The sequence below is a fragment of the Pangasianodon hypophthalmus genome, chromosome 16, assembly GCF_027358585.1.
Source record: "Pangasianodon hypophthalmus isolate fPanHyp1 chromosome 16, fPanHyp1.pri, whole genome shotgun sequence".
Classification (NCBI taxonomy): Eukaryota; Metazoa; Chordata; class Actinopteri; order Siluriformes; family Pangasiidae; genus Pangasianodon; species Pangasianodon hypophthalmus.
In genome coordinates, this window is record NC_069725.1 from 4,112,175 (window position 1) to 4,172,895 (window position 60,721).

A 60,721-nucleotide genomic window follows, 5' to 3' on the forward strand; every position below is an offset into this window, starting at 1 on the left:
TGGATTCAGCTTCCTACTCTCAGCAGAAGTGCACTAAATCAGAGTAGGAAATTGAGACTTTTACACTCTATGTAGTGCACTTTATATCCATTTAGGATGCGGATATCTCCACCTTATATACATGCACTACAGAGCACTTCTCCACTCTGTGTAGTGCACACTACCTCCACTAGAAGGCCATTTGAGATTTAGGTTCCTCATCCCCTATACATGGTAAGAATGAATGTCTTCTGCACCCTATATAGTGCACTTTATTTTAGCAGAGTGTCATTTGGGATTTAGCTCTTCAATCAGTATATTTGTGCACTACATAGGGTGTCCTAGATGCCCAATAGGGAGCCATTCAGGATTAGGACTTCTAAGGGCTATTACACCCTAAGGTGTGCACTTTAAGCGCAATGGGAGGATTTGGGATACACAGCTCTCAAATCCATATACAAGTGCACTGCATTAGGGTATGAAATCAGGGCTTTTACACCCTTTATAGTGCACTGTATACCCATTTAGGATACAGCTCCCAAATCTCTATTGAAGTGCACTACATTAAGGTATGAAATAAGGGCTTTTACAATTCAATTCAATTTTATTTGTATAGCGCTTTTAACAATGGAAATTGTCACAAAGCAGCTTTACAGAAATAAATGGATTCACAAAAAATAAATTGTAAATATGTGAATTTATCCCTAATGAGCAAGCCAGAGGCGACAGTGGCAAGGAAAAACTCCCTGAGATGATATGAGGAAGAAACCTTGAGAGGAACCAGGCTCAAAAGGGAACCCATCCTCATCTGGGTGCAACGGATAGTGCAATTATAAATAAATCCCTTCTATTATTGTGTACTATATGGACAAATAGTGCAATTGTGCAACCAATAAAGTCATCACAGTTTTTGCAAGAAGTCCGGCTGGTTAAAATCTATCCACTGTCCACCGATGGAGTCCTGAGTACAAAGGTTTTTTTTACACCCTTTGTAGTGCACTGGATGTTCAGAAGGGGGCATTTAGGACTCAACTCCCAAATCCCTTTGAAGTGAACTAAATTAGGGAACAAAATAAGGGCTTTTGACACCCTATGTAGTGCACTATGTGTTACAATAGATGGCATTCAAGATTCAGCTCCCAAATCCATATACAAGTGCACTACATTAGGATTTGAAATAAGTGTTTTAACACCCTTTGTCAGTGTGCTAAATGTCCAATATGGGGCATTTAGGATACAGCTCCCAAGTGCCTATAGAAGTGCACTACATAGGGTATGACATAATGTATCCTACATCCTATGTAGTGCGCTTTGTCCTATAGGGAGACATTCAGGATACAGCTCCCATATACAAGTGCCCTACATTAGGGTATAAAATAAGGGATTTTAACGCCTATAGTGCACTAAATGTCCAGTACGAGGTATTAGGATTCAACTCCCAAATCCACATAGAAGTTCAATATATTAAGGCATGAAATAAGGGCTTTTATACCCTTTTTAGTGCACTATATATCCAATTGAGATCAATTTGGGATTTACTTTCTTATTCCCTACATAAGTGCACTTCATAGGGTATGACATAAATGTATCCTACACCCTGTGTAGTGCACTGTTTTTCCTGTAGGGAACCATTTGGGAGTCAGCCACAGGATGGGACGGGACGCCAGGAAGTGACGTGTCAGAGCCGGACAGAGGAAGTGTGTGTGTGTATGTGTGTGTGTGTGTGTTTGGGTGTATGTGTGTATATGTGTGTGCGTGCGTGAGTGTGTGTGCGTGTGTGTGTGTGTGTGGTGATTGGACGGAGGAAAGTTTTTTTCCCTGGATCGGACAGGACTGGATTGGGAATACAGTGAGAATCCGTGAGAGCTTTGTTTTCGGTGTGCTGTGGTGTGGGCGCGTGAATGCGCGTTTCGGGGCGGCGGCGGAGGCGGTGGTGGTGGCGCGAGTCGGATCTTCTCTCTGCCCGGTTTGGTGTGTCTCTGCTCGGCTGACATGGGGAAGGAGCAGGAGCTGCTGGAGGCGGCGCGCACCGGGAATGTGGCCGCCGTGGAGAAGCTGCTGAGCGGCAAGAGAGCGACGTCCGGCGGCGGCGGCGGAGGAGGATTTGGAGGAGGATTTGGAGGAGGAGGAGGCGCGGGACACGGCTCGAGCGGCGGCGGACACAGCGCGAGCGCTCACGCGCTCTCCAGCTTACTCAGGTAGGAGACGCGATTAGCCTCAAAGCTAATAAGAGGGAGCGGCTAATGTCGGCCAGCGTCTTTCTTTTTAATTATTTTGGGAATTTGTTTACTTAGACAACAAATTTAGGTCTTTAAATATATTAGAAAGAAGGAAATCTACCAACGCCTGTTGCTAGTTTTATACTTTTGTATTTTAAAACATGAAATTACAACATGTTTTTGTTCCTTTAAGGATTAGGGAATCGGAATTCCAGAAAGTTTAGCCTGAACTTCCGATACCGTCTAGCATCGCGATATTTTAGTCGCGTGAATTAAATTTGCATATGCAAATTAGGTGCTAATAATGCAGTCGTGTCATGTTCAATAAGGATTTATCAAAACAAAGCAGTATATACTGTTACAACTGTATTAGTCGTTACTATACCACAGAGGTGTTAAATTCTCCAATCTGATTGGTCAGAAGATGTTGATTAATTTTCTATAACAGCAGCTCTGTAAGTAGTTTCAAGGCCAAATCACAGGTTTGTATTAATGCTTATATATGTTATATAATTGTATAATGTTATATTAATTGTTTCTGTAGTAACAGCTCAATCACAGGGACTTGACATTTGGATGCTTCACATAATCTGAGTCTAATAATTAACAGATTTTTAAAAAATTGCTGTTGTTTAACAAAGAAAAACAGAGAATCATTGATATGGTGAGGTTTTCCATGAGGAGACATTTGTGTAACATTTATGGAAGGAGTCTCCAGTGTTAGTGCTTTGTAACAGTCAGGAGGTTTTCCTCCACAGGAAAGTCTTCAGAACAGTTTTTTTTTCTGCTTTCCAGTTTCTCGGCATCATGACAAGCTGAGTGTTTTTGTCTTATTATCTTTAAAATAGATTTAAAAAAAGTTTAAAGCTGTTATATTATAGTTGATAACAGGAACTAACTGGTCTCAGGGATGTTCCAGGACATTAACTGTAACTATAAATGGATAAAAAGTATAAAAAGTATAATGTGTTGTTCTTTAATTTATAAAAATTGTAACTGTTGGCAAATTGCTGTGGTATAAGAGGAATAAAACACTTCAGGAGCTCGTGCCCTGTCACATGACGTTGTTGTTGATTATTTTCCTGTAACAGCACGCTTCAGGTTGTTTATTCTTTACTTACACAGCCCAGTTTTTGGAGGAAGAGTTGAGGTTGTGTGTTAAGGGAAGGGCGCTGTGATAAAAATCAGGATACTTGAAGGCGTTTCTATGGTACCTATCACTAGCACACAGTAGTGTTTTATCTAAAAAAATTGAGTTTAGTGACACTTTTATTTAATGTCTACAAAACTAAATTAACACAGAACACAAAAAATTGATAGGCTATAAAAATCTTTAAAAAATTTTACAGTTTTGATTGAGAAGATTGAGTACAAAATTTCCACATTAAATCAGTTGCTTCTAATTGGAAAAGATACTAACGATCCCGGCGCTATCTCAGGGAAGTGTATCGTCCCATAATTTATCACAATACCGATATTATATCCCCAGCTCTAGTGTGCATGAGCAAACACCAGGCCTCCTTTCTCAAGCTGGATATGAACAGATTTATTCATAAATCATTAGTACAAGTGTTTACACAAGAAATTTGATATTCATGAAAAACCTGTAAATTTTTCGAAAAACGTAGGTATCCTACTCGTGCTCCTGAGTGTGTGTAAATTTACACATAAGAAGACTAACTGATGTAAACCTCAACTTGATCGAGTTCGAGTCATATCATTAGCATGGATTACTGCACTTTTATATCTGGAATATACTGTTGAGTTTAAACTGCTTCTTTGTATTACGTTTACAGTGTTTAGCAGATGATCTTATACAGAGCGACTTATAGAAGAGCTTTGGAGTCTCTATCATAAACACATCCTCATGCTAGTTCACCAGGTCAGGGACTAAAAGTACCATCGTAAATATTTTGTGAAAACCAGTCGTTTTATATTATAGGCATTAATTAAAGAATATGAAAAATAAAGAAAGCGAGCCAACATAAACCCATAACTTAATACAAATGAAACTAATCATTCAATTATGACAAAAGAAACGGCGCTGTATAAACGGAGGACGGGCCGGTCTGTCTGCGCAGTCGTAAGCCGTAAACAAACGCCTCAGCTGATGGGGTATTTAGCGCTTATTATTAATATTATATATTATTAAATGTTTTTATTGTCGTAGAACAGAGTCAGAATAACTTCAACTTCTGTCTTTCAGCCTTTACTCTGATCATTCATTTCGTGCTGCTAGCTGTCTGTGCACTTTACCTTTTATGGAGTTTTGTGGGCGTAACTAAATGCAAATGAGCTGTGTCAGGAACGCGCTTTGCACTTTACAGGTGATCGACATACGCACACAAGTACAAAAAATCAGCGTTTCTAAAACCTTTGTAAATCTGGAGGAAATTTTAGTTCGATTTGGCTTACGCAAACATTTACACACAACTCAACTAAAAATTGAGAAATGAGGTCAAGTGTGGGGCAAATTCACAGAATCACAAGTACAGCGTAAGGAAATGAATTTTTTTCTGTTGTATGCAGTATTTTGCTTCCTCTCTCCATTCTCACTTTTACAGTAAGACTGCTTCTTGGAGTCTTCTTGGTTTTTTGCTGGCAGACACCTGCGCAGGCGCTGTGTGCTGACGCTTGCATGTTTTCTCAGATTTGCCAATGCAGAAGTATAAATAAAATTGCAAATAAGAGAGAAATGTGTGCTACGTGAACAGGATTGATATGGTAATCTTCCACAACAGTGTATTCAGGGTTTAATCTTTTCCTTGTTTTTGACATGATCATTTGCTTTTCCAGCAGCCTGGGCTGACATTAGTTAGTTTAGCGAGTTCTGAAGAAAATCACAGTAGAGCAACAATATTGTCTTTTAAAATGTTCTATAAGAGAACAGTATTTATATTGTTTTAAACAAGAAAACTCACCAGCGTCCTCACATTAACTGAGCGAGACTCGGCGTCTGCTTTAAGACCGATTAGCATCCCTGATGTGACTTGTGTCAGTCAACATCGCGCATGTTCACTGCAAGCATGGAAAATCCATCATCGTTACATCATTATACTATAATACATCATTATTGTCTGTAATAAGATAGAGCTGGGCAGTATGATGATATAATATCGATATCATGGTAAATTATGTCACAATACTTTTTTACTGTGATATCACGATATCTTTTTATTAAACTATTTAAATTAAATTTACAAACTGACTGTAAACAGCATGTGATGTTAAAATTTTGTACTTAATGGTGCAATAGTCGATTTTTTTAATTCCTGAATGTATAAATAACCCAGAGAATATGCAGCACATGATAAACAATGGATAAAGTCGTAGCCTTAGAAAAGCGTGCTGAAAACTAATTTTACCTAATGCATCTTTTTTATTTTTTTTAAAAATATATATAAAAAATAAATATTATAGATTTATTTATTTATAATAATTAAATATAATATTAAATTTGTTAATAAATGTTAGTTATTTTTACAGCAGTTTTTAAAGATTTATTTATTTATTTTTACATAAAACGTTATATTTTATTATTAGTTATAAACACATTTATTATTATTTATAACAGTTTTTTTTTTTTAACCCCCTAGAGTTTTTCTGGCAGTTTGTCAGCAAACATGCAATTCATGATGAATATCATGTATCATAGAAATGCCTTCAAGAATCATATGATATGATGTCTTTGTCATATCGTCCACCTCTGCAGTATTATTTCACGTAAGCGAGTTTCCTCCTGATCATGAGGTTCTCTGTCGAATGATGTTTGCTGAGAGTGGCTCATGGTAATATCCCGATAATGTAAATAAAAGGTAAAGCATAATCATGATGTAAGAAATATATATATACAAACGGGTCCTGTGGTATCCATTTTGTGCCATATTAATATTTTTCATTTTTTAAAAAATTTTTGAACTTGTTTTTCATATGATTTGGATTTTTTTTTTGTACACATGAAAAATATGATATGCCTATAAAAATTCCAAAAATCTGTCATATATTACAGATGTTACACTTTCACAGTATGATCACCGATTTGAAAAATATCATGATCTCACAGTATCACGGTATTAGTCAACCATTTAAGAAAAAGCCCAAGCCGAAGATGAGAATTAAAAGAAACATTTGTTAATGAAAACTTCGTACAAAAGCCTACATATGATTAAAAAACTAAAGGAAATAAAAAAGATTGCTGTCATTGTTCTTTCTTAGAAAGTTTTTTTTTTTTGAGAATGACTTTTGTATAAAATCTCTGTCAGTGTCAGTGTTTATCACGTTGTCATTATAAGCTGAAAGAGAAAGATGTCCAGAGATAGAGGATTATGAACATTTTCACGAATCACAGCTGGACACAAGAGTGAGGAGAACCGCTGGAGTGAGGAGCTCGACAGGGTAAAAAAAAAAAAAAAGAACAGTAAAGAGTAAAGAACAGAAATTCTTTTGAAAAGTCAGGGATGAGGTAACGTCTGATCATGCACCGTGACTAAGCGTGACACAGTGACACCCCTACATCATATCCTTAACTTTTTATTTAAAAAAAGCCCTGATTATGTCAGCAGTATTTTTAGCTTTTCATATTAGTAATGCTGTTCCAGAAATGTTTAGATGTTAATTTTGTGTTGAGTGTGTATTGATGAGCAGCGTTCACTCTCCTCCTGAAAATGTTCAATAAGAACCACAAATGTTCTAATAAACACACAGTATATGGACAAACTGCTCACAGTCTTTAATATGATCTCGAATGCTGCAATAATCTTTTAGATTTCATGTACGTCTCCCTGCCCGTCTCTCTCTGCCCGTCTCTGCGTGTCTGCCATCTCTCCGTCTCTCTGCCCGTCTCTCTGCCCGTCTCTCTGCCCGTCTCTCTGCTTGTCTCTCTGCCCGTCTCTCTGCTTGTCTGCCTGTCTCTCTGCTTGTCTGCTGTCTCTCTGCCCGTCTCTCTGCTTGTCTGCTGTCTCTCTGCCTGTCTCTTTGCCCGTCTCTTTGCCCATCTGCCTGTCTTCCATCTTTCTGCCTCCCTACCCGTCTCTCTGCCCGTCTCCCTGCCCGTCTGCCATCTCTTTGCCTGTCTCTCTCTCTCTCTCCACACTCAGGATCAGTTACTCACTGTGTTTGTTACGCTAATAATATTGATAATGAACAGCAGTACCACTGTGATGTGTATCAGTTATACGGTAGACTGTACACCTTCTGTCTCCAAGCATTTTTATCAGAAGTTTTATACACCTGTTCAGGCCACACCCAATTCCCACTTATGATGCTCTGTTTCTTAAACTCTGATGCACAGAATTATGAGATTGCATCTCTGATTAGGAGACATGATAATATATCCCAGTACAATATTGAATGATTTTGCTCAGGTGCTATGTGAGTCTCTGTATGGTGCTGCGCCCATCACTGAGTTTCCTACATTATCAGGAATGCAAGAGGCTTTATATGCGTTTTGTTGTTTTTTTTTGTTGTTCCCTACTCCCGTGCTGAGCGCAGCTCGCTTTCATGTTGGGACTTGTCGATTTGTTGTGCAAGAGTTGAGCACATAGTTAAAGTGCATCCCAAGGAATGTATCTCATTCCATCATGGCCGAATAACAGACTCTGACATGCTGCACGATCAGAAAATCCTCTACAGATGCACTCTGGGTAGCTTAAACAAAACCTAGCATGAAATATAAGTAAAAATGCTTACCCAACCAGAATGTGGGCTGTGATTGGCACGATTCAGCACAGGTTACTTTGCCAGAAAAGAGTGAGCTTATAAATAACAGGCTAAATGATCTGCTTAACTAAAGCCGTGATTGGGATTGAAGATTGGGATCGGGGTGGAAGAGAAAGTGTTCATAAAAACACTGAAACACATTTTTTGTTTGCCATCTCATTAACGTTCACCTGCCAGATTTTTGCCACGCTGCTGGGATCGGATTAATACGTTTCCAGTTAATATTAAAACCTTCTGTGAAATGATTGAGACATAGAGATTGCATTTTAATAAAAATGTGTCCACTCTGATACAACTTCTTCTCATCCAAAATCTTTAAAAATACTCACCATCCACTTTATTAGGAACACCTATGCACCTGCACATTCATGCAGCTCTCTAATCAGTCAATCATGTGACAGCAGCGCAATGCAAAAAATCATGCAGGTACAGGTCAAGAGCTTGAGTTAATGTTGACATCAAACATCAGAATGGAGAAAAAGTGAGAAATGATTGTTGGTACCAGAAGGGCTGGTTTGAGTATTTCAGAAACTGCTGATCTACTGGGATTTTTACACACAACAGTCTCTAGAGTTTACACAGACAAACAAAAAAATACTGAGTGAACGACAGTTCTGAGGGTGGAAACACCTTGTTGATAAGAGAGGTCAGAGGAAAATGGCCAGATCAAGTTCAAGCTGCCAGGAAGGATATTGTAACTCAAATAAGCACTCTTTACAACCGTGTTGAGCAGAAAAGCACCTCAGCATGCACAAAACATCAGACCTTGAGGTGGATGGGCTACAGCAGCAGAAGACCACATTGGGTTCCACTCCTGTCAGCCAAGAACAGGAATCTGAGGCTACCATGGGCACAGCCTCACCCAAACTGGACAGCTGTTCCTAATAAAGTGCTCGGTGAGCATGTATAGTGCAGATGGAGTTTTTCGTCATCATACTCCGAATAGTGTTTACATCCACCGCTGCTCTGAAGTGGAGTGACACAATGATGCAATCAAAAAGCGCCAGCCAAATCACGCGTCAGCTGGAGCACACACTCGGTACATCATCATATCTTCATCTTCATCATTTCTTCTTTAACCACACCACAGATTTTTACACTCCATAACCAAAATACACTGTGTGCACAATTATTAGGCAAGTGAGTATTTTGACCATATCATCATTTTATCCGTAATTTCCAACTCCAAGCTGTATAAATTGAATGCTTATTGGAATTAATGCATATCAGATGATAGTATTTGTGTGTAGGGTGTAGGGTGTGGCCTAAGGAGATCAACACCCTATATCAAGGTGTGCATAATTATTAGGCAGATTCTTCTCCTCAGGAAAAATGGGCCAAAAAAGAGATTTAACTGACTCTGAAAAGTCAAAAATTGTAAAAAGTCTTTCACAGGGATGCAGCACTCTTGAAATATCTAAGATATTGGGGCGTGATCACAGAACCATCAAACGTTTTGTAGTAAATAGTCAACAGGGTCACAAGAAACGTGTCGAGAAGAAAAGACGCAAGTTAACCACCAAAGATTAGAGAAGAATCAAACATGAAGCTACCAGGAACCCATTATCCTCCAGTGCTGCCATATTCCACAACTGCAACCTACCTGGAGTGTCAAGAAGTATGAGGTGTTCAGTTCTCAGAGACATGGCCAAGGTAAGAAAAGCTGAAACCCGACCACCTCTGAACAAGACACATACGTTGAAACGTCAAGAATGGGCCAAGAAATATCTGAAGACAGATTTTTCGAAGGTTTTGTGGACTGATGAGATGAGAGTGACTCTTGACGGACCAGATGGATGGGCCCGTGGTTGGATCAGTAACGGACACAGAGCTCCGCTTCGACTCAGACGCTAGCAAGGTGGAGGTGGGGTACTGGTATGGGCAGGTATTATTAAAGATGAACTAGTTGGACCTTTTCGGGTTGAAAATGGACTCAAAATCAACTCTCAGACCTACTGCCAATTTTTAGAAAACACTTTCTTCAAGCAGTGACACAGGAAAAAGTCTGCATCTTTCAAGAAGACTTTGATTTTTATGCAAGACAACGCTCCATCACATGCATCAAAGTACTCCACTGTGTGGCTGGCCAGTAAAGGCCTTAAAGATGAAAAACTAATGACATGGCCCCCTTCTTCACCTGACTTCAACCCTACTGAGAACTTTTGGGCCCTTCTTAAGCAGGAAATTTATAGTGAAGGTAAACAGTACACCTCTCTGAACAGTGTCTGGGAGGCTGTGGTTGCGGCTGCACAAAAAGATGATTCTGTGCAGATCAAGAAACTGACTGACTCTGTGAATGGAAGGCTTGTGACTGTTATTGAAAAGATCGGTGGCTATATTGGTCAATGAGGTTTTCTTTTTGAAATTTCAGAAATGTTTATTTGTAAATTTTGAGTTTGTTTATTATTCTCACTTTGACAGGTGAAAATAAACAAGTGAGATGGGTAAATCTTTGTTTGTCATTTAGTTGCATAATAATTCTGCACACTAATAGTTGCCTAATACTGGTGTACATGTAGATATTCTCTTAAGAAAGCCAAAACTTCACTTTTACTACTTACATGTTCAGGTTTGAGGGTTTGTTAGCATTTTGGATTGACCAAGAGCACTGTAGTTGTACAATAACAAAATTTATCCTCAAAAATACAACTTGCCTAATAATTGTGCACACAGTATATATGGTTTGTGCCACAAAACTGCGTAAGATGAAGTACGAGATAAATGATTAGCGCTGGCTTTAAAAGAAAGAGGAAGCTGTGGGAAGAGAAATTGGGAAATGTCCTGTTTTAACCGTTACAAATGAGGTAATCTGGAATAATTAAAAAGTTGCTGAAGTTGTAGTTGGTAATAATGACATTAATGTTATTTAATTTCAGATTGGCATGTCATCACAGCAAAATTGTGTAACCTGATTTTACACATGAAAAGATGCTTCAATAATTTCTCCTGCAGAAGTTCTGTTGAGTTTACTAATGCCCAGCACCACTGTAAGTGTTTTGTTAATGATAGTGTTGAGGTGTTCTGGCTTTTTGAAATGTTTAGCACCTTTAGAAATTTGTTAAATTTGTTAAATAAATTAAATGTCTGTTTTAAACCAGAAATGCCCAGTGTTATTGCCAGTGTTGTGTAAATCAGTGTGGAAATGATGAGCTGTATGTGGGTGAAGAGCTCTGTGTCCAGCTCCACTGCGCCGACAGGAAGTGGTTGGTTCATGCTCGGTTGGTTAATTATTTCAGTGTTTCCTGATTTTTTCTTTTTTTTCAGCTGCAGTCAGTTAAACCTAGTGTATATAACACATCTGAAGTGCATCAGGCGCACAGCTAGCCCACACAGACATACAGCCACGTGTGACAGACAGATGGCTGGACTGACAGGCAGACATGCGGCTGGGCTGGCACACAGACACACGACCAGACTGGCACGCAGACTGACAGTGAGACATGCAGGCAGACAGATGGTCGGACACACAGATAGGCAGATGTACAGTCGGGAAGACAGACAGGCAGACGTAGGGCTGGACTGACAGACAAACAGCGAGATAGCAGGCAGACAGATAGGCAGACATACGGCTGGAAAGACAGACTCACAGGCTGGACTCACAGGCAAACAAACAGCTGGATTGGCAGGCAGACAGATGGACAGACTGGCTGGCAGACATACAGACAAACAGGCAGACAGACAGTCAGGCATGTACAGCCAGACTAACAGGCAGACAGAGAGCCAGATAGCAATGCAGCTGGATAGGCAGACAGACAGAACTGGACAGAGAGGCAAACAGGCAGCAGGAGAGACAGACGGACAGACAGGCAGGCAGGCAGACAGACAGACAACTGGACATGCAGGCAGGCAAACATGAGGCCAGAAAGGCAGACAGGCAGATAAAAGGGTGGACAAGTAGTCAGATGATTGCCTGGAAAGGCAGGCATTCAACTGGATAGGCAGACAGACAGGCAGATATGTGGACAGACAGGCAGGCAGACAGACAGCTGGACAGACAGACAGACAGACAGGCAGGCAGATGTGTGGTCAGGCAGACATTCCACCAGACAGGCAGCGTTTATCAAACTGAACACTCCTGATTAATAATGTGATTTAAGAATGACATTCTGAAGTGCAGTTACATTCTGCGCTAATGAATCACACACAGGATATGATGCGCTATGCTTGAGGTCCATTTTGTCTCCACTGGTCTAGCACATTCTGCCTCAGCGTTCTGTTTTGCTCTTTTTTATTTAGTCACAACTTCCTGCGTGTAATAGTGTGTCTCCACTTAGACATTTTGTCGCCACTCTGTCTCTCTCCGCTCGCCGCTGCTGGCTGTTTCTGCGATATTACTGTGGATTTGATTATGACCTGTCATTTTCTTTTAGCTCGAAATTTACGTGGCAGGATGGAGTGCAGAGCGGCAAGATTAAATTCAATTCAGCTCAATTTTATTTGTATAGCACTTTTAACAATGGACATTGTCACAAAGCAGCTTTACAGAAAGAAATACATTAAGGATATAAATTTTAAACGTATGAATACATTTCAGTACATATGCATGTGAATACATATATACATAGTATATATGCGTAAACAAAAGAAAGGTTGTTTAATGATCATTAAAGCCAATAGGTAGCTGTTAGTGTTGTATTTAATACAGAAAATCGATTTGTTTTCTGTATTTGTCACGTTTGAATTCGGTTTGGTGTCTCCCTTACAGAAACATCCCATGTGGTGAATAGTGAATGAGGTTTACATCCTAAGAAATCCAGAAACTCGAACACACATCTGAATATCAGAGATGAAAGCGGAGTGTTTGGAATAAAGTATGTGGTGCGTTCATATTCCATTCTGTCCACGACTGTGCGTGATGGACTGGTGCTTCTTGATGGCATCATCTTGTGGTGCCTCTTTAGTGTGTGGACAGAGTCATGCGGGAAAATTCACAGCTGTGTGTGTGTGTGTGTGTGCGTTTTTACTCAGAAGTTCGGAAATAAAAACTGGTTCAGTCTTGGCTGAGAAAATAATGCTGAGTCATCAGGTGAGAGGAGAGGATTTACGTTGCCTTAGTGTGTTCTCTTTGTTAAAGCTGTTAAAATAGAAACACACTGTGCATACTCGCACACATACACACGCACATACACACACATACAAAGTGTTTTTCATTTACATGATCCTGCACATTTTACCAATGAGTGTGCACTAAAATCACAGATTTTTTTTTTACTTTTAACCACAAATTCCAATTGTTTTTGGTTAGAGGTGGAGTGTGTTTGGGTTTTAGGGCCCTTCATTCAGCGATTCCTGATTTTCTTGTCTTCCCTCAGCCAGTGACCCACCCGCTGTTTTCAAAGCTAGACATCTGAGGCCCTTTTTCCTGCCTGCACACTTGAAACGGTTGTCTCTTTTTTTTTTTTTGCCTTCTTTTTTTTTTTTTTTTTGCCTTGCAGTCGGAAAAGCCCTCATAAAGCCCTTATGCTAACTCGCTACTTTTTGACCTTTCCTTCTGCTTGCTCATGTAATTCAGCACCGGTGCGGATGTGTTTTCTTGTTCGGGTCAGCAGATGAAGTGAAAATAGAACTAGAGAGTTTTGATTTTGTGTAACTTTATGAAGACGGAGAGCTGATTATGGGGGAAAAGTTGTGCAGTTGCTGTTGTGGGAGTGGTCTGATTTTACAAATTTTGAAAGTAAAACACAGCTGATGAAGGACTTTCGTCCAAAAAAAAAAGGCCTGTTTGTCTTTTCCTCTTAAAAGATCTACTTTTCCTCCAGATTAATCACTCTGGTTGAGTAACTGTGTCTGTTTTCCATCACATAACATTCTGAGCCAAAAGATGTAGTTGAGGTTTGGTGACTAGTCGACTAATACAATATGTTTGTGTAACCATTTAATCCAATACTAAAATATACTCAAATGCTTGAAAGGTGGAGTGATATTGCTTGTTTCTCTCACTGCTAAGCACGACACATGGCGAGTTTGCTGCCCTGCAGTAATGGCGATGAAGCTAAAGGAAGGCAAGGGTGCCAATACTTTAATAATAGTGAGAATTCTGTGTGCAAAGTATGAGACAACATGGAAATACAAGAAGTCAGTCTTTTAGTGTGGCAGAATCGCATGAATTCTGCAACACCACTGTGTAATACGCTGTAATATAACACAGTGTAATTAGTGTGTAATATGCTCACTATATAGTGAGCATATTTAGTGAAGAGGCAGCCATTTGGGAATTGGCCCAAGTTGAAAAGGGAGGATGTAATGTATATAATATGAGTATAATATTGAGCTAAATATCAGGGGAAAAAACATTTGGCTACAGTAAATTAAGACTCCTGGCCTTTCTGATCAGCACTTGGCATGTCCCTTCCCCGTAGCAGACTACAGAAGAAGACAATGTAAACTCCAATAGCCTGATAGAATAGCACAGTAGCCTCCTTAGAAAGAAGCCTTTCAGTGTTGTCAGTCCAGTCCAATCTATTGTTCAGGTAGACCCCCGTGTACTTGTAGCGCTGCACCATCTCCACATTCTCCCCCTTCATGGTGACTGGCTTGACAGGTTTCCTAACAAACTGGAAATTCTCCATCAGTTCCATTGTCCTGCTGATGTTAAGCTGCAGGTGTTTTTCCACCACCCTCCTGTACTCAGAATCGTCTCCGTAATGAACACACCCTACAATGGACAAGTCTTCAACTTGTGCAGGTGGATGATCTGGTCTTAGGATGGTTTCATAAGGTGCCCCAGTTATGCTCGCCTCTATCACCTTTCAGTAGCATCACAAACTGTGGCCTTTTGGTCAGATAATCCATAATCCTGAAGACTGAGGGGCATCAACCTACAACTCGTTCCCCAGTCAGAGAGGCAGGAAGGTATTGAAGGCACTGGAGAAATAAAGATCTTGATAGTGGCTCTGGTTGTCTCTCAGTGTGAGTCAGCTCGGTGGAATGTGAAGATCAGAGCATCTTCCACACCTTGTAGGCAAACTGTAGGGGGTCCATTGGCAAAAAATGTAAAGCCCAGCCTCTCAAAGGTTCTGATGATGGCAGACGTGATTGCAACTGGTCTGTAATACTTAAGGGTGCTGGAGTTGGTTAAAGAAAGAGTTGGGTGAAGAAAGTAGAGGAATAAAACATGACAGGATGTGCTGTTGTAGGAAAGTAATCAACGACTTGGTGGTGTGAGAAGCAATCCTCAAATAGTACCAGTTTTCATTAATAATTTTTATCCAGATATAGTTACATTTAATGTTGTTGAAGGTCTGCAAAACATGTTAGTTCATGTTATCACTTATGTTATGTAAACAGTTGCAAACAGTTGTTCCTTCACCAGCCTTTCTCTTTTTTCCTTTTTTTTAAGTTAACAAGACAAAAAAAATGCAGCTTGTGATGTTAACGAGAACCCGGAAACTGCAAACTCGTCTGTCCGAACACTTTGCCGTAGTGGAAAACTGTTACAAAGTGCTCAAACTGGAGACTCCTTCCATAAATATTAAATACTGTTTAAATAAACTTTGAGTAATTAATTACTTGGTTTTTTTTTTTTTTTTTTTTTTACTGTTTAAATACAACAAACTGACTTGCAGTACTCATCACTAAAATAAAAGTCAGAGATTAGATCTGTTCACATTTATTCTCCCATAACCCCTTCTTTCTAAATGTCTTAAAGTAACACTTCCTTTTTTTTTAGTGACCTTATTTTAGTGTCCTCACTAGAACAGGAACTCAGGCTCTACCCTAAACACAAAAATGCGCAGAAGCTGTTTAACAAGACTTTTCGGTGGTGGTGATTTTACATTTGTACGCTGATAGGATCTGATAGGATGTGTGTATTACCCATGATGCACTCGGTAATGTCTACAGGTGATAAGTTGATTTATAAGTGTAACATAATATAATAATAACATAAATATAATAATCAGCAGCAGGTCGTGTGTGTTTAGTGTCACTGTGTCAGGCTTTAGCTGAGTACAGCGCTAATCTCATGCCATCTGTTAATTAGCCCGTGATTAGTTTGCTGCTGAAGTTGCTAACTCTTCTTCGTCCCAAGCTGCATGTTCTTTTATGTTTACTCCGTGACCCTTACTCGTAAAATTAACTCTAGTAAAGAATTCCCTGGCGTTTGGGATGCAGCCTTTTTTTTTTTTTTTTTTTTTTTGCTGATAATAAGAGTCGCATGCTCTTGTTAAACACTTCCTGTATTAGAGCCATGTTACTGACTGATAAACTGTCTCTCTGTTCAGTATGTGTTTTCTGCTGTAGCTTTTTTCCCGTGTTTTGCGGACTTACTGATGTGGCTCATGTACTGGTCATCTGCCTGGATCCGAAAGAAATCAAGTTTTTGAATTAAATTAATTTAATTATTATTAATAAAGTAAATATGTGACTGGTCTTAAAGCTTGTAGAGTTGTTTAGTATCTTGACATGACTGACATGACTCTGTGGTTTCTCACCCTGTATACAACACTGTAAGCTATAAAAATGGACAAAAGAACATCAGAGAGCTAAAATCCATTTTGGAGCAGATTCACTTTGTTTTCTCAGCACATAATTTGGTCTCAGGTAGGAGGTGTGGCTCGGATTTCCAAATTGATTTGTGTATTTAAGTTTGTTTACCTGCAGGTTAGGGGTGTTACAGTTGGAAATTTTCTCGCTGTTTGATATGATAACGTAGTATAAATAAATCACGATACTAATGCACCATTTATAAACATACAGGGAGGTGGTGAAAATTGAAAGAAATGTTTATTTCAAATTTTCAAGGAAACAAAAAGATGAAATCCCTTAATTGTAGCATATTTCTGTTAAGTAATGTTCTAGGAGGACCGCTGTAGAAATTATAACCAGTTCGCATAGGATAATGGAAGTCCATAGCCATGTATGCATGTTCATCATGTGAAAAATTCCAGGAGTACTACATACACTTCTTTTTAACACAGCATTCAACCTTTATTATAAGCGTTAGTTGTAGGGCTTGATCATTAGTAGGTCACATGACCGTAACAACATAACTTACCTCAATAACTTACCTAAAACCCACTGAAGCATTGTTTCTCTGACAATGTTCTCTATATATTATTGTTCTGTGTTTTTAACTGACATGACTAATTTAGAGGGGAGTAGAGATTCCAGAGATTCTTTGGTAATATTAATGCTTTATCGCCCTATAAACTTGACCTCTCAGTGTCAGTGCTTGGCCCCCTGCTGTCGCTGCCTGCAGTTTTAGGTTTGGTTATCACTATAAAAGAAGCGGCCGGACAGGCAGTAAGTCCCACAGCGCCGGTCGACCCAGTTCTCCCAAAAATAGGTGTGTGTGTGCACGCACTATTTGAGTGGCCAGAAAATAGCAGGAAACACTGCAACAAGGCACAATGTAGAACAGCTAGATGAAATGCACACACATGCACTGGAGTTAAAGGTATATTTGTTGAAAAATGAAATGTCCACAATGTCTCTTTTGCCCAAAATGTGCTCAAGATGTGTTCATTGTCTGGAGTATGTCTCTTTAGCAAAGGCGCTGGGGTGGATTTGTCACACCATATCCATACTATACCTGTGTACACGCTCTAACTAGAAAAATAGTGGATTTTACATGGATCATGAGTAATGCATTGAAATTCGCACTAAATAAATCATGTGTGAGCTAGCGTAGGGCATGCAGTAGGTACGGTGAGGAGTGACAGCCAATGAGAGTGCGAGAAGAAACCTTTAGGGGATGAGGAGGCTGGGATGAGTAGAACAACAGCAATCACAAGTCTTGAGAGACGACGAGTCAGATCTACACAGTTGAAAGAATCTGATCAGTAAAGTGCACGGTATTGACTGAAACTCAGCTAGCCTGCTAGTTAGGGGCTAATTAACGGTTAGCATATTAGACTCTGGAAACATGAAAGAAGATACAGGAACGCTGATGTTTGCAGTGCATCATGGGAAAATTTCTTGTAAGCTGCACCCTCCATTGGTCTGATTCCTCTGTGGGGATATTAGGGATTAGAGTTTCTTTCAGTGTGCACTTCTTAAGACACAGATACACACACACACACATACATACATAAGATTGGCTGTGTGCTTTCTCTATGTCAAGACATTTCAGGGAAACAGTAACTGAAACAGTTCATGCATAGCTCTCTCTCTCTCTCTCTCTCTCTCTCTCTATTTCTCTTTCACTCTGTCTTTCTCTCTTTCTCTATTTCTGTCTGTCTGTCTTACTCTTTATCTCTCTCTTTCTGTCTGTGTCTCTGCCCCCCCTTTCCCCTCGTTATCTCTCATTAACACAGCATCACTCTGAATGTGTCTCAATTGTGGCATGAAGGTTTAGTCGCCATGGCGATACCACTGCATGGGTCAACAAGGTTAGGGTATTAATGAAAGGAGGTAGATGATGTCATTACACCATTACACAAGTGTGTGTGTGAGAGTGTGAGAGAGAGGGAGAGAGAGAGAGATGGACTCCTTTTTTGTCTCTCTCCTTGTCTCATCTCATTTTTCATCTTTTTCTCTTTTACCCTAATACTTTTCCCTCCATCTTCTTCCCTTTCTCTGCACTTCCCTCTCTCTTATTCCTTTTCACTCCTGTCTTCATATATATTTTTTATCTTTCTTTGTCTTTATCTTTTCCTCTCTTTCTGTTTGTCTGACTTTCCTCTTTCTCTTTTCCTCTTTCTTCTTTTTTAAGCTAGGTCACTAGTGTTAACAGTTAATATTTATGAATAGAAGATGGAAATCCTTTAAGAAGTCATGCCAGGTTAACTCATTTAAGATAGCTAACTCTCGTTAGCATATAGGGTTATGAATATTGTGAATATAATTCTTTCAGAAATCCTATAAGATTAGCTCGTGTAAGTTAGCTATCTAAAGTTAGCAGTGAGCATTATGAACATTAATTAGTCTAACCTGTAAATCCTGTCAGGTTAGCTGAAGTAAGCTAGCTAACTAGCTTTAGCAGTGGAGATTATGAATATTATGAATAAAATCTGAAAATCCTCTCAGAAATCCCATCAGGTTAGTTGATGTAAGTTAAATATCTATAGTTAGCAGTGAGCATTATGAACATTAATGAATAAAACCTGAAAAATCCTGTCAGCTTAGCTGATGTAAGCTGGCTAACTAGCATTAGCAGTGCAAATTATGATCAGTTATGAATGTAACCTGAAAATCTTCACAGAAATCATGTCAGGTTAGCTCATGTGCACTAGCTATGTGGTGTTTGCAGTGAAGATTTTGAACACTTATGAATGTACCCTGAAACTCCTGTCAGGTTATCTGATGTAAGCCAAATAACTAGCTTTAGCAGTGAAGATTATGAACATTTATGAATATAACATGAAAATCCACTCAGAAATCCTGTCAGGTAAACTGATGTAAGATAGCTAACTAGCGTTAGCAATGAGGATCATGAACATTTATGAATATTACCTTATATTAGTTAGTTATCTGGAGTTAGCAGTGAGGATTATAAACATTACTGAATATATTCTCTCAGAAGTCCTGTCATATTAGCTCGTGTACTCTAGCTATGTAGCATTAACACTGAAAATGATAAACATTTATGAATATAAACTGAAAATCTTGTCAGGTCAGCTCATGTGAGCTGCCTGTGGAGTGTTAGCAGTGAAGATTTTGAACATTCATGAATGTAACCTGAAGATCCTATCAGTTTAGCTCATGTAAGCAAACTATCTAGAAGTAACAGTGGGAAATTTTGAACATGTATGTATAAACTGGAAATCCTCTCAGAAATCATGTCAGGGTAACTCTTGTCTAGAGTTAGCACTGAAGATTATGAATATTTAGGAATATAGCCTGAAAATCCTCTCAGAAATCCTGACAGGTTAGCTTATGTAAGCTAGCTAACTAATAAACTATGGTGTTTGTCTCTGCAGTATTTGGAGGGTTCCTAATGTGAACTGTGTGGACAGTAACGGATACACACCTCTCCACCACGCCGCGCTGAACGGACACAGGTGAGTCCGATATAGAGCAATGGGATGAGACAGGACAAAGGAGGCAGTTTATTATAAATACTATATGTAGTTTCATCTCTTTTGCTTAGCATGTCTTTTTAATTGTCTGTCTGTCTTTGTCTGTGTCTCTGTCTGTCTGTCTGTCAGTGAGGTGGTGGAGTTGTTGTTGAAGAACGATGCTGTCACTAACGTAGCGGATAATAAGGGCTGTTATCCGCTTCACCTGGCTGCATGGAAAGGAGATCAGCGCATCGTCCGTCTGCTCATCCACAAGGGGACGTCATATCCGAAACTCAATGAACAGGTTTGTTTTAATATGTCCTGTCTGATTGTCTCAGAAAAAACATTCCTGAGCATATGGGGAGGATTTAATTTTCCATCTTTGTCTCTCGGTCAATCTTTCTTTTTCTATTTCTCTGTCTGTCTCTCAAACTATCTGTATTTCAAACTCTGGCTACCCATCTGTCGTTCTTTCTGTCTGTCTCACTGTCAAACCATCAGTTTGTCTATAAATCCAAAGCCAGAAGAAACCATTCCTGAACAGATGGGGAGGATCTGACTTCCTGTCCTTCTCTCTGTCTATCTCTCATTACTTATATTTTTGTCTTTCAAACTATCTATCTGTGAATCCAAAGCCAGAAGAAGCCATTCCTGAGCAGAGGGATCTGATTTTCTTTTCTCTCTATCTTTCTCTCTATCACTCTCAAACCATGAGTCTGCCACTCTAAAGTCAGAATAAAACATGTCTGGCTCTGATTTTTAAAATCTATCTGTCTATATATTTATCAAACTGTCTGTCAGTCAAGATCTGTGACTGGCTAAGTGTCGTTCTGTCTGTTTCACTGTGTCTGTCTACAACAAACCATTCCTGAACAGATGGGGAGGATCTAATTTTTCTATCTGTCTATTTATCTTTCTGTTAAACTGTCTGTCTGTCTCTGTATTTATTCGTTTATGTCTGTCTTTTCTGTCTGCCTCACTTTAAACCAAGTGTCTGTCTGTCTGTGCTAACCCAGAACAACCCATTTTTGAGCAGACAGGGAGAAGATAATTATCTGTCTTTCTCTCTCATGTTTTTGTTTTTGTGAAACTCTTGATACCTGTCTGTCTGTCTGTTTTTCTGTCTGTCAAACTGTCAGTCTGTCTATAAATACAAAGCCAGAAGAAACCATTTCTGAACAGACAGAGGGGGGATCTGTCTCTGTACGTCTATGTCCGTCTGTCTCACTGTCTCTCTTAAATTGTCTATTTGTCTCACTCTCAAACCATTAGTCTGTCTGTCCCTCTAAAACCAGAATAAAACAGATGGATCTGTTGTCTGTCCACAACAAACCATTCCTGAAGAGATGGAGAGGATCTGAGTTTCTGACTGCTTTTCTGTTTGTCTATCTAACTGTCTCACTGTCTGTTTATCTGTTCATTTGTCTATCTTTCCATTTCCCAAACTCAGTGTCTTGTCAGTTTGTTCCAACCCAGAGCAAACCATTTTTGAGCAGAGGGGGCGAATATGATTATCTCTATGTCTGTCTATCCTTCTGTAAAACTCTTTTTCTGTCTGTCTGAAGCCAGAGCAGATTGTGAGGCTTTGATACCGCATCTGTCTGTCTGTCTGTCTGTTTGTCTGATTCTCTCTGTCTGTTGGCTCAGTCCAGTCCTCTGAGGAGCGTCCAATCCACTTGTATTTATTTTTCAGGAGGCATGTGTGCGCGTGTGTGTGCGCGTGTGTGTGCGCGTGTGTGTGCGCGTGTGCGTGCGCGTGTGCGTGTGCGCGTGCGTTCGCGTGTGTGGTGCTGTGATGTTAACAGCCTGAAGCTGAAAGTGTTGGAATGTGTTACGATTTTTGTTTTGTTGTGGCGGCTGTGCATCGCTAACTCACTGCCATTATTCATTTTTCCTTATTAATTATTATTTCTCCTCACTCATTTTTTTTTTTTTTAATTTAAAATGACTCAAAATGAAATGAAAGCATTAGAGTGAATTTGATAATAAGTTAAACAGCTAATCAAAAATGAATACTTGAATACCATTCATTTCATTTTTAGCCATTTCCTGCTTTGTAGTGTTTCTTTGCCTGGTTCATCATGCCATCGCAATGTTCATTAATCCTGTGTGTGTGTGTTTGTGTGTGTATGTGTGAGAGACGTTTGACTTTATCTCCATCCTGTTCTTTTGCTCCCCCAGACTCTAGACCACAGAGAATTCAAACGCTGTGGCCCGTTTGACCCCTATATTAATGCCAAGGTGTGTACCCAAGCTCTGCCTGACCTCTGAACCCTGACCTCTGACCTTTCTGCATGCTCTCTGTCTTAGTTGGCCTCACTTGGGTATGTGTGTCTGCTGCTTGAGTCTGATTCGCCATTTCTCAGTCATCCAGTGTAATGCCATTACAACACTCAAGTCTCTCTTTATATCTGTGACATCATGAAATTCATTAGGGCTAGTAAATTATTATTTTTTTTTTGGTATCTGGAAATGTGTTAAAAATGTTGTAAGAAGGTAGTCAGTGGTCTACTCCAACACTCCTTGTGTGATGGAATGTTCCAGTTTGTCACAGACTTATGGCCTCTTTGTTCACTCTGTCATTCAGAGTTGGAATTTTTTTGCTATTGGAAAAGTCCTGAATATTTTTTTTTGTTGTTGTTTGTTAGCCTCAGTGTGGGCTCTTTGCACTCAGGGCTATGACAGGGCTAATTCCTGTTTTGAAATTGTAAGGATCTCCTGTTCCTGGCAGCGCTGTTTACATTCATCAGTACTGTTTGAAGAAATGTAATGAGCACTGCTGTGTGCTCAGAGTGATCTTGGGAGACGATGGTTAGCAAACCTATGTCCTGACCATTTCTCAAAGGTCTGTAGCAGATACTTCACACCAGAGCGGCGAAAAGCACAGTGTCATTGCTCTTTGAATGGAACGGCTACAGTATTCAAACACCATGACCCAGTGTGTGAGAGAGAAGTGCACCAGATAATAACAAACACATAATAATAATAATAATAATAATAATATCCAGGGTTTCTTATTAGTAGTAGTAGTAATAAATTTACCTTTATATCACATGGGTTATCATGGTTAAAAAGACCCAGACTGGCGTGTTACATTGTCCTGGGTTGCAGACAGTGTTCCAGTTCATCCCAAAGGTGTTCAGTGGGATTGAGGTCAGGTCTCTGTGCAGGACACTCGAGTTCTTCCACTCTAAACTTGATAAACCATGTCTTCATGGAGCTCGCTTTGTGCACAGGGGCGTTGTCATGCTGGAACAGGTTTGGGCCTCTTAGTTCCAGTGAAGGGAAATTGTAATGCTACAGCATTTAGAAGCATTCTGTACAGTTGTGTGCTTCTGCAGCAGTTTGAGGAAGGCCCACATATGGCTGTGATGGTCAGGTGTCCACCTACTTTTGGCCGTATAGGGTAGTATCATGAGATTTCACCCCGTTCAACAGTAACAGCACAAACTACTTTGAACTAACACAAATACTGCGATTACGAGCGTAGTGAACGAAATGCAGGAAAACCCTGGAACACAGGAGCCGTCGTGGATAAAATGCAGAAGTGTTAAGTGTTAGTAGCCCATTATCATCACACACTATAGTACTTCACATTAATAAAAAGACATAATATACAGTTTAAAGGGCTAATATGCAGGACAGCAGCCCAAGAAATGACTCCAGTACCTCTGTTGTAAATCGTTTAAATGTCCACATTTGCAATATTGTGTCAAATGGAAGGTTAGCTCACCAAAAAATAGGCGAGTTTAAGTTTCTGAAAAGTCATGTGTGGGAATTCTGTGGAACAAACCATTGCAGACACACACACACACGCATTCACTGTTCATTTTTTTTTTTTTAGTTGAGTTAAACACGCATAGTGAAGATTTAATAATGAAATTAAGCAACATCGGTATTCAGACTGCACGACTTCGTAACTGTAGATTTAAGTGCTATTCCTGAGTTACGTGAGAGCTGTGATGAATCATATACAGAGGCATGTCTCAGTTACGTGAGATTCTGGCCCTGAACGTAAGGACATTTTTTATCCACAAATGTGTCATGCTGAAATTTATGTTGTGAGCTCTAAATACACTCAGAAAAAAGCTATGGAATGTAATTTGAGGTCAGTATTCAATAAATAAATATGACACTGTTGAAAAATTAACATTATTTTTATTTAAAGTCCAATATTTTTTAACAGCATGGACATCAGAAGAGCAACTGAATCAGAGACACTGCTCATCACGTGTACTGTTTTTTTAATGTATAAAGTTATAAATTAAACTAGCACAATCCATGCATTATTCATGCTTGAATCTGCTTGACTCTGCCTCCCCTTGTACATACACACACACACACACACACACACACACACACACACACACACACACACACTGGAAGGCAGGAAGCTTTTCCATGTTTCTGTCTGTGTGCATCATCATCAGAAAGTGTGTGTAATGTGGCTGAAGGAAAAGAGAGAGAGAGAGTGTGTGTGTGTGTGTGAGTGAGTGCTCTGCTTCTTAAAATGAGAGAGGTGGAGTGTATCCATGGTAACCGTGTCATAGCTGACATGATCAGATGGAGAGAGGCAGAAAAAAAGAGACAGATTATCAAGAAATAAAGAGACAGATATGATTGTGCCTTGTTTATTAGGATGGCCTTTGTGTGTGTGTGTGAGTGTGTGTGTGTGTGTGTGTGTGTGTGTGTGTGTGCGCGCACGAATGTCGTCTCCCTTTAGGCTCATAGTGATGACATAAATCACTGCCCCCTTTCTCCCAGAGAGCTCATGTTGATGATGTAAGAGGTCCATAGTAACATAGCAGAGGTCAGTTGTCAGTGTGTGAGAGCACTGAGACCCCCCCCCCCCCCCCTCCCCCCCCCCCCCAGACACACACACACACACACACACACACACACACACACCCCGGTACAGCAGACCTTGAAGCAGACCACAGAGAAAAAATCTTGGGTTCTTGTAGTGTAGGTGCTGAAAATCTTGCTACAAAGGTGTTCTTGACATACCATTTATTGGTCTGGCGCATTTTGATGACATCATACTCAAACAGTCTTGTTGGTTCTTGTTGGTTGATCGATATCATGGGAAACACGGTGTGTTTTCGGAAACACGAGACAGCATGTATCTCTTGTGCTGTGACATGCTGTGAAGTTCAACACACTCTCACACGCTTTCTCACATACACACTTCCACTCTGACACACACACACACACACACACACACACCCTCCCTCTCTCAGTAAATCAGATATTGTACATGTATGCAGCACACACACATATTACTGACACTTTTCTGAAACTAGCTCTGCATTGCTCTCTTTTACTCATGAAGATGAGATCAGAATGGGGTCAGAGGTCACTCCGAACAGAAGTCGTCATATGATGATAAGCCATGGGTTGATCTGTCATACTGTCTTACAGAAACTGACTTGGTTCATCTTGGAGTTACAGTAAATATAGATGAGAGGTGTGCCCCGTCCCGTCCCTTCCTGTCCCGTCGCCCCGTCTTTAACCGTTCCAGCATTCTGGGGATAGCCTCCAGATCCACCACGACCCTGTCAGTGTAAAGCGCTTACCGAGGATGAATATATGAAGATTAAGTGATTCAGTGTATCCAGTCACAGGGATATGATGTCATAATTTGTACAGTATAATGCAATGCAGTGATACTTTATCTTGTGGATCAGATGACAGAAAGTTGAGGGTTTTCTTTTTTTTTTTTTTTTTTTTTAAGAAAAGTACTAGGGACAGATGAGGGGATAAAATGACTCTGAAGTGTGAGAAGAAATGAACTGAAGTCAGTAGAGAATCTCATTATATGAGGGTGAGTCAAATGAAAACCTTAAATTACAAACAGATTTTTTTCTATAGGAATCTGGACACTGGAACACTTGCATTGAACAATTATGTAGAAACTTTTGTGACACCTATTTACAGTAAACAGTGCAAAATAAAAAAGGTTTTTATTTTACTCATAAATGACTCTGTGATTCAGTTAGAGCAGTGCCCTCTAGTCCTCGGGGTAATTACATGGACATGTAATTGTGTGTGCAGACAATTTCACGACATTCGCAGTGACACCGACTTTGGTGTGTTAGACATAATTGCTTCTCATTCATCATATTGTGTGACTCAGTGTGTGTGTGTGTGTGTGTGTGTGTGTGTGTGTGTGTGTGTGTGTGCGCTAGTCCCAGCTCCACACACACACCTGTGTAAGAGGCGTTTATTACCTGTTTCAGGTGTTTTGTGCTTGGAGAGAGAACAAAAACCTGGACAGAATGAGTTGGGGGAGATTGGGAAACACCGCAGCATTATTTTGCAACTGTATTATGATTATATTATGGTATCAAAACGTTGATACTCTTCATAAGTCATGTGTGTGCGGGTGTGGTTGTGATTCATTGCTGGGATTCTTTATCATGGGGGTGAGCTGGGTAAACAGCACTTTGGCCTACACTACTCACACAAGCACTGCCTGCTATGGGGTTTGTGTCACTTGATATGAATCAGGTATATGATTAATAAATTCAATTAATAAATTTTAAACTTGTAAGAGAGTCTGTTTTTTTTGCCTCTCCATCTCTGTCTTTTCAAATCAAATCAATTATGTGCAAGTTAATTTAACACAAGGCATTGATTTAACAACATTATTATTAATGATTACAAACTGTTTCGGTCTTTCTCCCTTCTCCTCTGCTGTCTGTCTCTCTTTCTTTCTTACTCTGCTACATGGGGTTTGAGAGGGTCTCTCTCTCTCTTTCTGGGTCATCTCTCATGGTGGTTTGATGGAATATGGTGATGTGGTGATGGGACAGAATGGACACTGTGGCATATAAGCTCGGGTCACATCCTCTGATACCTGTTCTGGGGTTGGTGCCTTTTTTAAGAACCGTCCCTGCTTTTCCATTAGCTTGAAAATATTACATTGTTGCGTGTGGGTGTACTAACAAATGGCATTAAAAAATAACAATCGTGGATGATTGTAACCAATTTATTTATATAATTCTAATGTCATTTTTGTTCAAGTGGTCTTGGTTATAAAATAACTCCGCCCCAAAGTCCTTGGACGCAATTTCACACCAGCAGCATTTTGATGCTTGAACTTGAACTAATTTTGGCTATATTGTGGTGGAAAAGTGTGAAAAGGTTCCCGATTAGGCACCAACTCTGGAACCAGCATTAACCAGTGAAGAAGGGCTTAAGGAAGATCAAAGAATAATACAAGAGAACCGAAGAATGTTAATTTTGTTTTTCTTACTCGTTCTTTAGTCTTGTTTTTATGTCCTCTCTCTCTCTCTCTCTCTCTCTCCCTTCATCCTTGTGTGTCTGTAGAACAACGATAATGAGACAGCTCTGCACTGTGCGGCGCAGTACGGACACTCTGACGTAGTGCGTGTGTTGTTAGAGGAACTGACCGACCCCACCATGAGGAACAACCGCTTTGAGACTCCGCTGGACCTCGCTGCACTCTACGGTCGCCTTGAGGTCGTCAAGCTGCTGCTGTGTGCTCACCCCAACCTGCTCAACACACCCACGCACTCACATGTTTATACACATACACCGCTCCACCTCGCCGCACGCAACGGGCACCTGCCTGTTGTAGAGGTGCTGCTCAGCGCTGGAATGGACATCAACTACCAGGTGAATTTGAATTAAGGTGGATTCGTATAGACACACATTATTCAAAAGACATGATTGGAGTCTGCTTAGTGTCTTTTTCACGCAACATGTTTAAACAGATTGCAGTTCCCACCCCCAGTACCACTGTAACCAACCAGACCACAGTTCCCACCCCCAGTACCACTGTAACCAATCAGGCCACAGTTCCCACCCCCAATACAACTGTAACCAATCAAGCCACAGTTCCCACCCCAATACCACTGCAACCATTCGGACAGCAGTTCCCACCCCAATACCACTGCAACCAGTCAGACCACAGTTCCCACCCCAATACCACTGCAACCAATCAGACCGCAGTTCCCACCCCAATACCACTGCAAACAGTCAGACCACAGTTCCCACCCCAATACCACTGCAACCAATCAGACCGCAGTTCCCACCCCAATACCACTGCAACCAGTCAGACCACAGTTCCCACCCCAATACCACTGCAACCAGTCAGACCACAGTTCCCACCCCAATACCACTGCAACCAATCAGACCGCAGTTCCCACCCCAATACCACTGCAAACAGTCAGACCACAGTTCCCACCCCAATACCACTGCAACCAGTCAGACCACAGTTCCCACCCCAATACCACTGCAACCAGTCAGACCACAGTTCCCACCCCAATACCACTGCAACCAATCAGACTACAGTTCCCACCCCAATACCACTGCAACCAGTCAGACCACAGTTCCCACCCCAATACCACTGAAACCAATCAGACCGCAGTTCCCACCCCAATACCACTGCAACCAATCAGACAGCAGTTCCCACCCCAATACCACTGAAACCAATCAGACCACAGTTCCCACCCCAATACCACTGAAACCAATCAGACCACAGTTCCCACCCCAATACCACTGCAACCAATCAGACCACAGTTTCCACCCCCAGTACCACTGTAACCAATCAGGCCACAGTTCCCACCCCCAATACAACTGTAACCAATCAAGCCACAGTTCCCACCCCAATACCACTGCAACCATTCGGACAGCAGTTCCCACCCCAATACCACTGCAACCAATCAGACCGCAGTTCCCACCCCAATACCACTGCAAACAGTCAGACCGCAGTTCCCACCCCAATACCACTGCAACCAGTCAGACCACAGTTCCCACCCCAATACCACTGCAACCAATCAGACCGCAGTTCCCACCCCAATACCACTGCAACCAGTCAGACCACAGTTCCCACCCCAATACCACTGCAACCAGTCAGACCACAGTTCCCACCCCAATACCACTGCAACCAGTCAGACCGCAGTTCCCACCCCAATACCACTGAAACCAATCAGACCGCAGTTCCCACCCCAATACCACTACAACCAATCAGACCGCAGTTCCCACCCCAATACCACTGCAACCAGTCAGGCCGCTGTTCCCACCCCAATACCACTGCAACCAGTCAGGCCGCTGTTCCCACCCCAATACCACTGCAACCAGTCAGACCGCAGGTCCCACCCCAATACCACTGCAACCAATCAGACCGCAGTTCCCACCCCAATACCACTGCAACCAGTCAGACCACAGTTCCCATCCCCAATACCACTGTAACCATTCAGACCGCAGTTCCCACCCCCAATACCACTGTAACCATTCAGACTGCTGTTTAGACCCCAATACCCCTGTAACCAATCAGACTGCAGTCCTCAACTTCAATACAGTTATAACCAGTCATAACACTGTTCCCACCCCCAGTATACCACTGTAACAAATCAGAGCATCATTCCCACCCCAATACCACTGTAACCAATCAGACTGCAGTCCTCAACCTCAGTACAGCTATATCCAGTCAGAACACTGTTCCCACCCACAATACCACTGTAACTACAAGCTACTATGGATCTTACTTCAGAGTCCACTGCTTCCCAGCAGTATCATTTAACAATATTTACAGCTCCAGATGGCAGATTTTCAGGTCTAACCTGTTAAGAGTTATTTTTGTAAGCTATGCTAACTGATATGAAATGAATGTCGAAAGAAGGATGTCGAGCACCTCCCTGGCGGGTCTGGAATGTTCTATCTCGTTGTCTCTCTGCAACCCCTGTGGTGTCTCATTAACATGTCTTTATGCTCCACATACTCAGGCTGCTGCTGTGTTTCTGTCCTGGTTACACTCAACTCATTTGTGTGTGTGTGTGTGTGTGTGTGTTTGTGTGTGTGTAAAGACGGAGAAAGGCAGTGCCCTTCATGAAGCTGCTCTTTTTGGGAAGACAGAGGTGGTACAGAAGCTGCTCAGTGCAGGTAAAAAAGAAAAAAAAAACACTTTACCATATTCATCAAAAAGTGACAGCCAATCACACGCAGTTATAGAGAGATGTGAACACATCGTTATTTATTCCAAACACATCGTATTATCTCTTCATCACACCACAGTCTTCGCTACTCCTGTACTGCTGTTTTAGCCAAATGTTTAACATACCCACTTTTTTCCCTGTTACCTTGGCAACCAATCACTGTGTGGCTCCGCCCTCAAACAGCACTCTATTGCCCTGAATAACAACACCTTAGGGTGCTGTAGCTGGCGAGAGAGTGACAAGTGGCTTACATATTTTCTCTAATAATAGACAACATTTAGATTCCAGATTCAGAAGGTTATAAAGCTTTCACAGTGCAGATTAAAATAAAATAAACTACAAATAGAACAAAAAAAAAAGAGTACAGCAGACTTAACAGCCCCGAAGAAGAATAATGCGAAGTCCAGGATTATTGATCTGCTGCTCAAACAATGTTTTTAATCTCTATCCAATTATGATTATAATTAACATTAGTGGTAAAGTGTTAGATTTAACACTTTGTTTTTCTGTCAAAATTTCCTGCCTTTTTCACCATTTTCTGTGAACCTAAAGCATTCGTTATTTACCTTGACAGAAAGCGTGGTCGCTGTGACGTGCAAAACATTACAAGTGTGATATACGGGAAAGAGGGGACGGGGCTTCTAGAGAGTTTCAGTTAATATCGGAGAGATATTAAAAAACACGTACGCAAATGTCAAAAGGCTCTGCCATCGAATCTGCTATTTTAATTCTGAAAGAAGACAGCACCTTTATCGTGTTTTGGGCCTTGGTTCAGCGTACTCCGATGGTTAAACATGGAGCTCCTACACAAAATACATAAAGGTTCGCAGGTCTGATACAGTCATTTAAATGTTTTTATTTTTATGCCTCCATCACTAGACACAGCATGATGTTTTTTGGGTTGTGCATGCGTCGAGGTTTCCGGAACCTTCTCACTTAGGAATCGACAACTCTCCTGCACAATAAAATGCTTTTATTTATTTATTTTTTCCATTTATTCCAATCTATTAGAACATAGAACCTACTTACTGGTGATTCTGGAGCATTCCCGCTAAGCTTTGTAGAAATTAGAACCTTTGCAGTGAGAATTGTAGAACCTTGAAGCTGATGGATGAACGTCTGGTCCTGATGCAACTCTCACCTGTCTCAGGTATTGACGTGAACATTGTGGACAATAAGAACCGCACAGCTCTGGACATTGTGAAGGAAATGCCGTCTCAGAAAAGCCGTCAGATTGCTGCTCTCATCCAGGGTGAGTGTGTGTGTGTGTGTGTGTATGACCATAATAATTGGTTCTATTTAAATTTGCTGAATATTTTAATGGCTTTAGCAGCTTGATCCATGGCTGAATATCTAACTGGCTGTGTTCCAAATGTCAACACCAAGTGTTTACTTAAATTATTAGATATTTTGTTGTTCTCCTCCTTTATCTTAATTTTATTATTATGTTTTTATTTTGTGTGTGTGTATGTGTGTGTGTGTGTGTGTGTGTGTGTGTGTGTGTGTGTGTGTGTGTGTGTGTGTGTAGCTCATATGAGTGGCCAGCCTCCTGACCTCCCACCTCCTCCAGCGCCACCTCCCCAGGAGAACCTAAAAAGGGTTCAAGGTCAGGGGTCAAAATCGGCGTCTTATACCTTTACTAGTGTTTATACATAAAAATAGCGCTGTTACTGATGTATGCTGAGTGGAATTGTGTATGTGTCTGTAGATGCATGTATAGATGTGTGTGAGGAGAGCCCGTATGAAGCGCTGTTTGAAGCCTCCTCATGTCACTCGTTGGACAGTTTGGCCAGCGGGAAATCGTCAGACCGAGACTCAGGAAGACCAGAGAGTGAAGCGGGCAGGGTAAGACACACACGCACACACTTGTGGCCAGACCATAAGGCCCTAGAGACATGTCTTGTTAACAGTATATAAAAATATAATGATTAAAATGTTGCTCGTATTATGGTACCACAGGCCTTTTCATTAATATTTTTTGTAAGTTTGCATAGTTGAAATTAGGCAATGGGTTGATTTTGAGATCCCTGTGAGTAAAATGAATATGTTTATTAAAGAACAAAAGTCGTATTTGGTTCAAATCTAGCAATGTGTCAAGTGTGCAGGTTGTGCAGTTCCAGGCTCATCCACTAGATGGAGTCATAATCACACAACTCTAAAGAACATTTTGCATTCACACAGACAGGTACATAAACACATGGATAGATAAATGCAGAGAGCTAAGTGGATTAATAGATTAATAAATATATAGACTGTTCGACAGTTAGATGCATATTTCTATTCAGACAGGGTTAAATTTACATGGGGTGCTGGGATAATTTCCTGTATTACATGTACTCCTCTGTGATGATGTCAGTGGAACGTGATCAAATGACCACGTCACGCAAACATCCGGGTTCGTAGAAAATACAGCCCGCTAGAAACTCACTCCTCCTGTGGTCATTTTATTGCTGTCTGGATGCAAGAGATTTAACACTAAGGACACGTGTAACAAAATTTATTACAGACGTCCCCCTGATAAAGTAATCCAATCCGAATGGATAGACAACAGACAGGTAGATAGACTGTATAAACACAGCCGTGTAAATACACAGACACACTGAGGGATTACTATTATCCCATTTATTTCAACAAGGGCATTTTAAAAAAGCCATCATAAAAAACTTTGTTTGTTGGGAAACTCCTTGAAATATGGAAGTTCTGCCTCTAGCTCCTGTTGGTTAATGCATGGTTATGACAGTACGTTCTGTGAAATCTCCAGTGAACGTTAAACAGACAATGGTGTGTAATGATGTGTTGGTCTCTTTTTCTCTCATCTTGTTGTGTGTTTTTGAGGAAATAGAAGTGGCCTAATGAACCAGGCTACAGAGTTTCAGGAACTGCAGTAAATTAGAGCAGAAGCCACTCATGAGTTTAACGTACTACACATGTAGGGAATGTTATCCTTGATATACAATTAATTAAAAGTGTGTGTCTGTGTGTGTCTGTGTGTGTCTGTGTGTGTCTGTGTGTGTCTGTGTGTTACAGTCGTTTGTGAAAGACCGTCCTCCACCTCCGTCCCACTCTGGAGGAGCAGCGCACGAGGAAGAGCTCAGTTCCGAGGTAAACAATAACAGGTTTCTTAACGTCCTCATTAAATCGTGCCAGCCAATCACACGCAGTCATGGACAGACTTTCAGCTCAAAGAATGGATAGAATGATGTGGGATGAACTGATATAAGAAGAAGCAGGTAGACAGATAGACAGACTGAAGGAATGGATGGATATGTAAATGGATCGAGAGACAAACTGTGACTGCCAACTGTTATTTTTATTTTATAATCGATTAATCCATTAACTGAAATATGAGGATTGCTTTAATTTAATATCAACTAGAAACATCACCGGTTTAACAAAGCTGATCAACGGACGTTTGAAGATTCATCTTAATTCCATTTATTGAGACTTCTCTTCAGATCTCAGCTTTATGCAAATGAGTTTTCTGCTATATTGTGTGACTGTAGATATCATACGAGCAGGAAGACTTTTCATTCACTTATAAATATTATATGCTTGATTTTATTGTTGTGTTATTAATAACCAGACATTATTACAAAATGTACATCACGTGGAGCTCGTTCTTGGTCACGCTAGCTAGCGAGCGGTGGCGAGCTTTTGTGAGGTTTAGTGAGTTGAGCTGGTGGAGGTATCGGTGATGTACGGTGTGTTGAAGTAAAGCAGACTCGACAGCGTTTGTGTTAATGTAAACACCGTGTCAGATTGTTTACTTCGCTAAAGGCATGATCAGTAGAGGTCCATGTTGTTTACTTGATAGCCACACCCATCAACATGTCAGACACGCCCACTAGCAGATGGAAGTCGTGCTTTAGTTTGTTAATCTGCCTGTTGGAGGCGCAGTGTGTCTAACACTCTCTCTGTCTGTCTCTCTCTCTCTCTCTCTGTTTGTGTCTCTCTTACTTTCTCTCTCACTCTCTCTCTCTGTCTCTCTCGTTTGTGTGTCTCTTACTCTCTCTCTCTCTCTCTCTCTCTCTCTCTGTTTGTGTCTCTCTTACTTTCTCTTTCTCACTCTCTCTCTCTCTCTGTTTGTGTCTCTCTTACTTTCTCTTTCTCACTCTCTCTCTTTGTCTCACTCTCTTTCTTTCTTTGTGTGTGTGTCTCTTACTCTTTCTCTCACTCTCTCTGTTTGTGTCTCTTTCTCTATCTCTGTGTATCTCTCTCTCTCTTTATATGTTTGAATGTGTCTCTCTCTCTTGCTTCCTTTATTTCTCTGTCTCTTACTCTCTCTCTCTTTGTGTGTGTGTTTGTGTGTGTCTGTGTCTCTTTCATTCTGTGTGTGTGTCACACACACTCTCTCTCTCTCTCTCTCTCTCTCTCACACACTCTCTTTCTTTGTGTGGGTGTCTGTGTGGGTCTCTCTCTCACTCACTCTCACTCTGTGTGTGTGTCTCTTACTCTCACTCTTTGTGTGTATGTGTCTCTGTGTCTCTCACTCTGTGTGTGTGTGTGTGTGTGTGTGTGTGTGTGTGTGTGTGTGTGTGTGTATGTCTACCCCCCCCTCCCCCTCCCTCTGTAGGCGGTCTACACCAGCAGTAGTTTGGATGAGAGAGTGGAAGAAGATGAGGATCATACGTATGAAACACTGCACACAGCACGGACCAAACACCCCTCTGACACACAAACGGGTAAAACACACACACACGCACACACCCTGCCTGAACTGTGACTCTCTCTGTGCTTTGGCTTCACTGATCTACTCCACACTCTGGTTATGTTCAGTCCATCCATACTTTCTTTCTTACTCCTTCCTTTTTTTCCCTTCGTTTATTTCTTTCATCCAGTCAGAGTTTCTCTCTGTGGGATTGTTTGCACTGTGTTTGTTTTTCACTCCTAGATTTTGATGTTTGTGCACGTTGTTATTTTTTCCTCCGTAGATAAGGATTCTTCTGCCAAGTCTTCCAACAACTTCTTACCTCAGGTAACACCTGTCTGTGTGTGTGTGTGTGTGTGTGTGTGTGTTCAGTGAGGTTCAGTTTGGAGTTAAAGTAAGGATTGGGGGTTAGGGGGTAGGTGTAGGGTTTGGGGGTTGGGTGTAGGGGTTAGGGCTAGGGTGTAAGGGTTTAGGGGTAGGGTTTAGGGGTTAAGGTTAGTGGTAGGTGCAGGCAGCATTATTTAGCTCTTTTAATGGAATGGAATGGAAATGTGCTACAGTTATATAATTTTAGTTTGTGTGTGTGTGTTTGTGTGTGTAATCACTCCTTGTCTTTATGTTAAAGCAGCGGAAGACCACCACACCTGGTGACGTTCGACCTCCAGGCTCAAACACACACACACTCCAGCCTCCTGGCAGCACTCTCCCATCTGGAGGTAAGTGTGCGTGTTGTGTGTGTGCGTCCGTGTATGTCATGTGTGCATGCACCCATGCGTGTGTTTGTGCGTGTGTGTCGGCTGAGTGGCTGACCACTGACTGCACAACTTCATATGCTTTTAAACGCACACACACAAACGTGACGGTGAACAATAATCACAATAATCAGAGTCTTTTACACACTCTTTACAGCAATAACAGTGTGTGTGTCTGTGTGTGTGAGAGAGAGAGTAGGTGTGTCCTCTTTATCTGAATGGTTCAATCTCAGAGGACACATTAGTATACCCTTCCACCTCCTCCTGTCACAAAACTAACAACTGTATTCACACACAAACACACACACAAACACACACACTTCATGACCCCTCTAACCCAAATGCCTGGCAGGCTGCACATGCCGTATCAGCTGTAATAGCACTCTGCAGCTGCCACACACACACACACAGCAGGGTGTAAACCGAATGCAAATGTCTGAGCAGTGTGTTAGAGTGCGACCTCGCCATTTTCCAGACTGAGACTAAAGGAAACAGGAGTGTGTGTTTACAGGTGTGTATTACATGCATACGTATATAGTTATATTCATGTATTTATTATTTTTTTAATTTAATTATAAATAAAGTTATTTCTCCATGTTTTCGTCTGTGTCGTTAACCGCATACTTCACTACTTCAATGGTAGCCTGCCTTTTGTAACGATGGGAGGCTCCGGTGCTGGGTGCACTATGTAGTATTTAGTATGTGGTTTGAGACACAGCCATATGTTAGCAAATAAACTTTGCTGTAGATTTGCTAGCTTACACCACCTGCAGTACTTTTTTAAGGCTACTATCTGATATGTGGTTTGGGACACATCCTGTGATTATCTGCTTTCTTGAAATCTATGTGTTTATAACATGCTGTCACGTGCACTATTTTTCCAAAACTGCACGCTATTGACTACTTGGGGAACTCAACTATAAACTGTGTGTTTATTTAGGTTTCTGCGTCTAGTCTCATTTTCCTGTAAATTATTTAGGTTGTGTGTGTACTGGTTTCCCAGAAATCTGTTTGTCTAGGCTAAAAGTGGTAGCTAATGTAATATAATAATGAAATGTAACAATGTATGCATTCTAATGTTGGCTAGTTACAGTGCATTAATAGATTATAATACATTAATATGCTAATGTAGCACGTCATCCATGCTTGCTAATTAATCCCCCGAATTAATCGTATGAAGCATACCCTACATATCTATGTCAATGCAAATGACAACACATGTCCAAATGTTCTTGCGTTACTGTGGGGATAACAGCACTTAGTACTCAAGAGGGCGGTAAAGAGTCTTTAAAACGCTTTGAAGCGTTTCCAGTAACATTACCGAGTCGTGAATGTTGAACTCAGCAGTACAGTGCTTTATAAAATCAATGGCCCATCCAGGTATTTCTAGAATAGCAGGATAGCCGCTGACAGCATCGCTACAGACATCCGTCCACCTTTTCTTGGCTCAGACAAATCTGTCACAAAGCTGTTTTTCCGTTGTCTCGTGACCTTTTTTTTTTTTTTTTTGGTCAGAACTAACAAAACACTCAGTTTCTCACCAGGCATTTTCAGTTGCTGTTGGATTGGATTGCTGTTGGAGCGCAGAGCCAATGACATATCGCAATGTCCGATGTTAAAGCACTATACGAATAAAATAAATTGAATTGAATATACAGTATGTTTGTATGAAAGAAACAGCTCTGCTATAGATTCGTTAAACTGGTGCGCTGGTATGACAGGAGGAGAAACTAGCCTCTGCCCTGAGTTGACTAGAGCGCTCTTTACCGCAGCGCTCAGAACGCAGCGTGCGCTTGCGTCGTGTTATAAATTTTGCCATGACACATTTCTGAAAGCAGCAACATGTGAAATCTACCTTGCGTGGCTGGAAGTATGTAGGACCTGCTACATACGCTACGTGAGTATGCAGACACGACCGCAAGCGCGCGAGTTGACACGAGTCTTTTGCTTACGCATGTTCTGGAGCCCTGCCAGAGTCGTAAACAGCTAATCCGCAAGAGGGCAGCGGGACAGAGATTTAAAATGGCTACTGATGAGGAATGTTTCATTTAGTGTATGCTCACTCGCCACAGGAAGACAACAAAGAGACGTTTAGACATATTTCCATTTCTTTTTTGGGGCGGAGTTACGCTTGAGCTCAGTTAGTGAAACTTTCAGCCTTGGAAACTTGCTAGCTAGATAACTAGCTGATGTTAGTGATGAACAAAGATTGCTGTGGTAATGTTAAATATATTTTTGACAGATTTTGGCTGCTGTTAAACAAATCAGTCAGAAAATCAAGACTCTGATGCTGAACTCCAACATCAAGACACACAAGCTGTGATAGTTTACTATCAGTTGGCTAGCTGATGTGTTAAATTAGCGAAAGTTAGTGATCTTAGGATGTTAGCGATAGCAGAAGCACATGGAGGTATTTCTATTTTCTAACAGATGTTCAGTAGACTTTAGGATTGAAAAAACATTAAATAATTATTATTTGACAGATTATTTCAACTAGTTAAAATTACGTGTTCAGGAGTGAGTTGAGCATTTTATATGATAAATATCAGCTGCCAGCTAATGATGTCATAATGGCATTACACAAGCCAGCCAATCAGAGGTGGAAGAGCATACTAGTCGTGTGTTGTTTATTATTATTACATCAGACGGGTGTGCAGAGTTTATTGAGCAGCTGAACTCCAAATAAAACCCTGAATAATGACATAAGCATGGTGTGTGTGTGTGTTTTCGTTCTTCACAAGGGTTTGGGTGGACCCCCAACTGCATGACTTCATATAACTATAAACACACCCACACACTTTTTCCTTACCCACACTCAGACTCTTCATGGCTGCGTCCCAAATAACACACGAGCATTTGAAATACGACTAAATGGTTCTCCTACATATCTGTGGTAACCTAAACTGTACAGTTAATAAAGAAGTGTGTGATTTGGGACACAGCCAGTAACTGGGTGACGTGTGCAAGTGTGAAGTGTTGCCCAAATCACATACTTCCGAACTAGTTAGTATGAGAAGAGGTTATGTCCTTCATAGTTTAGCTTGTTGCAAAGGTAATGAGGAAGGTAGTGTTGTTGTGAATGCTAAAGGTTTAGCCCTCACATGTTAAACAGTATGCACTGTACATATTAGTGTGCAGTGCAATTTGGGATGCAGCCCACGACTGCAAGGTGTTCGAGCAATGCCATAGCTCGAGATATGGTGCAAGGGGGAAAAAAATGAGTGTGGGGAATAAATGAGAGTCTTCCGGTCCTTCCGTGGCTTCGTGCGATTGGGTGGTGCATTTTTGATGATGTCATCTAGCTCCTCCTCTTCAAAACGTTAAACAGAACAGCAGTTGACGGAGACGCACTAGACCGTTGTTGTGCTCTGTAATGTTGTATTCTTGCGTTGGACACAACTCGGGTCTGTTCCTTAAGGACAGAGGTTAGAGGTCGACCGTGACATCACTGCCTGTTACCAAACACCATGACCTTCTCACACACCCGTGCACTCACACATACACACACACCCACACACACACACACACACACACTTCTCTTCCAGCCACTTCAGCATGTGTTATGGCTCTCTGCCCGGCTGCCTGGTGTGTGTCTGAGGTACAGAGCTGAGTTAGAGTTACGTGTGTGTGTGTGCGTGTGGAGTGTTAAAACGTGGAGAATGGCTCCTCGAGGACGGTGCTCCGCTTAAGGTGAGAGAAGGAAAGAGAAAATGGAGAGGGGTTAGCTGTTTGGGGTTATTTCAAATGAAAGAGGTGTGTGTGTGTGTGTGTGTGTGTGTGTGTATATGTATGTATGTGTGCGTGTTTGTTTGTTTGTTTGTTTGTGTGGCGAGCCATGTCGACGGTGATCTTTAGCATTTTAAAGTTGTCAAGCTTGTTAGAAGGGAACGAATAAGAACTAGAAAAAGAAAGGAGGACAGAAAGAGGATGAGAGCAACTGACACACAGAGAGAGAGGGAGAGTATTGAAGAGAGAAAGAGACAATAAATATAGGATATATACACTGTGACAGAGAGACAGCTACAAAACGAGAGAGCCAAGAAGAGAAGAGGGGGAGACAGAGTGAGAGAGAGACAGAGCGAGGGGGTGGGGACAGACAGACAGATTTAGTCAGAAAGAGAGACAGAGCAACAAACAGAAAAAAAGAATAGAAAGAGAATGATAGTTCAGAGATTATCAAAAGAGAATGAGGGCAAGACAGACAGATAAATAGAGAGAGACAGACAGGTGAATAGAAAGTGTGACAGATTAGTAAATTAATTGAACGAGGAACAGGCAGATTAAGGCAGAGGCAGGCAGCCTAATAGAAAGAGGGACGGACAGATTCATAGACAGAGAGACAGATTAGTAGACAGATGAACAGAAAGAGAGACACAGGTTAATAAAAAGAGAAACAGATTAATAGATAGAGATACAGACAAATAACAGAAAAAGATTAGTAGAGAGACAGACATTAATGGAAAGGGAGATGGACAAATGAATGGCAAGAGAAATAAACAGATTAATGGAAAGAGAGACAGACATGTAGACAGATTAATAGAAAGAGAGACAGATTCATAGAAAGAGAGATAGACAGATTAATAGAGACACAGTTGAATAAAGAGAGACAGACAGTTGACTAGAAAAAAATGACAGAGAGATGGACAGATTAATATAAAAAAGAGACAGATTAATAGCAAGTGAGAGAGACAGATGTTGGTTCTGAGAGAAACAGAGGAGTTGGTTCCATAAGAACAAGTCTCACACTAGAAGAATGTCAGCTGTGTCCAGCTGTCTGTCTGTCTCTCTCTCTCTCTTTCTCTCTCTCTGTCTCACTCTCAAATGTTCCCAACTGCAGACAATAGCAGATCTGTTCCACAGGGACGTGGGTGGATTCCTGTTAGCTGGAGTAGATATCACACTCTGTAACTTTCTTTTTCTCTCTGTCTGTCTGTCTCTCCCTCTTTCTGTCTCTCTCTCTCTCTACCTGTCTGTCCTCCTCGTCTCTCTAACAGAGAGCTCAGCCGTGCCCGAGCAGTTCACCGGTCTTCTTCACGGATCTTCGCCCGTCGTCGACACACGGGAAGGAGTGGAGCCCTCGCGGTTGCCCTCTGATCCCGCGGCCCCTAAGTGCCCACCCTCGATTTCCATGGCAACCGTCCGGACTGACCCAGACCCCAAGGCTATCTACGCTACTGTGAACAAAGAGCCACGCGACTCGCCGAGCCGGAACCGTCCCGGAGACCTGAAGCTCTCCCGCAGCCTGTCCAAATCTGACTCGGACCTACTGTCGACTCCGCCCACTGAAGAGGAGGCGGGGCTGAGCGGCCGCAGCGAATCCGTGTCCAACTGCAGCGCAGCCAAGAGGAGGATGGAGAAATCACCGTCGTTCACGTCAGAGTGGGACGAGGTAAGAAGAACCGTTCAGGGTGTGGAGAGGGTGTGATTGTGGACAGTTGCTTCTGGATATCATGAAAAAATAAACTTTTTGTCACAAGTACATTTATATTTAATTTTACAGTTTGTCATTTTATGGAAAATAAAATGGTTGATGACTCCAGGACTGTACTAAATCAGCTTAGAACGATTAGTCCCCGCCCTTATAAACACGAGCTCTGCTGCGGTGGTGTGTGTAGTGCTTCCCCTCGTATTCTCTTTATAGAAGTGTTTATACCACAGCAGTGGAGTCTCAGTGGCCTCCGTGCCCGTCAGTCTCAGTGAAGGAGGCGTGGCCTCTATGCCTGTCAGTCTCAGTGAATGAGGCGTGGCCTCTGTGCCGTCAGTTTTTGTGAAGGAGGCGTGGCCTCTGTCATCAGTGTCAGTGAAGGAGGTGTGGCCTCTGTGTGTGTGAAGAAGGCATGGCCTCTGTGCCATCAATCTTAACTAAGGAGGTGTGGTCTCTGTGCCATTAGCCTCAGTGAAGGAGGTGTGGCCTTGGCCTCAGTCTCAGTGATGGAGGTGTGGCCTTGGCCTCAGTCTCAGTGATGGAGGTGTGTTTCTGTGTCTCTTGCTCTGTGTCAGTGTGTCTCATTATCAGTGTGTCTCTCTCCCTGGTCACGACTGGCTGGTTTGCTTTGAGTGACAGTGTACCAATACACTGTGTGTGTGTGTGTGTGTGTGTGTGTGTGTGTGTGTGTGTGTGTGTGTGTGTGTATATGAGAGAGACAAAGCCTGCTTATGCTAATCCGGCACTTTTGTTTAGGGAAAAAAGGGAGGACACACACACACTCACTCTCACTCTCACTCTCACATGGACATGCGGAGACTGATATTCAGAGTGTAAGAGCTCGAGGTGAAGGCGTGTGTTCCCTCATCCACTCTCCTGTTCCCTCTCACCCTACACCTTTCTAATGGCTGCCGTCAGATCTGCGTTTGTGAGTATCTCTTTCACTGAGACAAAATGCTATCTAGTGCTGTAGTGTGCAGTTTGGGACGGAGCCACACACACTGACCGGTTGGGAACGTGTTGATGGATGCCAAAGGATTAGTTAGTTCACTAGCACTGTTTACTTATATAGTGTGCACTTAGGCAGGTTAGTATTTTGACACCTTATTTAGCATAATAATATGCACTTTGGGATACAGCCCAAGAGTCTGCAATATAGGGAGTGTGTATTCCAGTCTGTCAGGACTGAGGCTGTTTAGAGAGTGGTATTTGGTGTGGGATGGAGCCACACACATTAGTTGTCATGTCAGATGGTGTACTGTTTAGTACCTGTAGTGTGCACTGTTTAGTACCTGTAGTGTGCACTGCAGTGGATATATTATTTAGTGAGATAGCATATGGTTTAGGGCACAACAAGTGGGTTTAATCCAGGCTGTGTCTCAAACAACATACTACCAACACAATATAGTGCAGTAATCTATGATGGTGTACTATTTAGTATGGTAATGTGTGATTTGGGACACAATCACACACATTGGCTATTTGTCATGGTAAAGGGGAAAGGTTATTTTAGATGCTACAGACTTAGCAAGCTAGCATGACTTTCTAAATACTGTGCGCTACAGGTGGTACTCTCTGTAGTAAAGTAGTATGTGGTTTGGGACACAGCCCATGATGGTGGTTTGGATAAAGACAGATGCTATAGTTTGACTTCATTTGTAGACATTGTTTTGTATTCCTCTCTCTCTCTGTGTGTGTGTGTGTGTGTGTGTGTGTGTGTGTGTGTGTGTGTGTAAGTGAGAAAGAAAGCGAGAGAGGGGGAGAAAATGCTTCTCGATGCCTCTTTTGTTTCCAGACCCTGGCACACACTCATTTTCTGCCCACGTCTGCTGGAGTGTCTTTCTCTTTTACACACACACACACACACACACACACACACACACACACACACACACACACACACACACACACACCATGGCTACTCTTCAGCTGTTGACCTGTGACTCTTTGTTGACCTTTGACCTACTGATTGTTTGAGCGTGATTACCCTGACGAGGCCTCAGCAGTCACAGTGGGAGAGAGTTCCTCCTCTCTCTGTCTCTCTGAAAAGCACAAGTCTTCCATCTTTGACCTCTTTCCTTCCTTTATTGCTTCCCTCTTTCCCTTCCGTCCTCTTTCCTCTCTAATATTTATTAAGTCAACATTTTCTCAATTTTGCTTGCCTGATCTCTTTCAATCTTTATTCTGTGCCCATCTTTGTTTCTTTTCTTTTTCTTCTTTCCTCCATCTGTCTTTCCTTTGTTCCATCCCCTCTGTCTTTTTTTTTTTTTTTTTTACATTTTTTACATTTTGTTTTCCTTTTTGTCCTTCCTTCATTCCTTCCTTTCACTTTTTTTTTAGTTTTTGGTTTCCTCCCTCCCTTCCTTCCTTCCTTTTTTAAACTTTTTGGATTCCTTCCTTCCTTCCTTCTTTCTCTTACTCCTTCCTTCCATACAATTCCCTTTTGCTATGTTTTACCTTCCTTCCTGCCTTTTTTACCTTTTAGCTTTCTCCCTTCCTTCTTTTATGTTTATGTGAAAGTTGATTTTGTCCCAGCAGAGACAGAGGTGGTACTCGTCCGATTGGCGGAGACTCTCGTCCTCACACAACGTAAGATTATTGTCTCCTCCCCTGCCCTCCTGTCTCACTGCCCTCCTGTCTCACTGCACTGTCGCTTGAAGCATGGACGGGTGAAGGGCAGATGGTTCTCAGTAGGTGTGAATATTCAGGCCTGGCTCTGAATATTATCAAACACGAACATCACTTCCTGGTTTCATCACTTCCTGTGTGGATTCTGAAAGCCACCTTGTTTCCTTCAGTTGGCTAAGCTGCTTATAAATAATCATGATGTGTGCTGATGATATGCAGATGTTAGGGACATTGATTCAGATCTCTCCTGATTCAGCTGTGAGCTTCAGTGTTAAACACATTTATCATCGTCCTCCATCGTGGTGACCTTCATCAGAGAGCTGGGAGCTCAAAGCGCCACAAATGAGCCCTAATAAATCTTTCATCGTCTGGAAAGAGGAGTGAAGGGGATGTGATAATGTACATCTGTCTGTCTATCTATTTATCTACCTATCTCTCTATCTATCTGTCTATATATCTGTCTACACCTCTATCTTTCTGACTATCTATCTATCTATCTATCTATCTGTCTGTCTGTCTGTCTGTATGTCTGTCTATATATCTATCTACACCTCTATCTGTCTGTCTGACAGTCTATTAACTACACATCTCTATCTATCTATCTGTCTATCTATCTATCTATCTATCTATCTATCTGTACTTCTATCTCTACCTGTCTGTCTATCTATTTATCTACCTATCTCTCTCTCTATCTGTCTGTCTATATATCTGTCTACACCTCTATCTTTCTGACTATCTATCTATCTATCTATCAATCTATCTGTCTGTCTGTATGTCTATCTATATATCTATCTACACCTCTATCTGTCTGTCTGACAATCTATTAACTACACATCTATCTATCTATCTACACTTCTATCTCTATCTGTCTGTTTGTCTGTTTGTCTATCTGTCTATCTATCTATCTATCCATTCATCAGTCCATCAGTCCATCAGCAATCTAACTATACTTCTGTCTGTCTGTCTGTCTCTGTCCTTTTATCTATCTAGCTGTCTGTCTGTCTGTCCTTTAGCTGGAATTTATAAAGAGGGGAGAATGTTACTAATGATCTCTTGTACTTTGTCTGGATGGCTGTCCTAACTATCTCTCCTTCAGTCAGTCTGTCTCTTTATCTCTCAAAGCTGGAATAAACCATTCCGGATCATTAGGGGGAGGATCTGTTGTCTTATCTGTTTCTCTCTAAAGCTGAAATGACTTTTCTCTGAATGTGGGTAGCTGCTCATATTTGGCTGTGTTGCTTTAGCATGTGGGGTTTAGCATGTGGCTAATACCATTGAAAAGATTAATGATTATGAGAAATATTTCATTATACAAGCAGCTTTTTCCTCAGGCAGCTTTTATTTCCTGGATTTCAGTGGCTGAAGATGTATTCTGTACTCATTAATGATGAGTGTGTTGATTTGCCAGTCAGCTCACATCCTCGCTCTCGTGTCTTGTCTGCTCAGCGCTAAGTCTCACATTATTAAATAAGCCTCAGATTTGCTGTTATTTCTGTCGTCTGGTTCTCTCCGTTTCAGATCGAGAAGATCATGACGCTAATCGGAGCGGGGATCGACTTCTCTAAAGAGCAGGAGAGCAGCTTAACAGGTACAACCTGCTAACTTTATCTTTTATTGAGTGTTATTTTAACCCTGCGCTCAAAGGGCAGCCATGTTTTCGCTTGACTTTCTCACATCCTCCAGCCTCGCCCGCTTCACGTTCACTGAAAATCTGTGGCTTCCAGTTGCTTTGTTCCATCATATCGCCGCTAGTGTGAATGTGAGAATGATGGCTTTGTTTCTATGCATGTGAGATCCAACGTAAACAGGATTATTAATGCCCAAAAGGGCGTGGCCTAAAGCATGCATGTGATCTCGCACTGTGTGAACATGGTGGTATACACACATGGAAAAACTGGAACATTTTTGTGGGTGGATTCTGCTCTTTGTGCTGTATTTAATTTTTGAGCCATGAGGACTGTGATGTTTTTTATTAAATTGTTATGAATATTGAATGACGTTCTTGCAAATGATAACTAACAAAGAGGAGTCATTTTGCCAAAGCACTTTGTAGCATGGCTACTTGAAACTGATTTGCTACTTGTTTATTTCTCTATTTCCAGATAGATATCTGAAATACCTCTTCCTCAAATATGCGATTTTAAAATGACTAGCTTCTTCTGGGTGAGGTTTTAGTTCAAATTAGTTATTGAATAGCAAAAATCACTGATTTGGGGGCGGGGTTATATCGCTACAGATATCACAAAATGGCTCCAAAGCCACTGAGCACATTGTGAAATTAAAGAACGACGGAGTACCTAGAGGACCTTTAGCTACAGAACCTGAACTGCATCTCCTAGCTAATCGACCTCTGGAAATCACAAATGAGTTTGGTATATTTCAGCAGTAAACACTACCAAGATCCGCCTACTTTCACAAAAAGAGATTCTGAAGGTTGTGGCCGGAAAAGTGTACAAACAATATCAGACACACTGTGTCCCATGGGTGATGCGTCGGAGGCTGACAGTGAAACTAGCTGGCTAGCTACTAACTGCGCATTTGTTAGTAGCTAGCTGTCCAGCTAGCTATTTAGAATGGAAGGAGAAGATGGAAACAAATTGTAGATTTATAGATTGAGGAAAAAGATTATCTTAGGCCACTTTTTTAGGGCGTTGCAACACAATTATTGGGACACTATCCTTTGGGCCAGTGGGGTTAATTTTTTGCCTCCTCTGGCTTTTTCCACAAGGAGTGGGGATGATTTCGGATCAGTCAGTGGGTGACTGGCTGGAGCGCACGGGCCTGCCGCAGTACGAGAGTAAACTGCTGCTAAACGGCTTTGACGATCTGAGATTCATGGTGAGAGAAACACACGCTATTTTATATTTCATAATACTTGATATTTTGTAGTATTTTATACAAGAATGAAGAGAATTAATTCCTAATTATTTTGGAGCAGTTAACGGCCTACTGGTGTCAAAACTAGTAGTAACGAGCTAGTAACTTAAAACATGTTAGCCCGCTCTTACTCTAGATACTAGCTAGTCACTAATTTATTAATTTTAATTACAAGTGGAAGCAAGAAAGTTGATAATTAAAGGTGCAGTAGATAATTTCTTTCTTTACTTGTACAAATAACCTGGAAGTTTTGTAAAACATACTTAAAAAAACAATGGATTAAGCCATGGCCTTAGTAGCAGTTTATAAAGTCACTGAGAAAACCTGTCTGGAAAAATAACGCCTTCTATCAGTCATTTTATAGACATTCTATTGATCACTTAAGATCCTGAGGGCGGAGCTTCATGAAAATGGGCGGGAGTGAAAAAAGATAACCGTTTTGGGGGGGGGAAAAAAAGAAAGACTAATCTTTCCTAATGCACCTTTAATTAGCATTAATTTCTTACCAGTGTTTTGGATCCATTTCTCTTCTTTTCCTTTTTTCTTTTTGCATTTTTTTCCAACCCAGATAGATATGAACACTTTATGATCAACACTTATTCATGATCGTCTGATGTTAGTTACGTTAATAACTAATTCTGGGTTTTTCGCACCACAGGGGGGCCCCTGAAACAATATTACAGTGTGCATTTTTTTTTTTTTTTTTTGCACGCATATCTATTTTAAAAATCATGGGGCCCAGGGAGCTCTAAACAAGCTCTTATACTGCTTATAGCAAGTAACGTCCCCGGCCATGCTGCTTTTATATGATAATGTTTGATGCTGTAATATCTGATGGGTGGTTTGATGAAATGTGGGGGAGTATGGAACATGCAGAACTGTCCAACTGTCTGCCGCCGCTCAACCCACATTCAAGCTCCAAAAACACACCCATTCTGGATTAGAGCATTGTTATAGTGTAAAAGCATCCTAGCTAATGTAGAGTAGAGCTTAAATAAGTGAAGAACCTGTTTCAAAATACACTTTATTTTCCTACTGGAGCTGCCTTCCAGTTCAGTCATTTAATTAGTGTTGAAGGAGATTTCAGTGGGAATCTGGATTAATTTAGACTTGTAAATTGATTAGTCATGAAAAACAAAACAGGGACTTCTAATTGTGTGTGTGTGTTTGTAGGGGAGTAATGTGATGGAGGAACAGGATCTGAAGGAGATCGGGATCACAGATGCGACTCACAGGAGGAAACTACTGAATGCTGCTCGCACACTGCCCAAGGTCTCTCACACACACACACACACACACACACACACACACACACAAATGCACACAAACGGAGGTGCTACAGAGAGACAATGGTCAGGGCTTATCTTCTCCGGTAATATATCGGGGCACCATACACACACACACACTCCCATACACACACACTCATTTACACCTAGGGGCCATGTTTTCAGGAGGTGGGAAGAAACTGGAGAACCCAGAGGAAACCAAGCTACTTGGTGTTTGTTATAAAATGACATGGAGTTTGTTACAACCCGAGACTGTGGTGTGTGTGTGTGTGTGTGTGTGTGTGTGTGTGTGTGTGTGTGTGTGTGTGTGTGTGTAGGTTAAAGGCTGTGAGGGCAGTGTGTCTCTTTCCTCTTGGTTGGACTCGTTGGGTCTGAGTGAATATCTGCCCAGCTTCCTGCAAAGTGGATACAACACACTCGAGGCGGTGAGGAACCTGTGGGAGCTCGAGATAGTCAATGTGAGTGCATACACAGACACACACATGTACAACACCAATTTTTGTGTTTGCTATACACTGAAGACATTTGGGTTTAAGATCAAAAGGTGAATGTGAGACAATAGATCAGAATTTCAGCTTTCATTTCCTGATATTTGAGGTTTGGGGGTGTATGACGTGATTGCATAAGTATTCTGCCCCCTAGTAGAATAACAGAGACCAGCTCTTTTTTCCTTTCAGTTCAGTTACAGTCCATAAGATGATTCTAATTCAGAAAATTTATTCTAAATTCATTTTATTCTAAATTCATAACGGCTCCGTTCCTGGCCAGTCTGCACATTATCGGTTTTTGTTTAAGTTGCTAGTCCTAGTCTTTCAAGAGCATAAGATGTTAGTCTAGGATCTTGAATGTGGCTTTACTGTTTCATTAGAATTCAACCTGTTGTTGTTGAATTTTATGGAAAATAATAATGCTACATTTTGCTAGCCACTTTAGCAAAACTAACGGTAATGTACGTATGTTATATATAAGACATATAACAGACATATACCATGGGTATAAGAGGTCTAACGTTTTTTTTTTTCCTAAAACATTTCTATTTGTTTTTCACTTGAATTTTGTTGTTTGCTATATGACATTAAAGATGGAAAAGATCTCACTTGATTTATCTTGGTTTCATTTTTTTTTACATCACAAAAAAACCTGGAATTTTAACAGGGGTGTGTAGACTTTTTATATCCACTGTACATAATTCATCTAGCTCAGTTAGCGCTGTTTAGCGTGTCTGTAGCATAGCAACAGTATTATAAACAACACCCTGAGGGCAAAAACGACACAACAGTTATTACATATTTGCGTAATTTATTTATTTTATTTGTATAGTGCTTATTGTGTGTGTGTGTGTGTGTGTGTGTGTATGTGTGTGTGTGTATGTAGGTGCTGAAGATCACCTTGTTGGGTCACAGGAAACGAATTATCGCATCATTAACTGAGCGACTGTATGATGAGCCACCAGTGAAACCACCACGACTCTCTCAGATCAGAGTGAGACACACACACACACACACCACACGCCACACATCTCTTGTACTACTGTCTGATTAATTATTACTAATGTGTTTTGTGTATTTGTGTGTGTGTGTGTGTGTGGATGTCAGTGTCCTGATCTGATGCCTCAGGCGTCATCATCTTCTCTGGGTCTCCAAGACTCATACACACATCGCTCAATGGATCCTGCAGGGGATTCTGGGAGGACAAAGGGGGCGGAGTCAGACTATGACCTGTCAGTCAAATCCAGAGCACAGGTACGCACTGTCAAGACTGACTTACTCTCCTGCATGTGGAGAGGTGTGAGGAAGGGACTTATGGGTAATCATAGCTCCCACATGTGGTGCATCAAGCATATGCTGATTGGTTTACGCAGTTCCAGTGATTGTGAGTTTAAGTAAAGCTGCTGATTGGTCAGCTATTGCGACACTGATGGTGACATCATCAACCTGCAGCTGGAATTCAAATGTCTGAAAATTCTGTTTGCCTGTTTTGATAGGAAAGTGCCAAACTTCATATGTGTAAAAATATTTGTTTAAAGTTAATTCTGTTTACTTTATTAATTAGTCATTTTATTGTTTACTTTATTAATTACACCAGGTTGTAATTCTGAAGTGTTCCTGTTATGACGGAATTTTTCCCCACATATCTGTGATTAAGTAGCGCTTAAACTCACACTTATTGGAACAGCACATATATTCAGTTTAATCAGGTGTCATTCAGTACACATGCAAAATGAACAGTTTTTCATGACCCATTCCATCCCATATATCTTACCAAGAAAAAGAAACTCCCTCCATCTCATCCATCCGTTATGATGTCATTGATAACCCAAACTCCTTTGCTCTTAAAGGGGCGGGGCTAATAGGTATGGAAAATGAACATAAATAATAAAACATGCAAAATAACCATCATGTCATCGATGTCAGTGATTTCAGGTACATTCATCTTAGAGTCATCAGGCTGACTGATGAATTAAAGCTATTAATGAACTTAACTCTCTTCCCTCTCTCTCTCTCTCTCTCTCTCTCTCTCTCTCTTTCTCTGTGTCTCAGGAGAGGTATGAGGATCAGCGTGCCGAGTCGAGGTTGACCCTGCGCCCTCCCAGTCAGGCAGCTCCATGTGCTCCTGTGCAGAACTGGCATCACAAACCGGAGAAACTCATATTCGAGTCTTGTGGCTACGAGGCTAATGTACGTCACACAACACACATGGCACACACACACACATAAATACATTACCTACAGTATATCAACCCCTTATCTGCCATTTCACTCCTGATGATTCACACCTACTGTTTAACACTGAGACAGACAGGTGACCAGAAGGGCAGACAGACATACAGACAGACTGTCCACAGACAGAAAGTTAGACAGATGGAGAGACAAAATGGACATGCAGACGCGCAGAGACAGATTGTTCAGATAGATCATGGCAGGCAGACAGACAGGTGGAGAGACGTACAATATTCTTGTCTGTCTGTCTTTCTCATTCAGACATCAACAAGTCTTTCCTATGGCAGTGTAAACTGTTTTTAGCGACTAGCACCTGACACTATTATATTATTGTTTTTGCTGTTCTACCAATCAGAACAGACTGTTTGCTTTTAACCAATCAGAACAGACTGTAGTAGAGTTACACTGATGACAAGTCATGGAGTCTAGTATTAGGGACGTATGTTACTTTGCACTCTGTATGACGACTGTGTGTGTTTGTGTGTGTGTTTGTGTGTATGTAGTATTTAGGTTCCATGCTCATTAAGGACCTGAGAGGAACAGAGTCCACACAGGATGCCTGCGCTAAGATGAGGGTAAGTGTGTCTACTGCCACACAATAGTCATGAAAGGTCTGCTGAAAGATACACTTGTCCTTGGGTGGGACAGATGGGCGTGTCCTTGGGTGGGGCAGATGGGCATGTCCTTGGGTGGGGCGGTTGGCGTGTCTTTGAGGTGGACAGATGGGCGTGTCTTTGATCTGTTGTATATCTGCAAACACTCTGCTGCACTGGTTCACCTACACATTACAGAGCCTCCATATCTTGACATGTGTGTCTTTCTCTCCATGTAGAGGTCTACAGAGCAGATGAGGAAGGTTCCTACCATCATCCTCTCCATCACATATAAAGGAGTCAAGTTCATTGACGCTGCTAACAAGGTGTCTCTTTCTTTCTTTCTTTCTCTCTCTCGCTCTCTCTTTCTCTCCCCCTCCCTTTCTCCCTCTCTCTCTATCTCCTGTGTTATTGTATCTCAGTCAGGACGGTCCTGCCTGGATGTTGTTGTAATGATTGTATTTGTGTGATTGTAATTGTGTGTGTATGTGTGTGTTTGTGTAGAACATCATAGCAGAACATGAGATCAGGAACATCTCTTGTGCAGCTCAGGATCCAGAGGATTTGTGTACATTTGCCTACATCACCAAAGACCTGCAGACTGACCACCATTACTGTCATGTCTTCAGCACGGTGGATGTGGTAAGACACGCGCACATACACGTGCACACAGTCGTAAACACACAAACATTTAGAGGTCTCAGTGGACATGTTCTTTCCTCTGCAGAATCTGACCTATGAGATCATCCTGACTCTGGGACAGGCGTTTGAAGTGGCCTATCAGCTCGCTCTGCAGGCTCAGAGGACCAATCAGAAGCAGAAGCAAAGTTTAGCAGGAGGGATGGAGTCAGAGATCAACACCAAGAGTAGTAGACCAGTGCCTAAACCGCGTTCAGGGGCACAAAAGCCAGGGGTGAGTACATACACGTGTGCAAAAATAAACACACGTTTGTCTTAATATCCTTGTGAGAACTTCTATTGATGTAGTCATTAATGCAGCAGCTAGGTGGTAGAGGCTTTAAGTTTTGGGTTGTCCTTCCGCCTGTCCATCCGAGAGGTTTGTTAGCACAATATCTCAAGAACACAAGTAGTTGACTATTTGTAGGATTTATATGGAATCATCTCTGTAATTAGCAGATGAGCTGATTAGATGTTGGAATTGATCCAAACAGGGTCAAAGTCACAACAAAGTCAAGTGTCTGAAATAGATTGACTTCAATTCGTTCCTCCCTGTTTGTCATACAGAGATGTTAGTTACAAGTTCATGTTCAGGAACACGTCACGTTTTCTGGATATCTGCAATTTTTTGCCGTTCGTCGTTAGTGCGACTAAGGTCATGTTAAAAATGTGTTTAGTTAATGACAACCCCTTGGTGTAATATTAGCTGGCTTATTTAATAGCACATCGGTATGGCAGCTCTGTGATGTCATGTTCCACAGCAGCCTTCATTTATCAGAAGCTTGGCCTAGTTAGTGACAGTATCAGCATGGGCGGAGCTTGGGAAATATTAATTGTATCTTAGTTGTGTTACAACAATCTGTTTGTATTTGTGTGTGCTGTAGGTGGAGTCTGCAGATGACCCTGCATGGCTTGTGGAGCCCAAAGAGCCCAAACACACTGTCAGCACCAAGTACGAGACCCCCATCTACTGAGCACACACCCACACACACACGCACACACTCTCCCCTTTCTCTGATTCCTCGGTGCCTTCACTGTGACTGCTTCCCATGTGTTGCTCTCTTTCTCCTGGTCTCTCACTTTCCCCGTGCTGTGTATGTAATGAATCCCCTCTGCGATATCCTCACATATCTCACACACACACACACACACACACACACACACACACACACACACACAGACCCTTATATGTACATTCACACACACCACCCCAACCTGTCTTCCCGCTCTGATTGGCTGTCTCTCTCCTTTCTGGTGCTGCGCATGTGTGTAGCGGGCGTCGGCCACGGTGAGGCTCTGTGGGTGGGGTCAGTTGGCCTTCCTCTTCCATCTGAACAGAAATGCGACTGCCAAACCAAAAAAACTCACCACAGCCAAGGACACAGATGGGAGGCTTTGTGGATTTCTTTAAACTGTTTTTTTTTTTTTTTTTTTTTTTTTTTTCCCTGTTAACTGATGTGGACTGAACCTCTGTGACATTCTAATGTTAGCCTGTTTTTTTTTTTTTTTTTTTTTTTAAAAAAAAAAAAAAAACAAGAGGTTTTGATTGAATTATTTGTCAGACATTTCTGCTGCAAGGGTTTTTATTCCGCACTGTGACGAAACACATCAGTCGAAGATTGTGGCTCTGTCCTAAACGCTGGAATTGATGATTTGGTATTGTCCTTACTAGAACATCAGCCATTTTCAGGCTCCAAACACAATACATTCTAATGAGGCTTTATTTTATATTCGCATGTTCATATGGTTTAACCCATAATGCACTGTGATCATACTACTGAGAAATTCAGATTAGTGTGTCATGAAATAAAGGGCAAATTTATTAGGAACGGGAAGCAACAAAGAAGTTAACAAACTGCTAATTAGCTCATTAAATAAGAGGCTTTATCTTGCAGTCTATGATGGTGTTGCGTCATTACAGAAATTCTACACTTGTGTCAGACACGAGTGTTTGGGACGGATCCTGGGGCTTGTTTCTCTTTTTTTGTAGCATGGATTAATCACTGCACATGCAGGCTCTAAATCTGCACACACTTAAACATATCACTTTTACATTTTGCTGGCTTTTTTACTTATTGTTTTTACCTGAGGTTAAGCCTTAAGTGTTTGACAGGTGAGCCACATGTAGCATCTCAAACACACACACACACACATACGTTCGTCAAAATAGTGGTACTGATGTAAATGGTAAAATATCATTTTGCAATAACAATAACATATTTGTGTGTGTGTGTGTGTGTGTGAATAGACTCGTAACACTCATCCTGAGTGATTTGTAAAGTATGCCATAACTTAAACATCATGTCCTAGTACTGTAATTACTGCTCCCTTATACACATCCCATCTACGTCCCCTTAAAAAGACCTTATTTATAGATGAGACATTTTCCAGACTCTAAACGTGAACTCTCTTCACACCAATATTGTACAGAAAAAAAAAACCAGACAAAATAATGCTTTTTTAAAAATGTTAGTTTCTGATACAATATTTCTTGTTTTATTTTAATTGTGGTTGATTTGGTGTCTTTTTATTTTGGTTTATGGAATGTTTTTTGAATAAGTAGTTTCAGAGTAGTATCTGAGCAGGTATCTGGAACAGACAGGGTGGATGTCTCGCCTCAGCCAATCACTTTACAGCACTTCTGTATTAATATTCATGACCTGGCCCGGGAGCTTTCCTATGGGTTCTGGCTAGACGACAACGCTGCAGTGTCAAATCTCATCACATTTGTGAACGTTTACTGGTGTCCTTGAAGATTACCATAGTAACAAAGCCCTCCGTAACCGTAGTAACAGAGCAAGTCGATTCTGCCTCAGCGCTTTATAAGAATCTTTCCATCTTTCCTTCCTTTTCATTTCATCATTTATTTTCCAGTGAGCACAGCAGACAAATGTCCTTTTTTGTTTTTGTTTAAATATATATATGTATATCTAACCTGTGTGTGTGTGTGTGTGTGTGTGTCTGTCTTCCCATAGCTGAACATGATGCCAAACCACACAGGACCGGTAGCACGACTCTGACTGTTCACTTACACATCACCACTTTGATCTTTGTGTTTGTGTGTGTGTGTGTGTGTGTGTGTGTGTGTGTGTGTGTGTGTTCGTGTGTTCGCGCGCGTCTAAAATAGGCAGATTTACACTACATTCTTCACACACTTTGTCATGTTTTCTTTCGTTATCCTTCCATCCATCACCCAACAGCGTTATTACGGATCAGTGTATAGTTTTGCAGATTTCTCTCTCTCTCACACTCTCTCTCACACACACACACACACACACACACACACACAGTGGACACGTTCATCTCCTTCCGCTACACTGGATGATTGTCATCGTCTTTTTCATTTTTTGGAAATCATGTGACTTTACTAGATTTAACTTAATAATATTAAATATTACTGTGCACACAAGTCTAAAATAGTCAGAGTGCATTACACCTTCACTGTGGACGCGTCCCAAACCATTTTACCCAAGTGAGGTCATTCAGACTGTGTTAAATGTTGTATTCTTATAATGACTAACCCCTGATACTGACTCATTCCTCCTGCTGTCTCACTAGTGCTCTTGGTGTAGTGCGCTCAGACTGTAGGACATGACTATATGCCTGCGCTGAGTGAAATTTTTACTGGACGTTTTAACGGTACAAGGCTTTTAATCTGAAAAAGTCATCTAATGGTTCACTGAATAATTGACCAATCCCAAGCCCCGCCCACACTGTAATCACTTTAAGCAGCTACCACAAGATCAGGAAATGTTTCAGAAGCCGAACATGAGGCCTTCAGTACACGTTTAAAGGAAACTGCATCAGATTACTTCAAAAATGCATTAGAAAGTTTGTCTCGAATAGCTCACAACTCAATTAATCACATTTCCACAGAGCTGATTTTACTTTCCTCCCTAGAGTTGGTACTTTTTCTCTGCACATTAGAAACGTTTTTAATACATTAAAGCATTAATGGTACTTTTGCTTCTCTTAATTTGTATAAAGTGACACTAAAATCTGTGTGTGCGTGTGTGTGCGTGTGTGTGCGTGCGTGCGTGTGCGTGCGTGTGCGTGCGTGTGCGTGCGTGTGCGTGCGTGTGTGTGCGCGTGTGTGTGCGTCTGTGTGCGTGGGTGTAGAATTCAGATGTTTCATTATTTTTTTAAACAACTTGTGAGTAGCAGGGCTTGCTGAACATGGAGAAAATGCTGAAATTGAAATGTGTGTGAGTCTGTGTACGGAAGATGCTGAATCTAGAACAGTGTGGTACTTTACACATCTAGTCTTAGTTTACAGAAACTTAAAGTTATTTTAGGTGTTGGTACAGTGCTGAACACAAGCAGGGCAGCGCTAAAGATAACAACGCTAACGTCAGCACTCTTTTTTTTTTTTTTTTTTTTTTTTTGCGAGTATTTTTAATGATTCTGAGCGATTTTTGTTAAAGATGTGAACAATAATAGACTGTAAAGTAATCAGTGTGTATTTTGATACTTGAATATGATTCTGCTTTTATAGCTGCCTCTCTCTCTCTCTCTTTGTGTATATGTATGTACTGTATGTATGTAAGGGTTATTTTTTTCCTTAATTCTGCTCATGTATTTTTTTTTTAAGCTCAGTGTATCAGGGTGTGTGTGTGTGTGATAAGACAGAGTGAATCCTCACTACAGCATGGAAAAAGAGCAAGTGTAAATAATATTGGGCTTCCAGTCTTTCTTTCTGTTATTGATTATAATATTATTATTATTATTTTTCATAACCTGTACATCTAATAAATAAATGAAATCTTCATTTACTCGAAATACTGCAGATTTCTAAAGTTGCTTTAGAGCGATTGTTGCTTTGTATACAAGCTGTGTGCTGAATTTTTTTAAACTGTCACTATAATTATCTAAACTTTGTACGTTTAAACAAATACCACATCACTACATCATCATCTCTCTGGTTTTAAGTCATGTCCCCTAGTGAATGAAAGTATTGAATTATGGGACTATTTCTTTCCAAACCTAGGTTCTGACTGCGTATGAGGGTGAAACGATGACCACAATATGACCATATTGTGATATATTGTACAATCAATTATCAGCATGTGCCTTATTAATGGTCACAGAATACTATTAATACTATTAATCCTAAAGAGTTTATTATTACTTTCCTCATTTGCTCTTACTCTTCCTGTAACATGCACTACTAGGCATATGGTGTCCCACTGAGACAGAACTAGCTAACAATACTGCAGTACATATAGTGATGCTAGTTGTGGCAAACCCAAAATAAATACCCTCTATGGCCAAAAGTATGTGGACACCTGAGCATGATACCTATATGTGGGCCTTCCCCAAACTGTTCCAGCATGACAATGCCCCTGTGCACAAAGCGAGCTCCATGAAGACACAATGTGCCAAGGTTGGAGTGGAAGAACTCGAGTGTCCTGCACAGAGCTCTGACCTCAACCCCACTGAACACCTTTGGGATGAACGGGAACACCGACTGCACCCCAGACCTCCTCACCCAACATCAGCGCCTGATCTCACTAATGCTCTTGTGGCTGAATGACCACAAATCCCCACAGCCACACTCCAAAATCTAGTGGAAAGCATTCCCAGAAGAGTGGAGGCTCTTGTAGCAGCTCTGGAATGGGATGTTCAACAAGTACATATGGGTGTGATGGTTAGGTGTCCACATACTTTTGCCCATATAGTGCAACTTGTACACTGTATTTAAGGAATATTTTGTTGAATTGAAAAATCTGAATAAAATGAAAATAATTGTTTATTAAAACTGGATATGTTAATTGTTGTAATTACATAACAAAAAGATCCAAGACCACGAACTTTGAATACAGAATTGGAAATAGTATTCCAGATTGAGCAAGGGATTACTTAATCTCTCAATCAGTTAAACTTACCTATAGTAGCAGGAGGCAAAGAGGAAGGCCAAGGAGGAGGTATATGAGGATATGAAGCTAGTGGGTGCAAGTGTTGAGGATGAAGAAGATAGGGATAGGTGGAGAGTGTTGATTCGCTGTGGCGACCCCTGAAGGGAAAAGCCGAAAGTAGTTAAACTTAGCTATACAACAGTTAGTTCCAGTCCACTAATTTGACTGGACGAGCAGCATTCCAAGAATGCTTATATTTAGTATAACCACACTGAGACGTTTCACTGGATGTGTATCACGCCGCTTGTCTGCATTGGCCACTTAAATTTCCAATTCTACCAACAGTTATCTGAAACCGTTACTACAGCAGTGTAAGTGACAGCATCAGTAGACATGGCAAACGATACGTTTTTCATGATTATAACTTCTGATTTAAAATATGAAAGCTTGTCAGATGATTAAAAAGGAAGAAGGGAGGCCAATTTCAGCGGGTGCACCTTTAACGGGAATGTACAGATCAATGTGGGCCCAACAAACATCCAGCGAGCTGATGGGCTATCAGTGAGGGGATCGATTTCTCTTAGCAGAGATAGAAATAAACAAAACATTTGGCCAATATTGTGTCCAAAATATTGTGTCCAAAATTTCAGCTACTTGATATAAATGTCTCATTTGTAAAACTTATATAAAAGCAATATCACACTCAGAGTTGTGCTGTTATCCTGAATATTGTCACGGTGATTAACTACTGCTGAATTCAGTACAACTGCCCTCTTGCTTGTGTGATATTGCTTAAATGTATTTTCAAGGATCAAAATGGAGGACGTTTAGACCACCATACTAAATACTATTCATAATAACAGACTTTTTAACATTATGTCTTTTATGTTATGATAAAAGTTTGTATTCCAGGGTTTGGTTTTGTATGTAATAACCATGGGCACTCAAGTTTTATAACGTATGACGTTTTGCGCATGCGCGGCAGGGTGAATTGCGCCGTCAACCGTTAACGCATGCGCAGTACAGGTCAGGTTCATCACCGAGTCACTAGGTGGCGCTAGTGTAGGAGAAGAAGAGGAGTTTAAATGGCGTTTGCTGCTCACCTGAAGAGGCGTTGACATCATGTTGCAGGCGCTAGAAGGTAAATATGACCAAGTTTTCTATCCTTTTTAATGTTTATACATTTAATATCAGTTTAAACTGATGTGTATATTTAGCATTTCGTCTAAAAGCGAGTGTTAGCCTTCTTCACTTCCGTGTTTTGCTTCTTATATCGAGCAAAAACATTCAAACAAACCGCATGTAAATCCACATGTATTTTAGTTTTATTTGTGTATGTTTATATGTGGGTGGTTTCTGAAGTTAAATAAAGAATAACAATGAATAATAAATTCAATAAACATAACAAATCTTGCGGTTCAATGCCTGAATGTACATTTCAATTAATAAACCTAAATATATTTGAGGTATTATGAGTAATGCAAAGTGAAATGTCCTCAAATGGCCACCAGGCGGAGCTCTCGCTCCAGCAATAGAGTAGAGCTGGCCTAATACAGGTAATCATACTAAACACTGATTAAATACTCATTATATACATCACGTATGGAAACGCACACCTGAGAACAGGTACAGGTGAGCAGCATCTGCGCTGGAGAGTGCTGGAGAATGAAATTGCAGATACAGGTGAATTCTTTTGTCCAACACGCAGGTACAGGTGATCTTTTTTGGGGGGGCACCTGAAAACAAATGGGTAATAGTGATCTTAAACAAAAAGCTGAAAAATGCTATTGGTGAGCTTTAAAAATAAAAGAAGAAGAAAACAAATGGGTATAATGTGAGTGATGTAAAAATCTAAAATTTATAAAATGGATGGGTGTTTACATCTAAGCCCAGGTGTTTGTGTTCATGCAGATGTTTACGTGCATCACCGGTGCGGAACGTTCTGGTGTGTAACAAGGTCTTCACGTCCGCCGTCTCGGAGTTCACGTCTGTGGAACCATCCGTCTTCCACTCGGGTAGATGCATCATTTGTCCAGCGCTGTTACGTCATCCTAGCATTAACACTCAAATCCTGTATCAGCTTTTAATGCTAACATAAATTCTGCTTTTGTTTAATTTGTGTAAATTGTGTAATTTTAGTCTTTTTTGCAAGTTGTTTAGAAATCATTTTTTCTTTATTAAATTTCAGTCTAACTTTCTATTTCTACTCTTGTGGATAGGCAGCACTTTTAGACAATTATTACTAAAAAATGGTGCAATTTAGTTTTTTTTTTTTTTTTAATGGAAAATGTTTTCACAGAGCAATCTAAGCATCCGCTGTGTAGTGTGTACCTGCAGCTCCACCCACAGGCCTCGCAGCCACTGCTGCTATCCCAAGTCCCCTCCGGTAACAGTAGCTTATGGGTGCAGATGTATAGAACACTGACCTTATGGCTGGAGGTGGAAATGCAGAGGTGCACACACACTGTCTCCAACCTGTTCAGGTATAGCAGCTCTGGAGAGTGTTTATTACACTCTTAGACTACAATTACAGTTTCACCTCCACTCAGTTAATACTTATTATTCAAGAATACATTATTCGAAATACATTTATTTTTGCGCTAAAAAGACATCACACCAAATCATTATCATATCATTTCCCCCTTATGCAAGTGGTTTCTTCTTCTTCTTCTTTGTGTGTGTGTGTGTGTGTGTGTGTGTGTGTGTGTGTGTGGAGTCAGAGGGCCCTTTTTTTTTTTCTTTTTTTTCTTTCTTTAAAACAGCACCTTTTTACAGAAAGCCCAAGAGCTGCAGCAACACCGGGGCTCTGAGTGAGCTCAGCGAATACAACAACCCCAAAAAGCCCAGGAGATGCAAAGGTATTGGAGACGGATTCTTACACCAGTTTTTGTTCAATTTAAAGGTGATGTTTGTCATTTTAGAGCCCTCTTCTGTTTGCAGTATGAATAGCAATAAAAATACTGACAACCCTTCTTCCCTTGAAACTACTTTTTCCTCTTTATGTTGTCTTTTAAGACAGCAGGCTCAGCTGGAGAAGCCATGTTCTGACTGGGGCCGGAACTCATTTCTGGGCCAGAATAATTAAAACAAAATCCTGAAATGCAGAAACTAGCCAGATCTATTGCATTGTGATCTTGTAAATCAAACTTGTTTTAAGGGCACGATTTAAGGGCATGATTATGATGATTATTTTAAATCTGCAAACTTTTTAAATTACATACTGCATCTTTAAGTCCCATTTTTTTTTTCCAAATATGTGAGGTATAAGCATTTAGATGTTCAGTCAGCCATAATTCTACTACCTTGATTAGCTAAACTAATCTTGTCTATATTTCCAGTCTATTCGGCCCGTGCTTCCCAACAGAGTGGAATGTACACACGTGAAAAATGTTCTTGCGTTAGTTGTTTATTTTGGGTGGCCGAAATTTCTTTGGGTTAC

The 60,721-nt window shown here is 41.0% G+C and overlaps 1 protein-coding gene across 8 annotated transcripts; it reads left to right on the forward strand.

The window, feature by feature from the left end:
• The first annotated feature begins 1,670 nt into the window (after positions 1-1,670).
• Positions 1,671-56,206, forward strand: LOC113545596 (ankyrin repeat and SAM domain-containing protein 1A). 8 transcript variants are annotated; one of them, XM_053240458.1, is made up of 28 exons: positions 1,671-2,177; positions 19,778-19,858; positions 20,006-20,162; positions 22,040-22,099; positions 27,191-27,499; positions 29,692-29,767; positions 30,971-31,072; positions 31,349-31,426; positions 31,529-31,665; positions 32,848-32,922; positions 34,394-34,502; positions 34,752-34,795; positions 35,094-35,184; positions 40,215-40,609; positions 43,181-43,234; positions 44,792-44,861; positions 46,002-46,111; positions 47,324-47,422; positions 47,754-47,894; positions 48,811-48,918; positions 49,032-49,178; positions 49,977-50,114; positions 50,660-50,731; positions 50,989-51,075; positions 51,254-51,391; positions 51,477-51,662; positions 52,312-52,379; positions 54,403-56,206. In XM_053240458.1, the coding sequence occupies exons 1-28, from the start codon at positions 1,972-1,974 to the stop codon at positions 54,404-54,406; spliced, it is 3,342 nt and encodes a 1,113-aa protein (XP_053096433.1). In that variant the 5' UTR covers positions 1,671-1,971; the 3' UTR covers positions 54,407-56,206. The 8 variants fall into 8 exon arrangements, with proteins under 8 accessions (XP_053096433.1, XP_053096432.1, XP_026800809.3 ...); XM_053240457.1 differs by lacking the exon at positions 54,403-56,206 and adding an exon at positions 52,701-54,022; XM_026945008.3 differs by lacking the exon at positions 54,403-56,206 and having other exon boundaries at positions 1,672-2,177; positions 52,312-54,022.
• The last annotated feature ends 4,515 nt before the right edge of the window (positions 56,207-60,721 follow it).

Bases quoted from the DNA above. Each gene is read 5' to 3' on its own strand.
- LOC113545596 (XM_026945008.3), top strand. From the start codon at position 1,972: ATGGGGAAGGAGCAGGAGCTGCTGGAGGCGGCGCGCACCGGGAATGTG. The intron at 19,859-20,005 runs GTGAGTCCGATA...TCTGTCTGTCAG, and splicing joins GCCGCGCTGAACGGACACAG to TGAGGTGGTGGAGTTGTTGT. The intron at 35,185-40,214 runs GTAAGTGTGCGT...TCTCTCTAACAG, and splicing joins CAGCACTCTCCCATCTGGAG to AGAGCTCAGCCGTGCCCGAG.